The 72,089-nt window shown below is 39.0% G+C and overlaps 1 protein-coding gene across 3 annotated transcripts; it reads right to left on the bottom strand.

Annotated features, from left to right (window-relative positions):
- Positions 1–18,609: 18,609 nt before the first annotated feature.
- On the bottom strand, positions 18,610–54,956 carry LOC107773792 (calpain-type cysteine protease DEK1). 3 transcript variants are annotated; one of them, XM_075241225.1, is made up of 32 exons: positions 54,633–54,956; positions 54,293–54,448; positions 52,346–52,596; positions 47,530–47,712; positions 47,170–47,305; positions 44,798–44,928; positions 44,573–44,687; positions 43,476–44,454; positions 43,239–43,349; positions 41,653–41,711; positions 41,095–41,257; positions 40,371–40,644; positions 40,068–40,218; positions 39,854–39,965; positions 39,601–39,766; positions 39,429–39,499; positions 38,782–38,873; positions 38,414–38,576; positions 38,141–38,212; positions 31,249–31,623; positions 31,052–31,167; positions 30,666–30,963; positions 27,822–28,138; positions 27,196–27,547; positions 26,587–26,907; positions 26,382–26,486; positions 26,102–26,230; positions 24,103–24,483; positions 23,873–24,010; positions 19,737–19,973; positions 19,203–19,645; positions 18,610–19,055 (listed from the first exon to the last, which is right to left on the bottom strand). In XM_075241225.1, the coding sequence occupies exons 2-31, from the start codon at positions 54,415–54,417 to the stop codon at positions 19,340–19,342; spliced, it is 6,429 nt and encodes a 2,142-aa protein (XP_075097326.1). In that variant the 5' UTR covers positions 54,418–54,448; positions 54,633–54,956; the 3' UTR covers positions 18,610–19,055; positions 19,203–19,339. The 3 variants fall into 3 exon arrangements, with proteins under 3 accessions (XP_075097326.1, XP_075097325.1, XP_075097327.1); XM_075241224.1 differs by having other exon boundaries at positions 54,269–54,448; positions 54,633–54,937; XM_075241226.1 differs by lacking the exons at positions 18,610–19,055; positions 19,203–19,645; positions 19,737–19,973 and adding an exon at positions 20,626–20,768 and having other exon boundaries at positions 54,269–54,448; positions 54,633–54,937.
- Between the last annotated feature and the right edge of the window lie 17,133 nt (positions 54,957–72,089).

Raw genomic sequence — 72,089 nt, 5'->3', positions numbered from 1 at the left:
CAATTCGCACGATAAGGAATCAAGAAGGGAAGTGCTCCTAACAACCTTGTAGCCTCTAGAAAATAAGTACAGATATCTCAGTACCGATCCGCAAGACTCTACTAGAGTTGCTCATGACTTGTGAGACCTATGTGAACCTAGCGCTCTGATACCATGTTGTCATGACCCAAAATCCATTAAAGGCAGTGATGGCGCCGGACACCGCTGTCAGGCAAGACAAAAATACAACAACAATAACAACAACCCAGTAAAATCCCACTAATAGGGTCTGGGGAGGGTAGTGTGTACGCAGACCTTACCCCTACTCCGAAGGAGTAGAGAGGCTATTTCCAAAAGACCCTCGGCTCAAAAAAAATAAAAAGACAAAATGACAAAAAGGAAACAATATTAGTATCACAACAACAATCATAGGATAAATAGGAACACCATGAAATCCAGAAGAAAGATGCAAAGCAAAGGGAGACAATATTAGTAAATATTAGTCTCACCACAACAATCATAAGAAAAATAGGAACACCATGAAATCTAGAAGAAAGATGCAAAGCAAAAGTGATAGCTAGTAAATAGGACATGCGCTAAAAAGCGAAATAGTAAGCCACAACATTTTCAATAGCTATCTTAGATAAAAACCATACGTGGCTAGTCCCACAATGGTATAGGCACGACTCAACTACCTCCTAACCTACAACCCTAATACTCGACCTCCACATCTTCCTATCAAGTGGCATGTCCTCGGAAATCTGGATCCTCACCATATCCTGCCTGATCACCTCTAACCAACACTTCTTAGGTCGCCCTCTACCTCTTCTCGTGTCATCCACAACCAGCTGCACACACCTCCGTACCGGAGCATCTGGGCTTCTCCTCTAAACATGTCCGAACCGTCCAAGCCTCGCTTCCCTCATCTTGTCATCAATGGGAGCCACATGCACCTTCTCCCGGATATCATCATTCCTAATCTTATCTATCCTAGTGTGCCCGTACATCCACCCCAACATCCTCATTTCTGCTACTTTCATCTTCTGGATATGTGAGTTCTTAACGGGCCAACACTCAGCCCCATACATCATGGTCGGTCTAACCACCGTTATATAAAACATACCTTTGAGTATCAGTGGCACTCTCTTATCACACAGGACTCCAGATGCTAACCTCCACTTCATCCATCCTACCCCAATACGGTGTGTGACATCCTCGTCGATCTCCCCTCCCCCCTGGATAACCGAACCAAGGTACTTGAAGCTGACTCTACTCGGGATGACCTACGAATCAAGCCTCACATCCACGCCCTCTTCCCCTGGCTCAGCGCTGAACTTACACTCCAGGTATTTCGTCTTCATCCTGCTCAGCTTGAAACCCTTAGACTCAAGAGCCTGTCTCCAAACCTCCATCTTCTCATTAACACCGGCTCGCGACTCATCAATCAGAACTATGTCATCGGCGAATAGCATGCACCATGGCACATCCCCTTGAATATGGTGTGTTAATGCGTCCATCACCAGGGCGAATAAGACGGACTGAGCGCAGAACCTTGGTGTAACCCCATTACAACCGGAAAATGCTTAGAGTCGCCTCCTACTGGAGAATGCTCAGGCAAGATAAAAATAAATACTTATTTTAGTTCTCATTTTAATATTTTTGAAATTATATTTTCTTCAATTAAATAGCAAAAGATGAAAAAAATACATAGTAAGTAATGATATTTTTAACAATTTCGATACAGAACCACCCAAAACATCCCAAAACCCGGTGTCACAAGTGTATGAGCATTAACTAGGAATATAAAATTAAATACAGTATCTGTCCGGAATACAAATTGGACAGGAAAAATATACATACTATGAAGGAGACTCTTTCGGCTGCTGGTCGTAATAAGGAATGCAACTCACCTAAGTCCCCGTATGCATACACGTCCCTGCTCTCACAAGGCCACTAGTCATATATATACCTGCACAAACATGTGCAGCAAGTGTTGTATGAGTACGTATATCAACGTGTACCCAGTAAATATCTAGCCTAACCCCGGAGGAGTAGTGACAAGAGGTCGACATCAACACTCACTAGTGGTCCAATAACATTAGGTACAGTAAAGAGGTAATCTAAGTATGGGGCAGAGTAAGTAATGAAATAAGCAAGTGTAAATCACGTGAAACAAATCCCCTTATTTACGATGAAATCAAGCTCTCCATTAGAAATTCCCTCCTTAAACAGAGCATATATATAGATATAGTGGATCTCATCAAGTAGATTGCCATAATTCAAAACCGGAAAACTCAAAGATACACTGGCTTCTTGTCAAGTATTACGCACAATTTCATGAGGATATGATATAGGAAATGCCGAGGCATACGGCCCAATCCAACATAATAAATAAATTGTGCATTGTCAAGGGTCGAACAGCACAAACCATAGATGCATCTATTATCCTGCCGAGCCGAACGACCTGCTCTCATAATAGTATGGTACATAAATCCTGCCTAGGCGAACGACCCGATTCCATAAGAAGTGAAATACATAATCTTGCCGAGGCGAATGGCCCGATCCCATAAGAAGTGAAATATACAATCCTGTCGAGGTGAAAGGCCCGATCCCATAAGAATAAGAAGCTTTGAAGAGTCTGTGACCCCACTCATGAATAAATGTGTGAGTTGTAATTTATTTAATAAAAACCTTTCGTTAAAGCATATATATCACGGAAACATGCCGTAGGAGGAGTTAATTATTCGGTGACTAATCAGGAACTCGTGAAGTCTCCACAATAGCAAGTCTTGTCTCAAATAGAAATGTAAAACACAGGAATTTAATAAGCGAGAGACTGCTCAAATAGTACAGCTATAGCATGATGCGAACCTAAGTCTACCCGAACAACAACATGAATGTAGCTACGTACGGGCTCTAATCACCTCACGCGTACGTATCCCCTACAACAAGTAGCACAAATCAAATATATCACCTAGGGGTAATTTCCCCCTCACAGAGTTAGACAAGAGACTTACCTCGTCTCAAAGCTTGCTTCCAGATCCAAAATTGTGCTTTCAAAACTCAACCCGGTGCAAAACGACCCGAAGCTAGTCAAATGTTATATACAATAGTCAATACATGCTCAAGAGTTCACATCCTAACTATTAAAGTGAATTTCCAACCCAATTTGAAGAATTCCTAAAATTTACCCCCGAACCCACGTGCTCGGATTCCGGAAAGTTTTGAAGATAAACATTACCCATAACATTATGACTCGGATATTTGATTTGTTCGTAATTCCATGCCCAAAATCGTGGTCAAAATCCGAAAATATAATTTCTAGGTTTTCTACCAAAAATCCCACAATTTCTACTAATTTCCATGTTTAAATTCTTATACAAACCATGTATTTAACTTGCAATAGGTGGGAACCACTTACCTTGTGTTGCGTGATGAAAATTCATCCTTGAAGCTCTCCAAAATCATCTCAACCAAGTGAAAAATGAGAGAAGAAGAGTTAAATCCCGCTCTTAAAACTATTCTGCCTAGCGACATTTTTGCACCAGTGGGACAGTAGTCGCACCAGCGACATCGCTTCTGCGACCACGCCACCTCTTCTGCGGAAATCACCCAAACGTGACGCCTCGCACCTGCAGAAACATTTCCCTCTTCTGCGACATCGCAGGTGCAAGCTCGCTTCCGCTCTTGTGCCTTCCTCTGCGCTTGCGCAGTTGTGGCCAGAACTCCGCACCTACGGTCCTTCCCCTAGTTGTCCTGCTCTGCTTCTACGACCTTTGGGCTGCTTCTGCGTTGCCGCACCTGCGGCTAAAACCTCGCAGGTGCGGTTACACCAGGTGAACTTTAGAACTTCAAACTTCTACATTCGATGCCGAAACTTATCAATTCACGTCCGATTGACCTCAATGTTTTGCACACACGTCACGTTCGACATTACAGACCTACTCCAACTTCCGAAATCAAAATGCGACCCTACTAGACACGGCTCCGAGACATCCTAGGACACTTTAAAACCTTAGGCTCTGATACCAAGTTTGTCATACCCCAAACTCAGGGAGCGCGATCGGTGCTCAACCGAGTAAACACGGTCAAGCAAGCCTATTGAATACATTCTACCCAACTCACCCATGATTTAAAGAGAATGCATAACTTGAAAATTGACCAACAAGGAGATCATATAGACAATACCGAATACATATCCATTAGTTACTTCATTTAATAAGTCTCCAAAATAGTATGTTCATAACCATAGTTTAAAAATAGGAGCATGTGATACAATTACGACATTTTTAATTCAAATTTTCTCCCACCAATACAAGACCTACACTATGTCTACCAATACATGACCCATATTATGTCTGGATCGACTCACGAAGTCGACACACTTCTTGCATGTTCAATCTACCAACACAGCGAAACAATATACTCAATTGTTTATCAATGAAATAGTCAGGTTGCATGGCACTCCAATTTCTATCATTTTTGTTTGATGGGCACCATTCATGGCTAATTTGTGGAAGACATTTCAACAAGGTTTGGGTACTCAGGTGAATCTTAGTAAACATTTTCATCTGCATACCGACGGGCAGGCAGAGCGGACTATTTAGATTCTTGAGGATATGTTGCGCGCTTGTGTTCTTGACCTCAAAGGTAGCAAGGATTATCATTTGCCACTCATATAATTTGCCTACAACAATATTTATCATGCTAGCATTCAGATGGCACCGTTAAAAGCTTTATATGGTAGGAGATGTAGATCTCCCATTGGGTGGTTCGAGATTGGGGAAGCAGAGTTGATAGGTTCGTACCTCGTGCATCCGGCTATGTAGAAGGTTAAGATAATTAAGGATAGGTTGGAGACTGCACAGAGTCATCAAAAGTCATATTCAGATGTTCGTCGTAGAGATTTGGAGTTCAAAGAAGATGATTGGGTATTCTTGAAGGTTTCCCCCATAAAGGGTATAATTCGGTTTAGAAAGAAAGGGAAATGGAACTCGAGGTATGTCGGACCATACAGAATAATTCAGAGGATTGGTCAGGTGGCATACAAGCTTGAGCTACCTCCTGAGATCTCATTAGTGCACCCGGTATTTCATGTGTCGATGTTGAAGAAAGTATTCGGAGATTCGTCACTTATCGTACCAGTTGAGACTCTTGAGGTTAATGAAGAACTGACTTATGGAGAAATTCCAGTTTCCTTTCTTGATAGGCAAGTCCGAAAACTGAGAAACAAAGAAATTGCCTCTCTGAAAGTGTTATTGTAAAACCAACAGGTTGAAGAGGCTACTTGCGAAGCTGAGGAAGAAATCAAGAAGAAGTACCCTCAATTGTTTGAATAGCTATGTAGTTGTATTTATGAATATGTTGCCTGTGAATTATGTATAACTTGTATAGTTGATGTTAAAAGGAGTTCCTTTTCTGGTTATATGTTGCTTATGATGTCACAATTATTGTTGTTTAGTGTTATGTTACGTCATTGGATTACGTATATGTTGTTATGATTTGTTTTTGGGGTTCTCTGGCAGGTGGATAGGCCCAGTTACAAGGGAAACTATGGCTAAATGTTTGCAAATTTAGGGAGTTAGTCAAAATTTGGGACTGCTGGTGTATGGTATAGCAGTTGAATCGTATCGGATGATAATAGTGAACTTTGACCATCATTCGAGGATGAATGATCTTAGGTGGGGGAGGATGTAAGGGCCCGTAAAATTTCACCTAAAACCCGAGATTCCATGGTGCTAAGGTAGGCTTATGTGTTGTATGTGAAAATGAAGGATGGGTGTATGCGGATGTGCATCGCCATTTGAACAAAGCCGTCATGAAGAATAACAAACCCATTTCTATCACGCCGCAAACACGGGAAGCGCCACTGGCGCTCAACCGAGTGAACCCGGTCAAGCAAGCATGTTGAATACTTTCTACCCAACTCACCCATGATTTAAAGAGAATGCATAACTTGAAAATTGACCAACAAGGATACCATATAGACACTACGAAATACATATCCATTAGTGCCTTCATTTAATAAGTCTCCAAAATAGTATGTTCAAAACCATGGTTTACAAATAGGAGCATGTAATACAATTATGACATTTTTAATTCAACTTTACTCCCACTAATACACGACCTACACTATGTCTACAGAGCCTCTAAAGATGCCAAAGAGTACAATGATAATGTTGGTAACAAGGCCCCGGCTATAACTCAAAACATGATAATACATACGAAATAAAATATGCACGACCCCGGAATGAGATGGGGCTCACCAAGTCAGCTGGGAAGAATGATCACAGCTATCACTTGTCAATATCCTCCGTTGTGGAACCACCTGCATCCATTAAAGATGCAGCGCCCCTAGCAAAAGGGATGTTAGTACATATCGAATAGTACTAGTATGAAAACCAAATACCTAATCAAGAACTTGAAAATACAACATGAATATGATAAATCCGAGTGACAATAGAATAGCATAGATGGTCATTGAAGCCAAATCAAGTTTATCAAGACCTGCCAATAACATTTATAAATTTTAAGATAAGATCCTTTATAACCATCCTTACGCAAAGAGTCCCCGCTGCCTCACCCCAATGTATGCGGGTGGATGTGCAAGCACAATACCATAACTTTACTCAAGCGGCTCTGCTGCCTCACCGTAATGTATGGGGGTATAAGTGTAACCATAGTACCAAAACCTAAACAATCGGCCATATCGCCTCACTCCCAATATATAGGGGGTGGAGGTGCAACGCAATACCAAAATTCCTACACAAAGCAGTCATTCTGCCTCACCCTAATGTATATGCGGGTGGTGGTGTAACAACAATACCAACATCCTACACAAAGCAGCCATGTCGCCACACCCCAATAAATGCAGGTGGAGGTGTAATCCCACGAACAATCTCTAAATAATTTGGCATAATAACTTTTATATGAAATATGACATTGGAGTCATAACATGTTGATACGCAATCCAAAGGTTGATACACATCCTCAATTAATAGTACAACATAACAAGAGCACTTGAAACACGAATCGAACGTATATCTTTATCTCAAGTTTATTCGGAATAATCGGTTCGTAGTGAACGTCTTGGAACTTACAAGAGTACTGTGAGGTTCAATTCTTAAAGAATAGTTTAGCAAAAATACCTCAATTGAGCTTCCTTAAACTCTAAAATGTTCCGGAATTCTTAGCAACATCAACCTATTTTAGAAATATAACAAATTTAACCAAAATTAGGAAGTTGATCATTGTTCTAGCTTATTTGAGCATTTTATCAAACACTGGGTTGCTATAGTGGTAAGAACCCTCCACTTCCAACCAAGAGATTGTGAGTTAGAGTCACCCCAAGAGCAAGTTGAGGAGTTCTTGGAGGGAGGGAGCCGATGGTCTATCGGATACAGCCTCTCTACCCCCAGGATAGGGGTAAGGTCTGCGTACACACTACCCTCCCCAGACCCCACTAGTGGGATTATACTGGGTTGTTGTTGTTGTTGTTGTTGTTGTTGTTGTAGGTGTGCATTAAGGTTTAAAGGCCCTTTTATGGAAGATTCCATTATTCCACAACCCATTCTTTACCATTTTTAGCTCATAATATTCCTAAACTCTTTGATAACACATGCATGCAAAATAAACAACTCCATACCCAAGAATTATCTTGCTAAGTACCCATATTTTTGTTAAATTTCAAAATTAAGGGCTAGGGTGTAGAATCTTACCTCTAGGATGAAGACCTAGTGAGTTTTCCTTGTTAATCTTCAATGATTTGTGCAAGAAGTGAAGGATAACTTGTTAAAGATCACTCTCTTACTCTAGATCACTATTTCACTCTAATAGTATCAGATTTTAGCTCAAAATTGTCCATTGCATCTATTTTAACGAAGTAGGGTGAGGTTACAAAAACCAAAAAATGAAGCTTCGGAACAGATTATGCGGTCGCATATGCGACCGCAGAATGCTTATGCGGACCGCAAAATGGGTCGCTAAATAGCCCTCAGTAAGTGGGCAAAACTGACCGGGTATGCGGTCATTATGCGGCCCGTAGACATGTTATGCGGTCGTGTAGAGGAATTTAATTAGTGAGAGACTGCTCATATAGTACAACTAAAGAATGATGTGAACCTAAGTCTACCCGGACAATAACATGAATGTATCTTCATACGGGCTCTCGTTACCTCATGCGTATATAAGCCCTACAACAAGTAGCACACATCAAATATATCACCTAGGGGTAATTTCCCCCTCACAGAATTAGACAGGAGACTTACCTCGTCTCAAAGCTTGCTTCCCGATCCAAAATTGTACTTTCAATCCTCAACTAGGTGCCAAACGACCCGAAGTTAGTCAAAGGTTATATACAATAGTAAATACATGCTCAAGAGTTCACATCCTAACTATTAAAGTGAATTTCCAACCCAATTTGAAGAATTGCTAAAATTCACCCCCGGGCCTAGGTGCCCGGATTCCGGAATTTTTTGAAGATAAACATTACCCATAACATTATGAACTGAAATATATGATTTGTTCTCAATTCCATGCCCAGATTCGTGGTCAAAATCCAAAAATATAATTTCTAGGTTTTCTACCAAAAATCCCACAATTTTTACTAATTTTCATGTTTAAATCCTTATACAAACCATGTATTTAACATGCAATAGGTGGGAACCACTTACCTTGTGTTGCTTGATGAAAATCTCTCCTTGAAGCTCTCCAAAATCTTCTCAACCAAGTGAAAAATGAGAAAAGAAGATCCAAATCCCGCTCTTAAAACAATTCTGCCCAACGACATTTTCGCATCTGCGGGACAGTAACCGCACCTGCGGCGTCGTTTCTGCGACCACGCCACCGCTTCTGCGTAAATCACCCAAACGCGACGGCTTGCACCTGTGGAAATATTTCCTGCTTCTGTGACATCACAGGTGCGAGCTTGCTTCCGGAACCTCAACTAATTATACCAACACGTGCTAAAACACCATAAGAACTTAGTCAAGCCATCAAATCCCATCAAACAACGCTGAAACCACGAATCACACCCCAATTCAAGCTTAATGAACATTAGAACTTCAAACTTCTACATTCGATGCCGAAACCTATCAAATCTCGTCCGATTGGACTCAACTTTTTCTTCACAAGTCACGTTCGACATTACGGATCTACTCCAACTTCCGGAATCGAAATCCGACCCTGATATAAAAAAATCCACTCCCGGTCAAACTTCTCAAAAATTCTTCCAAATTCCGAACTTTCGCCAAATGACCCAGAAATGACCTACTGGCCTCCAAATCCACATCCGTACGCGCTCCCAATACCATAACCACGTTACGAAGCTATTCCCAGACTCAGAATCCCAAATGGACATCGATAACAGTAAAATACACTTTCACTCCAAATTTATGAAATCCTTCCAAATGCCAACTTTCCACAATATGCACTGAAACGCTCCCGGGCCATCCAAAAACCCGATCCAGACATACTCCCAAGTCCAAAATCATCTTATGAATCTGTTGGAACTATCCAAATCCTAATTCTGATGTCGTTTACTCAAAAATCACACCTTAGTAAATTTTCCAACTTAAAGTTTCCGCGTTTTAGCCACCCTTATCACACCGCATGACTTCTAGCAGTTCCCCTACTAGCCACGCATATCAAGCCACCCTTATCTCACCGCATGCGTTTCAACACCCAGACCTTATACCACCGCATGCGTATCAATATCACAATATATCACAATTTGCACCTCAAGTGCTCAAATAATTTAACTTGCCAAAATAATTCAACAATATTTTTCCACAATAAAGAGCTCACGGCTCATGCCAAAATAAATGATCAATAATAGTTTGCCACAATAAATAGCTCACGGCTCATGTCAAAATAATTCATCAATAATATTTTTCCACAATAAAGAGCTCACGGATCATGTCAAAATAATTCAACAATAATATTTTTTTCACAATAAGGAGCTCACGGCTCATGTCAAAATAATTCAACAATAATATTCTTCCACAATAAAGAGCTCACGGCTCCCTCACAATGAGTATAAAAATATTCAGGAGTAAATAATTTAGGAAAATAATATTTTAAAATCTTTACTACGTTGCTTCAATATCAAGTTTAAAAATGTCAAATACTTCATATTAATAATATTTAATTTAAAGAAAATCAACCTTCAAATAATGCACAGAATAAAAGAAACCAAGTTTCAACTAAACAGGTAAAACAATTAGTAAGAAAAGATCAAACAAATTTAAAGTATATATCTCAGATCAATGATGAAGAATATAACAAGATAAAATAAATTAATAAATGCGCAAAAGTGATCTACACAATTTAAAAATATAATCTTTCACAATTTAACCCATGTACACACTCGTCACCTCGTGCACACGACTTTCAACACATTTCAATAATCACATCAATACCAATCCTAGGGGAAATTTCCCCCACACAAGGTTAGACAAGTCATTTACCTTGACTTGCTCCAATTTAACCAAGTATTATGTTTTTTCCTCGAATTTCTGACTCTGATCGACTCGTATCTAGTCATAATTAATTCGATACAGTCAACAAAAATTATAGTAATCACTTTCATAAGAAAATATTATATTTTCATTAAAATCCGAAATTAGCTCAAAATTTGTCCGTGGGGCCCACATCTCAGAATCCGACGAAACTTAAAAAATCCGACAACCCATTCAATTAAGTCCACCCATACCAATTTTACCAAAATCCGATAACAACTCGACCTCCAAATCTTAAATTTTTGTTTTTGGAAGATTTTGCAAAAATCTTAATTTTTCTTCCATAAATTCACGGATTCATGATGTAAATGAGTATGGAATCATGAAATATAATCAATATAGGATAAGGAACACTTACCCCAATATTTTCCCGTGAAAATCGCCCAAAAATTGCCCAAGAACCGTGCTCCAAAAATCCAAAACGAAATGAATGAAATGAGCATTTTTTGGTCCTTAAGTTTCTGCCAATCCGTCACTAAAAGTCTATTTTTCGTCACTAAAAGTCCACCAGAAACAGCTCTACCAGTCTTACTTCAATTGATCATAACTTTATGTACAAATGTCCAAATGATAAATGGTTTAACTTTCTGGAAACTAGAATCCACTAACTACAACTTTCATGTTTCGCAATTATTCTGATTCCTTATGCATTGCGAGATATAAGCTTGTTGGCTCCACGCACTGAATTTCTCCAACAGAAATTTTCAGCACTCTTTGTCCGAAATCCATTCTGTTTACCTTCCGAAATCCACCCAAAACCCTCGGGACCTTAACCAATTATTCCAACATGTCCCAAAATACCATACGAACTTAGTCGAGCCTTCAAACTACATCAAACAACATCAAAACGACGAATCGCACCTCAAATCAAAATCAATGAACTTTGAACTTTCAAATTCTTTATCTTGTGTCGAAACATATCAAATCAATTCGGAATGACTTCAAATTTTGCACACAAGTCATAAATGACATAACTGAGTTATGAAAATTTTCAGAATCGGATTTTGACCCCGATATCAAAAAGTCAACCCCTCGGTCAAACTTCCCAAATAAAATTCTGATCACGCTCCCAAGTCCAAAATCATCATACGGAGCTATTGGAATCATAAAAATTCTATTCCGGGGTCGTTTACACATAATTTGACATCCGGTCACTATTTGAACTTAAACTTTTAATTTTTCATCAAAATTCCATATCTCTGGCTAGGGATCTCGAAATTTGATTCCAGGCATACACCTAAGTCCCAAATCACGATACAGACCTACCAAAATTTTCAAAACACTGATCCGCATCTGTTTGCTCAAACTGTTGACCAAAGTCAACTCAATTGAGTTTTAAAGCTCTAATTCATATTTTAATTCATTTTTCACATGAAAACTTTTCGAAATATTTTTACGGACTGCACACTCAAGTCGAGTAATGGTAAATAGTGCTTAGATCACATAATTAATCATTAAATTTAAATATGATATTTTGGGTCATCACATATAGCCCACGCCTTCCGCGTAGACCCAGGTCCCCAGACCACCTAAAATTTATCCAGGCAATTGAAAACGACCTAAGGAACATCGGTCACCGACCGGCCATGACCTTCCTCATTTTTTAGCGTTTTAGGGCCATAAAACGAGAACTCGTCCCGATTCTCATATTTTCGTATTTAATAGCCCACGCCTTCTGCGTGGGACCGGGCACCCAGACCGCCTAAATTTTATTCGGACAATAAAAAATGACCTAAGGAACATTGGTCACCGACCTGCCATGGTCGTTTACTCATTTTTTAGCGTTTTAGGGCCATAAAAGGAGAACTCGGCTCGCTCCCATATTTTCGTGTTCTATAGCCCACGCCTTCTCGTGGGCCCAGGCCCCCATACCCGGACCGCCTAAAATTTATCCGGGCAATAGAAAACGACATAAGGAACATTGGCCACCGACCCGCCATGACCGTTCCTCAATTTTTGGCATTTTAGGGGCCATAAAACGAGAACTCCGCCCGATTCCCTTATTTTCGTGTGCTATAGCCCACGCCTTCCGCGTGGGTCCGAACCCTCAGACTTGGACCACCTAAAATTTATCCAGAAAATAGCAAACGACCTAAAGAACATTGGTCACCGACCCTCCATGACTGTTCCTCATTGTTTAGCATTTTAGTGCTATAAAACGAGAACTCAACCCGATTCCCATATTTTCGTGTGCTATACCTACGCCTTTTACGAGGGCTCGGGCCCTCGTACCCGTACCGCCTAAAATTTATCCAGGTAATAGAAAACGACATAAGAAATATTGGTCACCGACCTGCCATGACCGTTCCTCAAATTTTGGCATTTTAGGGCCATAAAACGAGAATTCGGCCCGATTCCTATATTTTCGTGTATTATAGCACACGCCTTCCATGTGGGCCCTGGCCCCCGGACCGCCTAAAATTTATTCGGGTAATAGAAAATGACATAAGGGCAGTAGAAAATATATCTAACCCGCCATGACCGTTCGTCATTTTTTGGTATTTAAGTGCCATAAAACGAGAACTCGTCTCGATTCCCATATTTTCGTGTGTTATAGTCCACGCCTTCCGCGTGGGCCCGGGACACCAGTCCTGGATCGCAAAAAATTTATCCGGGCATTAGAAAACTATCTACGAAACATTGATTGCCGACTCGCCAAGACCACTCCTCATTGTTTGGCATTTTAGGGCCATAAAATGAGCATTCGGCATGATTCCCACATTTTCATGTGTTATATCTAGCGCCTTCTATGTGGGCTCGAGCCATCGGACCCGGACCGCCTAAAATTTATCCGAACAATCAAAAATTACCTAAGGAACAATTGTCACCGACCCGCCATGACCGTTCCTCATTTTTTGGTATTTTAGGGCCATAAAACGAGAACTCGGCTCGATTCCTATATTTTTGAACACTATAACCACGTCTTTCGTGTGGGCACAGGCCCCAGGATCTGAACCGCCTAAAATTTATCCGGACAATAGAAATGACGTAAGGAACATTGATCACCAACCCACATGACTGTTCCTTATTTTTTGGCATTTTAGGGCCATAAAACGAGAATTCATCCCGATTTACATATTTTCGTGTGTTATAGCACACGCCTTCTGTGTGGGATCGGGCCTTCGGACCCGGACCGCCTAAAATTTATCTAAACCATCGAAAACGACCTAAGGAACATTGGTCACTTCCCATCCCTGACCGTTACTCGTATTTTGGCATTTTTAAGGTCATGAAACGAGAACTCGACTTGATTCCCATATTTTCGTGTCCTATAGCCCACGCCTTCCACGTGGGCTAGAGCCTTCGGACCTGGACCACTTAAAATTTATCCAAACCATCGAAAACGACCTAAGGAACATTGGTCACCTCCCATCCATGACCGTTACTCATTTTTTGGCGTTTTAAAGCCATAAAATGAGAACTTGGCCCGATTCCCATATTTTCGAGTGCTATAGCCCACGCCTTCCGCGTGGGCCCGAGCCCCCAGACCACCTAAAATTTATCTAGGCAATTGAAAACGACCTAAGGAACATTGGTCACCGACCCGCCATGATTGTTCCTCATTTTTTAGCGTTTTAGGGCCATAAAATGAGAACTCGTCCCGATTCCCATATTTTCGTGTTCTATAGCCCACGCTTTCTGTGTGGGCCTGGGCCCCCGGACCGCCTAAAATTTATTCTGGCAATAGAAAACAACCTAAAGAACATTGGTCACCGACCCACCAAGACCGTTTGCTCATGTTTTAGCGTTTTAGGGCCACAAACAAGAACTCAACCTGATTCCCATATTTTCGTGTTCTATAGCCCACGCCTTCTGCATGGGCCCGGGCCCCCAGACCCGGACCGCCTAAAAGTTATCCGGGCAATAGAAAACAACATAAGGAACATTGGTCACCGATCCGCCATGAACATTCCTCATTTTTTGGCATTTTAGGGCCATAAAACGAGAACTCTGCCCGATTCCCTTATTTTCATATGATATAGCCCACGCCTTATGCGTGGGCCCGAGCCCCCGGACTTGGACCACCAAAAATTTATACGGACAATAGCAAAATACCTAAAGAACATTGGTCACCGACCCGCCATGATCGTTCCTCATATTTTAGCGTTTTAGTGTTATAAAATGAGAACTCGGCCCGATTCCCTTATTTTTATGTATTATACCCACTCCTTTTGCGTGGGCCCAGGCCCCCGTACCGGGACCGCCTAAAACTAATCCGGGTAAAAGAAAACGACATAAGGAACATTGGTCACCGACCTGCCATGACCGTTTCTCAAATTTTGGCATTTTAGGGCCGTAAAACGAGAACTCGGGCCGATTCTTATATTTTCATATATTATAGTCAACGCCTTCCGCATGGGCTCTGGCCCCCGGACCGCCAAAAATCTATCTGGGAAATAGAAAATGACACAAGGGAAATAGAAAATTTATCTAACCAGCCATGACCGTTCGTCATTTTTTGGTATTTAAGTGCCATAAAATGAGAACTCGTCTCGATTCCCCTATTTTCGTGTGTTATAGCCCACGCCTTCCGCGTGGGCCCGAGACCCCAGTCCTGGATCGCCAAAAATTTATCCGAACATTAGAAAACTATCTACGTAAAATTAGTTGCCGACCCGCCAACACCGCTACTCATTATTTAGCGTTTTAGGGCCATAAAACGAGAATTCGTCCTGATTCCCATATTTTCATGTGCTATATCTAGCGCCTTCTGTGTGGGCTCGAGCCTTCAGACCCGCACCGCCTAAAATTTATCCGAACCATCAAAAATTACCTAAGAAACAATTGTCACTGACCCGCCATGATCGTTCCTCGTGTTTTGGCATTTTAGGGCCATAAAACGAGAACTTGGTTCGATTCCTATATTTTGTGTGCTATAACCCACTCCTTTCGTGTGGGCACGGGCCCCAGGACCTGGACCGCCTAAAATTTATCCGAACAATAGAAAATGACCTAAGGAACATTAGTCACCAACCCATCATGATCGTTCCTCATGTTTTGGCATTTTAGGGCCATAAGACGAGAATTCAGCCCGATTCCCATATTTCTGTGTGTTATAGCACACACCTTCTGCATGGGATTGGGCCTTCGAACCCGGACCGCCTAAAATTTATCTAAACCATCGAAAACGACCTAAGGAACATTGATCACCGCTCATCCGTGAGCGTTACTCGTATTTTTGCGTTTTAAGGTCATGAAATGAGAACTCGACTTGATTCCATATTTTCGTGTTCAATAGCCCACGCCTTCCTCGTGGGCTCGAGCCTTTGGACCTGGACCGCCTAAACTTTATCCAACCATCGAAAATGACCTAAGGAACATTGGTCACCGACCCGCCATGATTGTTCCTCGTTTATTTGGCATTTTAGGGCCATAAAACGAGAACTCGGCCTGATTCTCATATTTTCGTGTGCTACGCCTTCTGTGTGGGCCCGGGCCCACAGACCCGGACCTCGTAAAAATATCCGGACAATAGAAAACGACATAAGGAACACTGGTCACCAACCCACCATGATCGTTCCTTATTCTATTGGCATTTTAGGTCCATAAAACGTGATTTTGGCCAGATTCCCATATTTTCGTGCGCTATAGCACACGTCTTCCGTGTGGGATCGGTCTTTCGGACCCGAACCGTCTAAAATTTATTCGAACCATCTAAAATGACCTAAGGAACATTGGTCACCGCCCTGCCATGATCGTTACTCGTATTTTCACGTTTTAAGGCCATAAAACGAGAACTCGGCCTGATTCCCATATTTTCGTGTTCTATAGCCTATGCCATATGTATAGATCCGGCAACCGAACCTAAATCGCCTAAAATTTTGTCGTCCCATAAAAATGATCTAAGGAACAATAGGCATCGCTTCGTCATGACCGTTCTTCAATTTTGGCGTTTTAGGGCTATATAAGAGGCATTCTGCCTAATTCCTAGATCACGCCATAGGAATGGGTCCTCGAGACCGTACCCGAATTGCCTAAAATTTTGTCGGCTCATAAAAAATGACATAAGGAACAATAGTCATCGTCTCGCCTTGACCGTTTATCGTTTTTGGCGTTTTAGGACCATAAAACTGGAATTCCGCCAGATTCCCAAAATTTCAGGACCTGAAATGCCTAATATTTCGTCGGCCCATCAAAAACGACCCAAAGAACAATAATCATTGCCGCTCCATGACCGTTCCTCGTTTTTAGGCATTTTAGGGCCATAAAACTAGAATTCCTCTAGATTCCCAGATTTTCATGTTCTATAGACCTCGCTATATGCATGGGTCCCAGCGACCGGACCCGAATTGCCTATAAATTATCCGGCCCATCAAAAAGACCTAAAGAACAATAGTCATTGACTCGTCATGACCATTCCTCATTTTTTGGTATTTTAGGGCCATAAAACTAAAACGTCATAAAACTAAAACTGCTCGAATCGCCAACATTTTCGTGTGCTATAGCCCCACCATTTGCATGGGTCTGGGCGATCGCACCCGTATCGCTAAAATTTTGCTAGTACATCAAAAACGACTTAAGGAAAAATAATCATCGCTTCGCCATGATTGTTCCTCATTTTTTGGCATTTTAGGGCGTATGAATTACGCACGATTCCCAGATTTTGTGTGCTATAGCCCACGCCATCTGCATGTATCCAGGCGACTAAACTCGAATCGCCTAAAATTTTGTCATCCTATCAAAAATGACCTTAGGAACAATAGTTATCGTTTCTCCATGATTGTTCCTCGTTTTTTGGTGTTTTAGGCCCATAAAACAGGAACTACGCACAATTCCTAAATTTCCGTATGCTATAGTCCACGTCATCTGCATGCATCCAGGCGACCAAACCCGAATCGCCTAATATTTTGTCGGCCCATCAAAAACGACATAAGGAACCATAGTCATCGCAACGCCTTGACTGTTCCTTGTTTTGGTGTTTTAGGGCCATAAAAAAGGAATTCCGCGCGATTCCCAGATTTTCTTGTGCTATAGCCTACGCTTTCTACAAAAGACCGAGCGATCGGACCCGAATCATCTAAAATTTTGTCGACCCTAAAAAACGACTTAAGGAACAATAGTCATCGCTTTGTCAAGACTATCCGTCATTTTTTGCAATTTAAAGGCCATGAAACTGAAATTTCGCTTGATTTACACATTTTGGTGTGCAATAGCCCACGCCATCTGCATGCATCCGGGCGATCGGACCCGAATTGCCTAAAATTATGTCAGCCCATCTAAAATGACCTAAGGAACAATAGTCATCACTTCGCCGTGACCGTTCCTTATCTTTTGGCGTGTTAGGGCCATAAATCTTGAATTACGCCTGATTCTCAAATTCTCGTGTGTTATATATAGCCTACGCCATCTGCATGCGTCTGAGCGACCGGACCCGAATCGCCTAAAATTTTGTCGGCCTATCAAAAGTGACCTAAGGAACAATGTCATCGTTTCGCTGTGACCGTTCCTCTTTTTTGGAGTTTTAGGGTCATAAAACTACAATTCCGCTTGATTCCAAGATTTTCGTGTGTTATGTCATTTGCATGCATCCAGGCGACCGGACGTGAATCGCCTAAAATTTTATCGGCCAATCAAAATTGACCTAAGAAATAATAGTCATCGTTTCGCCATGACCGTTTCTCGTTTTTTAGCGTTCTATGACCATAAAAGGGAAATTCTAATCGATTCTCAGATTTTCATCTGTTGTCACCCACGCCATCTACATGCATCCAGCGACCGGACCCGAATCGACTAAAATTTTGTCGGCTCATCTAAAATGACCTAAGGAACCATACCATTACCCGTTTCATGGTTATAAAACAAAAATTATGCACGATTTTCAAATTTGTGTGTGTTATAGCTCACACCGTCTACATACATCCGAGCGACCGGATTGCTAGATTTGTGTTCCGTGATTGGCTACTTTATCATTACTAATTCAAAATATGGCTAAACTTCAATAGCCGGCTCAAAAAGTGGCCAAACCAGCTAATCTTTTACCAAAAACATGCTCGTTGAACCTTCGTCCAAATTTCTCTTTGCCCCATTGATCTTCCTGCTTTTCTCCATTTCTCAAATCATTTCCATTCCACGTATGATGTACTTCCAAATACAAACACAAACGCGGTAGATGTAGAAAAAATAGTTGATTCTATTAATGAAAAATGTTCCTTCTTTACAATTAATGCTGTCTACCAGTACTTCAAAACTGGTGCTGAAACTTCAAATAATTTTCAGCCAGACTCCAACACGCTATAACCCATCCAACAGGGCATTCCTAACACCTATTTCTATTCTTTTCACCTATTCTTTTTTTGTTAACCCTCATTTACATTACTAAATCCTATTTTCTTACAACATCTACTCATGTACACTGTCTAATCCCCGAGAACCCGCTTCGAGACCACGTTCAGAGGCTGAAGACTAGAATCAATGGACCATCTTCCTTCTATTGACTCAGAAGAGACTTCCAGCCCCCATACATGAATGAGATTTAGCGACCACAGACTTCCCGAGAATAAGGCAGAGCATGCTTCATCCATTGCAAAGGACAGAACATCCTTTCTTCTCTTTTTATGCCTGATAAAAGTAGACAGAAAAAACATAAAGTATACTTGTCAAAACCAAACGTAACAAGATTAGACAGAATTTCAGAGGATGAAATGCATCAGCTAATTTCTTGTCCATGGCAAAAGGATAGTGTAAGAAGTTAGAGAAGAAACTTACCAAGCATTTCTACTGCTAATTTACCATTCACCCAGCTCTTAGACAGATATGAATGGTCCAAGCAGAATCTCTTCAGAAAGATGCTCGGGACCCACAAGTATAATCATACCCAAACCAAATGGGCCATCAATGCAAAATTATAAAGCTTCAAGACTTATGGCGGCTTTGGTAAAAACAGAGAGAACAAAAGGCGCCTCTTCACCAGGATGTATTGTAGTAGGCACTATCGTGTAACCCTTTGGATCAGGATCCAGAACCATCTCACACGATATTTCTCGTGAATTTACATAGTCTGTCCCACCAACAGACTCATGCAAATAGATGTTATATGCAGCACGTCTACCACGAGTTTTCAGTATCCTCATCCCAATGTAGAACATCATTGAATCATGGCTTGACTGATAATTCCTGAAACCAGCTGTTGTCCTTGAGAAGCTCACACCCTAAAATAGCATTCTGATTAGTCTATTTGATCAACAAAAGATAAATGCCAATAAGTAACGATTCTGTTCCAACTTAATCACATCAGTGCACCTGAGTTAAGGTGATAAAAACGTGAATGGGCAAGGAAGCATCAGGACCACTCGCTCTTAGCCGATATTGGGGGTTCTGATGCCATGTGTCATAATCCTGGCAGCCTCCAGCACTATAACCTCTCCATTGACCATGGATTGAGTAGCGCATTTCTGGTGGGTAGACACGACAAACATATATAGACCTAAAATGTATCTGGAAATCTTGCCAAGACATCCAGAAAATTCCATCGTTTGCCTGTTTACAACAAAACAACAGGAAAAAAGAGTGTCAACTTGTAAAAAGCTGTATAAGCATAATCCTTCATTCCTTTCCTTAAAGAAAGGAAGGACCAGAATGCGGTCAACACAAAAAGAAATCAAAGATTGGCTGTTCTTCAATGTACAAAACCAAGTTTGTTTCCTTCAAAAACTCTCCTATTTCTCTTTCTCCAAACTACCCACATAACAGTAAATGGAGCAAAATCCAACGCTCCGTTTCTTCTCTTCCATCTTCTAAAGGCCCAGACGAATAGCCTTCACTGTTAAGGCATGATCCACGATACCCATTCAACCGTGTCTAGCGTTTGGTAAGCCACTATTCAGATTTTTAGTCCCCCAATATCTTTGGGTACTGTCTACTATAATGGAGGGGCAAAGAAATTAAAGTTCACAGAACAGTATAACAGCAGTTTTGCTGTTTGCTTAGTATAAATCCTTTAGTGGTATCATTAATTAGATTATTAGTTATTTTAGGTCACTTTTAGGACTCCATTTATATAATTGGCTTAATAATTATTGATCTAACTGTAGATTATCAATTAACTCAATAATATAAATGGGGAGTTCTAAAGTGACCTGAAATAACAAATCAATAAATGTATACTGTCACCATTTAATTTACAAACAAATAGCTTACCTTCGTGAAAAGAAAATAGAATATTGGTCCCACAAATCATGTGAACTACCTCATTGTCATCAAGGCATGTTTTCTTTCTTGCGAAAGAGTAGTAATATTAATATGCGTGGCCTACTGAAAGTTTTCTAATCAACCCTGTCATAGTGAAACTCTATTAAGTCGCTTTTGGTCATTATTATTTCACAAATGAAAATAATAACAACAACAATGACGACAACAACAACAACAACAACAATAATAATAATAATAATAATAATAAATAAATAAATTGCTTGATTTAATAGCCGACTTCTCAATTTCCCAAGTCCTCATATTAGGGTTGCACCAAAATATGAAACAACGAGTCTATGCTGGTATCATTCTTCAAAAGGAAAAGAAAATATAAGTAGCAACTTCTCATCATCACAAATATTTATAAACTTATCATAAAAAAAATTCTTTACTAAATCTCATCCAAAACTTGATGAGAGAACTTATCATCTAATTTCATTAAAAATTTGACGAGAAAATGTACATCTTTTATAAGGCTGGCAAATGAAAATAAATGATTTTTCTGGTAAGGTCAATCCATAATGTCCCATCAGAGAGTGATAAGACAGTTTCATTACCCTATGACTTAAATTGATAAGTTTTTAAAACTCCAAGTGGGGTAATATACATTTTATCACTACTTTATAAGGGAAAACTCATTTTTATCGCTTCTTTTAAAGAGGGAAACTAGTTATGTCAGACATGAACTAAAAAAGGGGAACCCTCAGGGGTTGGCCTGGTGGCAATTGACTTGAGCCTTGGGGTTTGCTCCCTTTCAAGGTCTCAAGTTCGAAACCCACTGGGTGCAAACAATTTCTGAGGGCCATCGGACTGGGTAAAACCTGAATTAACCGTGGTGCACTTGCGGGAAACTCCTTGCCAAGGGCCTGTGCACCCCCGGGATTAGTCGGGGCTCAAAGAGACTTGGACACCCGGTGCAAATCAAAAAAAAAATGAACTAAAAAAGAGGGTAATACATACTCCCTCCGTTCCAGTTTATGTGAACTTATTTCCTTTTTGGTCCGTTCCAAAAAAATGACCCCTCTTTCTAATTTTGGAAGCAATTTAGCTTAAAAACTTCCAATTCCACTCTTAATGAGAAGTTTTTATAATCACACAAATACTCTGGATCCCTTTTTGACTTGTTTTGGACCACAAATTCCAAAAGTCTTTATTTTTTCTTAAACTCCGTGCCCAGTCAAACAGGTTCACATAAATTGGAACGGAGGGAGTAATAATTTTGAGACCACAAGAGGAGATGAGTCTATTTCAATCATAAGGGTAATCTGCAACTTGCTAAAATACGTAAAAGACACTTAACCCTATATAATTTTATTTCGTCTTAAATAGTAAATAATTGACATGTAAGAATCTTACTTTCGTTGTGGGTTAGAGTTCATAAATATTTTTCAATATATGTAATGTTAGCTATAACTTTGTGATCATCTAAATTCTCTTCGCATTTTGCCCTTCTTCAAGAACTTGTAAGTTTGCAAGAGATCAGCCCCTTAAAGGGAATTTCCAGCTGTATTTCTCTACTAAACTAGCGGCTTGTCATGAATCCAAGTAAAAGCAGGAAAAATAAATTCGAACTGATGTACATAACATAATGTAAGCAAAGGATCAATATAGGTAATACCAACTCGTTTGAGATTAAACTAGTTACTCATGTAGGAAAAGTGAGAGACTTAGGAAGCCAATTATTTGCCTTAAAAAGGCAAATTTTATAATATTGGAAAGAAATGGATCTGAATAAAATGGAATTGAGTACTGTAGAGGATTCAAGTTGGCACCCCAAAGATTTGGGAACAAGGCATAGTCGATTGCTTGACTGAGTGCTCGCGGAGAGAGAAGGGAAACCAGGACATAGGGCGTGCTTGGTATGAAAGAAAATGTTTTCCTAGAAAATGAGTGGTTTTATCAATTATTTTCCCTTGTTTGGCTGACGAGTGAAAACTTTTTCTGGAAAATATTTTTTAATGTTTGTTTGGAGAATAGAAAATATTTTTTAAGAAAATAATTCTTTATGCTACTCTCTCCTCATCCCATGTTTCTTGTCCCCCCCCCCCCCTCCCAACCCCAAATACCCAACGTTTTTAGGATTCTATTTTTCTCAAGAATTTAATTAATCTTTTAAAAATTCACACAAACCCAAAGGGACTAATGTGCTACTTTACTTTTTCACGCAAAGACAACATTGAAATTTATTCTTCCATAACTAAAAAGGAAATACTCTTTTTTTGGTTAGAAAAAAAAGTACTCTTTCTATATCGTGAAAAGAAGGTACTTTTTTTTGTTTAAATGAAAGAAAATACTTTTTTTTACATCATGAGGAAAAAAAACTCATTTTGTTGAAATGAAAAAGGAAGTACCTAATCTACAACATAAAGAAAAAAAAAGTGCTCTTAATAATATTTTTATTTAGGGTAAGGGGTGGGGCGGGGGTTGGGGTGGGTGGGTGTGGGGGAGTTGGTGGGGATGGAGAATAGGGTTAGGAAGGTTGAAGAAGAGTTTTGGAATATGTTTTCGCTTCTCTTGATAGGGAAAATATTTTGCTCCAATCGGAGGAAAATGAGTTCACGAGGAAAATATTTTCCAAAGCATTTAAGCCAACCAAACATGGAAAAATTGAAAAACATTTTCCGAAAAATATTTTCCTTCATACCAAACACCCATAGAGGGTCACATTTTGCAGCAGCATTCTTATGCAGAGGAAGACATATGACGTAGAGAGGTGGTGGATTCTTGCAGTGACACAGGAGCAAGAGAATATGGGGCTTGCAATGGGACTGGAAGGGGGTATAGAGAGGAGATTGCAATGGGAAGGAAGAAGAGCAATGGAAGGCCTTGCCAGGTAAGGAGACGGAGATAGCTAGCTCACACGGGGAAGGGGGATTATGCCGAGCATGCAAAAGGAAGAGATTAGGGAAGGTGGAAGAGATTAGGGAAGGTGTGCTACCAACAGAAAGCAAGTACAGTTGGAGGAAAAACAATTGGGAAATAAAAATTCCACCTCTCCTCCCCAAATAAGATGGGAATTCTAGATAAATTATCAGGATCTATCCAATACGGAGTTATTCCAAAGGCGGAATTAGGCAGGATAAATGGTATCCTGACCCTAAACTCTAGCCCCTAACCAAAGAATTCATTAGGTACAATCAAAGCCAAAAGCCAGAAAACAGAACTTGGAGGGGGGGGGGGGGGGGGACCTGTGGGACAAGCTTAAGCTTGTGTTTCATCCTGTCGGTCCATTCAGGTGATGAATCGGACCAAGGGCCATTCCATTCGACTTCATTCGCCCATGGATTCCGGATCTGAACAAGCTTGTGGCCATCAACTTCTCGTACCTGAGCAGTAATTCATGCAAATCAAGATCGCATGACTGAAATTTTCTTGGCTGGTTGGTAAGTCATAAGAGAGAAGGATCTGTTTTCTATACCTGTAATATTGAGTAGGCATGACCTTGGACAATACCACTGGAAGAGATATGCACATCTGAACCTGAAGGGCTACCAGCACCTAATAGGAAACCCTCTTGTTTGAAGCGCAACAGTTGAGACCACAGTCTGCCACTTGCAAGATCAATTTGTGCTTCAGCACTTCTCATGTCAATCTCCTCACCAGCACCTCCAGTGAGGTCTACAAGAGCATCTTGCACAAGTCCACCCTCTAATGCCTCATATGAGCCATGAAGCTTTGCATAAGCTTTTTCTAACAAAGAGACCCACATTTCATTACCCTTCCTACTGGTGGCAAATGCTGGTTTACCAGGTGACTCGCATGGAATCCAATCATCAACAACAACAGGGACCCATTCCCCCTATAATAAATAGAGCCACAGCATTAACTTGATGCAATCAACTATTCCAGAAAAGGCAATTATATTTTTTTGTTTCTCAACAGAACCAGTACATAAATTGACTGAGATCCTCTCATCAGTTTAGAACGCAACTTCAAGGAGATTAACATAGAAAGACAACACTATCTAATCTGGAAGTCTAATAGAGCATGACGTTGATGTACGCAAGTCAAGTATAAAATTCAGTGAAAGGTACAGACAATGCATGGCTTCATAACTTCATTGCACAATTGATGGGAAATATGGTGACTCTGGATATAGTTGTGCTTTTCCCCAAGCCCAGCAGCAGTAACAAATAAAAATGCAGTATTGCTGAATTTAGTGACACTATTTAGATACATACTTGCAACTCTAAAGAGGGAAAAATGTTTTTTCTTTCACTTGGGTGCACGACATACTTGCAACTCTAAAGAGGGAAAAATGTTTTTTGTTTCACTTGGGTGCACGATGTGTGAAAGCAAGGGAAAAAGAAAACTAGGCAATGACTAGAATGAGCCCCATATCCGCACTTATTCTCAAGAAGGATCACTTTAAATCCAGGAAAAGAACACAAACAAAATCTAGTCCTCGTCATACTACTTGACTGACAAAGTTTTTCTTTTTTCAACTCCAAAAAGGAAAGGAAGAGGCTAAGCTTCCAAAACACCATAATACTGATTAACATCTAAACATAGATGACATAAATCAACTTAGATGACATAAATCAACTCAAAGGGGAAGCATGAAAATGAGCAGTCTCGATTAACCTGCTACGTCGCATATTGAAGCAGAAACTGCATCCAAAAGGACCATAAGTCCATAACTTATATCCAAAGACAATTTGGCAAAATCTAGATTAAATCAGAGTAAAATGCCAGCATACGCTACACTATTTGGTGCTGATGTCTAGTGATCTTGGAATGTTTCATGATCTACAAAAGAAAGCAGCAATATAATGAAAAAGTCCAAGGTCTCTGACTGTTCAATTCCAAATGTTCTCTTTCTTTTTCTTCAGATGATTTAAACCTCCATAATCAACTACAATCAATAGTTTCTAGTGGTCCATAATCAACTATATTCAATAGTTGCTAGTGGTTAACAACATCTCTGTCAATAGATCCGAAAATTTGAACACAGGAGATGTATTACTTCCAAGTTCCAAGGTGTTGATTTAATATCCCTTTCCATTCAGAGTTCAAAGACACGATAAAACAACTTCTATTTTCATCAAAACTGCAAACATCCAGCCACTTCATGTCTGGTAAGTACTAAGGTGATTCTATGCCCTTTCTGACGAACACATTGCACTTGTTAGTATTACCATAAAGCCAGGGCAGCATACTGCTAAAGAAATCTCTTAGGATCTTACATGCTGCAGAAGAATACTCTACAATTCATATCCACATGCATAATAATAGGAGCCAAAAACTCAAGCACTTCCTCCCATCCATAACACAGTTCAAATGGCTAAATCTAAAGGTAAGAAGGGTTAAATCTGGAATTGGAAGAAGGCCATCTAAGCAAGATTTAAATTTGGATTTGCAAAAGAAACAAACTCGCGCAAAAAACAGCAAGTAACTGTACAAATAAACAGTCTAACCTGAATGCAGAAGCGAACTGTATATATTCCTTCCTGATTGTATTCTGGTGTAATTATGACTTCTGATATTCGTGAAACCTCAGTTAGCACAGCAACAGCACTTAGAAACCAACAATCACCCAGTCGTCCCTAATTAAAAAGTACAGTATCACAATGAGCAACCTGATCTTCAAAGACAATTCTAACAACCAACTTTTGATCTGCCTCCACAACAAGCAAAAGGAAAGAGGAGACAGGAGGTGATACTTTGAGCAAACAGTATGAAGAAGAGTAGCACAACCTGGCAAACATCTGAAGAATTTGCTACTCCAGAGAATAAGCATGGGTGACAATCCAGATGCTTCTCTTTCACTATATCAGTAGGCCTCATCCATTCAGAAACAACCTGGGATGAACTGACATCAGCTAAGGTACAAAACATCGTAATTGAACCCGGAAAATCAGAAGACCAATAAAACTGAGCAAAGCGTTGCCGGTGGACTCACCTGCAATTTAGATGGAGGATTGTGTGGATCCATAAATAATGAGCGGTCACTAGGAGGAAACTCTTGATCAGTAAAATGTGACTCTCCTCTTGCTAAGAGAGCCTCCTTCACAGCCATTTCCAATGAAAGCATGTGTTGATTGATTTCCTTCTGTGTCTCTACTCGAGGCTTCCTCAACCTTCGAGTAAAAGAATCCACGTCCAACACAACCCCATCACGTTCTGACCTTCTCTTCCTCCCACTTGAATATTGCCCATCCCAATCTACATCATCTCTGTCATAAAGATCTACATCCGCAGGATCACTGTCCCACCCATCAACCTAAGCAAGATGAACCAAGTAGCAACCATGAGACAAATTCCAAAGGACAAGCAACTATTTCTTTTATGTTTACCTGATATGACGAAATTAGCAGTAGCAAATTATCAATCAATCAACTCCACCAATCGGGTTTCTTAAAGTTTTTGGTAGTAAATTTTTTTCCTTCAAATATCTAGAACAAGAGCATCTACAATTAAAGGGAGAAAGACCTAAGGACCATTTTATCTACAATTGACAACTATAAGATGCATTACTGGAAACAAATCATTCGAACTGAAAAACACAGACCCTAGTTGGAGAATCTGCCCATTGCCAATTATCATCCGGCAGATCAATCATGTTGTATTCAGCAGAACCCATAGCTGCGGGAAGAGCTGCAATCTCATCTTCTGTCAAGCACCTTCCCCAAAGAAATACATCCATTATGTGCACCTTTGATTCGGCTCCTTCACTATCTGATCTCCCAAATGAATCAACATCAATAGGTGGTCTTATGCCCACCCAGGCATCTGTTCCCAGCTCCCATATGCAGCTAGCCACTCTCAGTGGTAGCCCGGTCTGGTAGCCATCAAAATTTCCATCTAGGTAGCAAGTTGCTTCACCCAATTCAGCATCAATAGTCATTGTTATGATATGCCACCTGCAAAATAATGCTTGTACATGTCAGATGGCCATCTGAGTCTACTCAACACTCAAAAATGAAGTGGACTAAACAAGAAACAAGACAAAAGCCTCTATTTTATTTTAAGGAGTTTATGTACTATTTCTTGTATAGTTAACACCACCTTAGTGGGTAGTAATAAAATATACATTGATTTATCAGAAAAGAAGAACAAGACAGAAGTCCTAAGTAACCACATAGACCACCTTTACACAGCAATTCACACAGAAACAAAGAGGAAAAGCTTGCAAACCTTCCATCTGCTATACTGGTGGCACTTATACTCCACTCCTTTACAGTAGTTTGCTTATCAGTTTTAGTAATTAATCTAAGCCCAACTTGTCCAGCTTCAATGCCTTGCTCAGAGCCAGCCACAAGAAATTCCCAGCAAATATTCTTCTGGAATTCAGTGCCGAACAAACAAAGAGGTCCAGATTCGGGCTGGACCATTACAGCAAGCGAGCAGCTAACTTTTTGACTTTGACATACACTAGGATCAATCTGACCACACTGTCTACCACTAGTTGTGGGTTCATCATCAAGTATACACACAGCGTCAGCAAGTCCTGTCTGCAACAGAAAAGATTTTAAAAAGCAGGAAAATCACCATACAGGAATTTGGGTCAAGTACCTATCAAAAAAGATTTGGGGTTAAGCTTGTGATTGTTTTGATGGATCATCATAAAAAGAGTAACAGGAAAAAGATAAATTCGGTTTCAGACCTATTCTAACAAATACTAAAGAGGGGTTCAGTACTTTCGGCAGTGAGCCTCACACAGAGTTGTGGGGGTTTCACTTGTCATTCTTCCGTTATTATCACATGTCGGTCTACGTCCCATTTCTGATGAAGATGGGGTGTGCAGAGAGGTGGAGGCGTTGGATTAGGGCCTGTATTTCTTCTATCAGATTCTCTGTTTTGGTAAATGGTAGTCCATGTGATTTTTTTGGTAGATCGAGGGGATTTTGGCAGGGGGGGGGCATTATCCCCTATGCTATTTAACTTAGTGATGGAAGCACTTAGCAAGATGATGGACAGGGCAGTGAGTGGAGGACTCTTAAGGGCTTTTACAGTGTCGTTCGGGGAACATAGCAATGTTAGGGTTTCATACTTACTGTTTGTGGATGACACGCTGGTCTTTTGTGATGCAGATGTGGCTCAGTTGACATATTTGAAGCAGGTTTTGGTGTGGTTTCAGATTGTGTCAGGGCTCAAGATCAACCTTAGCAAATGTGAGATTATTCTGGTGGGAGAGGTAGAAAATATCTAATGCCTAGCACAAGTATTCAATTGCAAGGTGGGTGCTTTACCTTCTACGTGCTTAGGTTTGCCCTTGGGTGCCTCACATAAAGATCCATTTGTGTGGAATACTGTTATTGAAAGAGATGAAAGGAGACTAGTAAGGTTGGCAAAAGAGGTACTTATCAAAAGGAGGAAAGGAAGTTCTCATCAAGAGTACTCTCTCGAGCATCCCTAAATATTATATGTCTTTGCTGCAGGCACCGGTGAGAGTTACAGAAAAGTTAGAAAGGTTACAGAGAAGTTAGAAAGGCTCCAAAGAAATTTCCTATGAAATGAAGCAGATGGTACCAAAAAGATCCATTTAGATGAGAGGCTGACACTCTAGTCTACACCAAACAAATGGGGTTAGGGTTAAAAGATCTGAGGGTGTTTAATAGAGCTTGGCTAGGGAATGAATATGGAGATTTGGTGTAGAGGTACACGCTCAATGGAGGGAAGTGGTAGCGGAAAAGTATGGCACTGTGTTAGGAGGGTGGAGGAGTAAATCTGTTACAGCTCTGTTTGGGTGCAGTATGTGGAGGATTATTATGAAGGTATGGCAAGACTTCAGTGGCCATGTAACATTTAGGGTTGGGGATGGGCGAAGAAATAGTTTTTGGAATCATAAATGGTGTGGGGAGGATACATTAAGGGTCTCCTTCCCTAGCTTATTTGGAGTATCGAACCAGAGAGAGTTAACAGTTCATCAAATCCGAAGGGTACATGAGAGGGAGGTTCTTTGGGATATCACGTTTAGGAGGAATTTACAAGACTGGGAGATAGGGGAGTTCCAAAGGTTGATAGAGTTACTGTATAAGCAGATTTTATTACCTTGCAATCAGGATTCATGAAGGTTGGTGTTGAGGAGTGATGGTAAATTTAAGGTCAAATCTTTCTGTCAGAAGTTGTTGGTGAGAGAGGAGATACGTTTTTCCAAACCTTTTGGTGTGGATCCCAAGGGCGCCAAGGAAAGGGGAACAATTTTGACAGCGGAAAACTTGAGGAAGAGAAATATTACTTATGTGAGTTGGTGCTATATGTGCAAATGCTCGGGTGAAGAAGTTGATCATCTTTTGTTGCATTGCGAGTGGCATCGGGGCTGTGGAGGGTGGTTTTGGACTACTTTGGAGTACAGTGGGTGATGCCAGGCACTGTTAGAGATCTGTTGCACAGTTGGGCCGGTAGAAGAAAGAAAAGAAGACAAAGGGCATGGGAGGTAACCTTGCTAGCTCTTATGTCGGTTGTATGGAAGGAGAGGAATAGGAGGGCGTTTGAGGGGAATGAACATGATTTTGTACATTTGAGGAATAGCCTACTGACTTTAATTGCTTTTTGGTGCACCCATGAGATTCCTATTTATATAGATGATTAAGTGTCTTTTGTAGAGAAACATGCTTTAATGTAGAGTCTCTACGTTTTGGTATACCTCTTGTATACAGGTATTTTCCCAATCAATAAAATTTATCACCTTATCGAGAAAAAAAATGATGCCTTGCGTTGATACTCACTGATACTCCGAAGGTATATACAGCTTCGGAATTTAATTGAATGATGCCTCACGTTGATACTTATGTCTACATGTTAAACCTTTGAGCCTTCATACAGATATCCTTTGTTAAATTAAAGCATTGATTGATGGCAAAGGGTCGGTTGGGACCCAATGCATGTTTTATTGATGGTTGTTACGACATAGTTAAGGGTTCGCTCGGCAGGTGCCAGTCACGGCCCCTAGTTTGGGTCGTGACAAAAGGCATTAGGTAGAATTCAGCATCATACTTCAAGATCTTAGTTGCACTTTAAGTAGAGGGTAGGTATGACCTGAAGTGCTCGACGAGATAGCTGAGCAGCACGAATACGACGTGCAATGCTTGAGACTCTTTCCCGTGCAAAAGAATCATCAAGAACAGAATCTCCTCCTACTGCACGCACTGCAGCTGCCATCGCCGCTGCCTCTCTATTCCCAGCATTAGGAATAGATGATATAAGTGACGCCTCTATTTCCTTCCATTTGCGTTCCTCCTTCTCAAGGAGAGCTTTCCTCCTTTCTTTACCCCTTCCTTCCTCTTCACGTCTCTGCATCAAGATTTCCTCTTCCATCTCCTTCTCCCTCATATAACTGCAAGAACCAATTAAACAAATTTAGAAGAACTCTGACTCTCCTAAGTGCAGCAGATTTACCAGAACAGTTCTAAGGATTCATTTACCTCTCCTGTATGATTTCAAATCGCCTACGGTCTTCTGGGAGCCATTTTTTTATGTCTTTGGCACTAAGATCTGAAAACCCTATGCTGTCAAGGAAAAGTCGCAGACGAACCTCATCCTGGCAAAGCATGCTAAGTTCAGCAATAGGGGGAAAAAAAGTTTAAAAGCATACAAGTAATTTGTAACACATATAGTTTACCTGTACCCTCTCAGCTTTAGCAGTCAAACCAAGCAAAAGAAGTAAGTAACCGCCAAACTTATCCCACATGTAAACCCATTCAGTGTCAATTGCTTCCTCTAAAGCCAGAATTCGAGCATGGGCACACATTTCTCTTCGGTGACCTACATCACTAGTTGCTTCACGCCTCAGTGTCCTATTCCTTAACCTGCAGAAAATTGACCCAGCAGCCAGTTCTTCATTTCTGAGACGATCTCTTAATTTCATGACATCTGCTCGTGGAAGCACAAAATTGCCTCCCCTATCCCTCATCATTGTTGGATCACCAACCAATAGAGCAGCTGAGCTGGCCGACCTCTGGGGGGCAGAGTATGTTCCGGATAAAGCATTTCTGGTCTGAGAAACCATTAACAGAATTGAGATTCGACAAGAAAATCAATTTATTAACAAGAAGTTTATCTTGAGTTTACAGGGACAAGAATCAGAAGACACCAATCACCATGAAAGTCTCATGATTTATATCGTTATTACTCTCAAGAGCAATTAAAAGTATCACCAGAACAAGTGAACCCTGTCTTAATGCTTATATAGCATTAAGCACAGTGAAGCCCAAGCAGTGTGTAGACGATATTCATGTCTCTCTCTATATGCAGACCTCTTTGTCACACTATATCTTGTGACCATTTGACATTTATAATTGATACCAAAAGATAACAGAAAATCTTAACAACAAATAATTGATATTCAACTAAAGTACAATATGAAAAAAATGAGAAACCTGCAGTGCATGACACATTCAAGCAAGACAAGAGAGAACAATGCCAGAACGCACATCAAACTGAAATACATAACACGCCGATGACATCAATAACGGTACAAAAGGGCCTTGCAAATTAGAGATTTAGAATTCTGAAAATCATGAACAAGAAAAAATAGAAATCCCTCATATTTCTAACATCTAGGTGATCATGGCGGAATGGGAGGTTTAATGAAGCATATGCAACTTAATCACAAAGATGTTTGTCTTGCTAGGGAGGGAGTCCCCGTTCTGAAACAAATCCTACTCAGTCTGAGCATGGTTCTCATAATGTACAACCACAAATTAACCCTATGACAGGAGGTCTTCTCCATTATGACCAAAAATGGATAGGGAAAATAAAGCAAAAATGGTTGATGTACAGGGTTTGCCTTTTAGTTTTCCGTCATCTGACGGGTTTATTCGTTACATACAAGAAACGTATAATCCTGCTTTTCAAAGGTTTTCCTAGAACTGTTAGAAATGATGTTTTTAAATTTCAACGTGAATATCAACAATATTTACATTATTTATTTTTCCACTAAGATTATAGAGTTTTTATCACTTCTGACATAGGTCGTACTGTAAATGGTTATGATTACTTAACAGTTACATGTCATTGGATATATAACAATTGAGTTATGAAAAAACGCATTATTGGTTATAAATTTATTGATGATCGACACGCTAGTATTTTTTTTTCTAAATAGATTAAAGAAATTTGTGATTTTTATGGACTTTCTAACAAAATTATTACTATTACTTTATATAATGCTTCTAGTAACACTTCTGATGTAGGAGTTTTGAAAACTAGATTAACTCCACCTTTTCCGGATTTATTTCATATTAGATGTGCATGTCATATTTATAACTTAGTAGTTCAAGATGGATGCCTCCAAGTTGCGAGTTGGGTCTTGCAATTTAGGGACTTTGACGGGAAAGCCTATAGAGTTAGCGAAGATTCTCTATAAGAGGAAGATCAATATAGCTTGTCTACCGGAGACTAGATGGGTGGGAGATAAGGCATGGGATGTAGATGGTCTTGGTACTCTGGACGCGTGGAAGGCAAGAACGAGGTAGGTATTTTGGTTGATAGGGATCTTCGTGAGCTAGTGGTGGAGGTTAGGAGGGTTAACGACAAGTTGATAGGCATTAAGCTAGTTGTTGGGGGTTTTACTTTAAACGTGATAAGTGCGTACGCACCTCAAGTGGGCTTGGACGAGGAGGTCAAAAGGTGTTTCTGGGAGGATTTTGATGAGGTTGTGTGTGGTATTCCGTACACTGAGAAACTTTTCATAGGAAGGGATTTCAACGGCCACATTGGGGCGACATCTAGGGCTACGATGACGTGCATGTCGGCTTTGGTTTCGGAGTTAGAAACGGAAGTAATACTTCACTGATGGACTTTGGTAAGGCTTTTGATTTTGTGATAGCTAACTCTAGTTTCCCGAAGGAGGATGAGCACTTGGTCACCTTTCAGAGTTCGGTGGCCAGGGCCCAGATTGAGTATCAACTCTTCAGGAAGTCTGGTAAAGGTTTGTGCACGGACTGTAAGGTCATCCCGAGTAAGAACTTCACGACTCAACATAGGCTTCTGGTCATGGACTCGGAGATCATGAGGAAGCGAAAAAGAGGGTTGTGTTTGGTCTACCTAAGATCAAGTGGGGAGCTACGAATAAAGATAGAACACAAGAGTTGGGAGATAAGTTGTTGGTTATGGGAGCATATAGAAGTAGTGGGGACGCGAGTAGTATGTGGACCACGACTGTGAATTGCATTAGGGAGGCTGCCAGAGAGGTATTGGAGTCTCGAAAGGCTCATCCGGTGGCCGTAAAGGGGATTGGTGGTGGAGTACTGAGGTTCAAGGGAAAGTGGAAGCAAAGAAAGCGGCATATCTTAAGCTTTTGGAGAGCGTGGACGAAGAGGTGAAAAGGACGAATAAGGAACGGTATAAGATGGCTAAGAAGGAAGCAAAGTTAGCAGTGCGGCCAAGACTGCCGTGTTTGAAAGCTGCTATGAAGAGCTTGGAGGTAGAGGAGTGGATAAGTTGTATAGGCTAGCCAAGGTACGAGAAAGGAAGGCTCCTGACCTGGACCAAGTAAAGTGCGTCAAGGACGAGGACGGCAAAGTTTTATTGGATGAGGCACTTATTGGACGTAGATGGCAGACTTACTTCCATAAACTCTTGAACGAAGAGGAGGATAGGAACATTGAGCTAGACGACTTAGAACACTCTGAGAGTCGTCGGGACTTCGAGTATTGTAGGCGTAGAAGAGTCGAGGAGGTTGAGGCTATGCATAAGATAAGCAGGGGGAGAGCGACTGGTCCTGGTTATTTAATGTCATTTTTAGAATGAAGAAGATGCCCAAAGAATGGAGATGGAGTACGATGGTCCCACTGTATAAGAACAAGGGTGATATCCAAAGTTGCAACAACTACCGGGGCATCAAGTTACTAAGCTATACTATGAAAGTCTGGAAGAGGGTGGTGGAGCTTAGGTTGAGGAGGATTGTGGATATTTCTAAAAACCAGTTAGGAAGTTGATGGAGCAGTACAAGGAAAGGAAGAGGGATTAACATATGGTGTTCATCGACTTAGAGAAGGCATACGATAAAGTGCCAAAGGAGGTTCTGTGGAGATGTTTGGAGGCTAGAGGTGTTCATGTTGCTTACATTAGGGCTATTAAAAACATGTATGATGGAGCTAAGACTCGAGTGAGGACCATGAGAGGGGACTCGGAACACTTCCCAGCTATGATAGGGTTGCACCAGGGGTCAGCCCTCAGTCCATTTCTATTTGCCTGGGCGACCGACGCACTGACGTGCCACATACAAGGAGATGTGTTATGGTGCATCTTATTTGCAGATGACATTGTTCTAATTGACGAGACGCGAGGCGGTGTTAACGACTGGATAGAGATTTAGAGGCAGACCCTGGAATCTAAAGGTTTCAAGTTGAGCAGGACCAAGACAGAATACTTGGAGTGCAAGTTCAGTGGTGCGACTCAGGTAGTGGACGAAGAAGTGAGGTTTGATTCTCAAGTCATCCTTAGGAGAGAGTTTTAAATACCTTGGGTCAATTATACAAGGGAATGGAGAGATTGACGAAAATATTACACATCATATTGGGGCGGAGTGGATGAAATAGAGGCTCGATTCCAGTGTTGTGTTATAAGAATGTGCAACCTAAACTTAAAGGTAAGTTTTATAGAGCGATGGTCAGACCGACTATGTTGTATGGGGTGGAGTGTTGGCTGGTCAAGAACTCTCATGTCCATAAGATGAAGGTGGCTGAAATGAGGATGTTGAGATGGATGTGCGGGCATAGCAGGTTAGATAGAATTAGAAATGACATTATTCGGGACAAGGTGGGCGTGGCCCCTAAGGAGAACAAGATATGGGAAGCGAGACTTAGATGGTTCGCGCATGTGAAGAGGAGAGGCACAGATGCACCGGTGAGCAAGTGTGAGAAGTTGGCCCTGGAGGGCCTAAGGAGAGGTAGAAGCAGGCCGAAGAAGTATTGGGGAGAGGTGATTAGGCAAGATATGGCGTTGCTCCAACTCACTGAGGACATGACCATTGATACGAAGGTATGGAGGTTGAGAATAAAGGTAAAGGGTTAGGATAGGCAGTCGAGCGTTGTCCTTGTCTGTAACAGTAGCTTTAGTACATGAGATAGTGTTATTTGTGTATTTTTGTATTCCTTGAATTCTGTGATTACTTGTTGTTGCTTTCGTTTCGGCTTTCTAATTGTAGTACTTAGTTTTAGTTTTGTATTTTTGCTTCGGTTTTCTAATTGGCGTGCTTGTTGTTGCTCTTCCTTTTACCTTTCCTAAGTCGAGGGTATACCGGAAACAGCATCTCTGCCTTCTTAAAGTTAAAAGTAAGGTCTGCGTACATACTACCCTCCTCAGACCCCACTTGTGGGATTACACTGGGTCTGTTATTGTTGTTGTTTGTTCAAGATAGACTTACTTTATTTGGCACTACTCTTGACAAAATTAGATTTGCGGTTGGTTACATTTTTCGCTCTCAATACATGCTAGACGTAAAGAATTTAAGATACATTGTGAATCTTGTGAATTACCCTATAGAAAAATTCCAAAAGAAGTTGCAACTAGATGGAATTCAGTATATGATATGTTGTCTGTAGCTTATGAATTCAATATCTGATACGTTGTTTGTTGCTTATGAATATTGATTGCCTATTACCAACATGTATAATGCCCATGTTTCATCTGTTCATGATATGATAATAGATGTTGATTGGGATACCATTTTCCATCTTATTCATTTTTTAGAAAAAAAAATTCTATGCTACTAAAGAATTTTCTGGGGTATATTATCCAACTATTTCTAGCATGTTAATTTATATAGTTGGAATTTCGATGTTATTTTTTGAGTATAAACAAAAAAAAGACTATAAAGATGATATTAAAATAATGGTTGACTTGCTGAAATATTAGAGAATGAACGAATAAACATTTTCGACTCATTCAAGAATGGCCTGAGATGTGCTAACTATTCAAGCTTCATCAGTAGCTTCCGAAAGCGCTTTTAGTGCAGCACGATTTCAACTGGAGACCACAGATACTCATTGGCAGAAGACACCTTGGAGACTACCGTTTTATTCAGAGATTGGATTAAAACGGAGAGAAGAAACTTTGGCATTCTAGAAATAATTCAAGACGACGATGCATATAATGAAATACAATCTACCGGAGATGGTAGGGACGCAGACGAACAAGTACTAACAATTCCAAGTGAAGAATCACAAAAAATTATTGAACAGTTACGTAAATCGTTCAAAAGAAATATGTAATTTTATTTTTACAAATGTTGAAATACAAATAAATACTTGTAACTTGTATTAGAAATCTAATGTTTACATTGAATTAAATAAAATAAAAAGCACTCCATAGCCTTGAATGTTTTTCATCCACTAAAGTTTGTATTTAAATATAAAGTTTTTTAATTTTTAATTTAAATTTACCCCTAAGTATTGGTACTACAACCTTAAGTCCCCCCCCCCCAAAGGACCGGTAGGGGTACTGATAGGGTACCAGTAAAAGTACCCTTACCATGTACCTTAAATCCTCTTAACGAAATGATTTTCTCATCTGATCCTAAATCATTCAACAACGTAAGTGTTGTAGCTCTCTTGTTCTTGGCTGCTAGACAAGGAGCTGGGTAGAGCATATGTAAGCCGGTGTAGCTAAGCGAAGAGCAAAAAGAAGGAATTCAATGCATTCCTTCTTAAACTTACAGGTCTGATGACATCTTAATCTAAGAAAAGACGATTTGATAAAAACACCCAATTTTCTTTTTCGGGTAAAGGTTTAATTAAGAATACCTTCGTTTAAGAGAAAAAATTTGGTGTATAAAGTCTCAAATTCTTAATTAAGAATACCTTCAGTAGTTGTGCATATCTCTACAGCGCACCAGAGTGAGGCTAGTCTATTAGGATTTTGGCTTAGATTGCTAGTGGTTAATGTTGAGTTCACATTACTCTTTCTTCTCTCTTAATGCTGGGATTTATCTACTGGTTAATGTTTTACTTTTCATCTATGTTCTTATGATGCTGTTTTTTTTTTCTGTATTTATTGATGGTACTGATATATTGTCTCTTTTCATCTTCTTGAGCTGAGGGTCTATCGGAAACAGCCTCTTTACCCTCTTGGGATAAGGGTAAGAGCTGCGCGCACACTACCCTCCCCAGACCCCACTAGTGGGATTTTCACTGGGTCGCCATTGTTGTAAAGTCTCAAATTCAGGATCTTTCGCTGCGCGAATTTCCTGAGAAATGAAGACAAATAGGAACTCTCCCCTTACCCGTACCCTTAACCCTTAAGAACCTAGTACCCTTCCCTTAGACAGCCTTAGTATTCCCCATCAAAATCTTATGCAATAAGGTGGGACCATTTGGATAAAATATGTAAATGACCTCTTAAGTGGCAAAACATTTTCTACTTTCAATTGAAAACAAGAATCACCCTCAGAAAGGGTTCTGACCATAAAGGACTATAGAAACAAAAACACTAGAAGTAATAGCCTAAAAGCAAAAACATATAATGGAAAAATTAAATGAGTAACCAGCTATTAATAAAAATGATTGTACCTTCGTGGCAGATCGAGCAATTGCCTGGACCATGGTTTCCTTGCTAAGAAAATGAACAGCATCTTCCACCATCTAATTTTACAGAATATGTTAGAAAGTAAAGCATGATATTAAAAGAGGTAGTACAAGCAGAAGAACTGTTGATGAAAACTCATCATCAAAGTTACCACATTGACTGCAGTGTACAGAGTTTATGATACAGACACCAAAGACACAAAAAAGAAAGTCTACATAGCTCAATTAGAACAGCTATTCCAAGATATACAAGCAAACCTCAAGTGTCAAACATGGACGGGAGACAGCAAAGCCAAAGGCCACAACGAGTGTAATTGCTGATACAGCAGCCCCAGCAAATGGTGGATAAATTTTCAAACTGGCAACCACACCCCAGCCCTCAATAGCCAATGCGATGCCATAGAGCACAAGAAATGCAGCACTGTCAACAAATGATTTCAGGTAGAATTAGCTGTCAAGTCATGCAATATCAGATAGTAAATTGATTGGTGAAATACTTGCAAATAAAAATACATATTTAAATAATTGGTGTACCTCTAAAATTAAGAGTTCACAATTAACTTTGACTCTGCATTTCATACTTCTATACACAGTAAATCTTAAACAAGTGGAGGAAATTGACAAACCTGACATTTTTCCCACAGTCCGCATGAGCATCATAAACATAAACAGGCAACACCCTTGGGGAATAGACTACTATAGGAGGTGAAAGAAGGACCTGAAAGAGAAGGGTTTTTGGGAACACAACATGAACACAAGTAAGCAAGAGCACAAGGCAAATACAACTCTAATCAGCAAAGATAGGCATAGATAACATGCTTAGGATAATTGCACTTATGAACCCCTTCAGTCATTAGTAATTCTGATTGTGGTCCTTGAGATATTTCAGTAAGCATATCTAACCTTGAATTAATTGAAATGTGTGTTTTTGGTCCCTTTTACATAGGAAATATTTTATATTTAGATTATCATTTTTGGAGTTATATTAAAACTAATTATAGAACTATATTACCCTCAAATAAGGAATTATAATACAAATTTAACATAATACATGAGAAATTAAATAGTTTAACAGTTGATACTTTGTTAAAATAAGTGAAGACTTACAAGCAGAAGGATCAAAAGTGCACATTTCAATTAACTGAATGGTAAATGTGCTTAACCAGATAACACAAGGACCAAAATCAGAATTAGTCAATATTTTAGGAACCAAAAGCACAAATTTCTTTAACACGCTTAAATTCTTTATTTGTCTTTATCAAGTATAACTTACTGTCAATGCTCTTCCAGCTACGAGGAAAAGAAATGAGAAGTAACCAACAGATGCACCAACAAAAGCCTTGTCTGAAATAGAAACATGGATTTGACATCAATTATCAAGTACCACGATGTAATACGTTAGATTAAACTATCTGAGCATCTTAAGATGGGAGAAGAGTATTTACCCTGAAACCATCCAACAAGAAATGCTGCAAGAGCCAAAAGGAATGCAAGAAAACAAACAAGTAACATTTGAACCCTAGTCAAGTAAAAATTATTTGACGCCCAATAGTGAATAACACCAATAGCTAGAACGAGGAGGAGAAGCACCAGAAGGAATGCCGCCCCTATCTGTTGAAACAAGAAGAAAAAACATAGAAACAATGTCAAATAACTGTTTTAAAGGTGGAAACAACATCACAAGGGATGATCACTTACTGCCCAGGGTTTTATTGTCACTATAATAGCTGAAATGGCCCCAAGCAAAAGAAGAAGACCAATGATTATGAACATATAAGCACCTCGAGAAAGCTTCCAATTATCGTCTTTCCTGAAAATGTTCTATATATTATGACTAAAAAAAAATATCTCATCATCTTTAAAACAGCATAACTAAAAATGCATTAGCAGTTTCTAAATGAATATCACATACCACTTGAACAAACCAGCACCAAGAGACAATACTGCTGGAATGCATATCAGTGGAAGTAAAGAAGCAAGGAAATCAGCTTTTGTTGGAATCTGATCGGTTCTAGAGCCAACAACTTCAAAATAGGATACGCTACAAAAGGCCACAATAACAGCTTCGGACATGAAAGAGAAGAAATTATTAGTAAAAGGATTGTCATAGAGAATGAACTACCAAAAAGAGGTTGAAAAACAGAGAGACTATGACATTATTTTGTAGTTCTAAGAATCAAAAAGGGAACCGTAGAGATTAAAGTGAAAGGATTACCTGCAAATATACCAATACAAATAGCAGATGACAAAGAAAACCGATAAGTTGCGAACCAGGATATAATTGGCAGCACGCCAGTAACTACCAAAGCAATTCCAGAAGCTATTGCCCATCCAAGGTAAACAGATGATGCATAAGGAGATGTAACACCATTCCGACTACCAGTCCATCCCTTATAATCTAAATCATCCAAAGGCTTTGCAGACACTATTGCTCCAAGCGCTAAAACCGACCCGGCAAATAAAGAGATGGAGATGAAAAGAACAGCACCCTGCAAACAGAATTGGCCGTTATGATTCTTATAGCAAGTCGTAGAAGAATGTATAAGCGTGAATCTTTTGCAAGTAATGTCACATTGCTCATATAGATGAGGTTTTAGAGAAAGGATGCCAAAAAAAAATCCTATCAACTACAATGCCTATGGATACAAGAGCCGTTTGGTTCTTAGATCAACAACCAGTGATGTGATGAGAAAGTTATGGGATTGACTTGAATGATAAAAGAAGACGTTTCCTCAAACTTAGAAGTGTATAGCTCAACTTATCAAACGCCTCAATTCAAACTAGCTGTGGTTAGAGTTTGCTCGTCAAAAGTAAATGATTGGTAACGGTAATGCTTAAGAAAATTTAGGAAACCTAATTCAAACAATTAATGAAAGTGCGAAGGACACCACAGCGATATTAGCAGTATACAAATAGGAGAAAATTACAGAACAACTAACCTCTTTTATCCCCAGCGTTAGATGGCTTCCTGCACGACCTGTATCCTCAGCTCTTGAAGACCAAAACTGGTACCCGTTACGAATCCATATAGGAATTGCAATAGACAGGCATGCTACCATTAAGGGTACTGTCAATGATAATCCCAGAAGAACTGATGATTTGCTGCATATCCAATATGTAAAATGATATTACTACAACAGAAGTTCAACCAAAAAGTTATTAAAGAAAGAACATATTAAATAAGTAAAGATGTAAAAGAACCAGAATCTAGCCATGAGCATATCATGTTGCCTAGTGCCCAGGATTTAGCCAACTAAACAAGGTATGATCAAGCATTCAAGACACAGCAACCAGTAGAAGATATGCATGTTGTAATGTAATAGACTAATAAGAGATAAACATATACGACGAATAGATCACAAACTGGACATGGTGTGCCGTAAGGAAGCTTTGTCTTGTAAAATGTGTGCAATGAGTTCCCTTTAATAGAATATATCAGTTGCTTCTGTAACTTAACTGAGATTGGGACTTAAAGGTTATATACAAGAAGGGTTTACCTTAGGAACGAAAGCAGCAGACCAACACAAGTGCTCAGCATCCAAGCAATAATGCCATACTGCAAAGTCGTAGCAGATTTTATGCAAAATTAATAGTGAAAACAGTGAGCATCTAATGCAAGGAGTGGACAGAAACTCCACATTGCAGTAAAAAGGTCTCAACCTAATAGTATTTGACAACTCTTAAAGAAGAAAATTACATTACTTAACTTATGTATACAACAACAACAACAATAACAACCCAATATAATCCCACTAGTGGGGTCTGGGGAGGGTAGTGTGTACGCAGACCTTACCCCTACCATGAGGTAGAGAGGCTGTTTCCAATAGACCCTCGGCATCCTTCCCTCCAAGAACTCCCCACCTTGCTCTTGAGGTGACTCAAACTCACAACCTCTTGGTTGGAAGTGGAGGTTGTTTACCATCAGAGCAACCCCTCTTGTCAACATTACTTATGTATGTGACTATCATTTCATGGACTCCAAAATCTCAAAGCAAAATTCAAAGAATTGGCAGTTGTGGTCGAGGATGCAGCTATTGCAATAAGAGTGCATGCCCACACCTGATACTTGATTAAACCCGCATCACATAAGATGACAGTCAGACTGCCTCCTGAATGTACTATGCCAAAGTGCATCTCAATTTTTATAGCTGGTAAAGCCTCGTTAAGTCAACAGTAGATGTCCACTAGTCAGACAGCTATACTAGAGAGGACATTTATGTGTTCAGAGATAAAGGTCTCTTAGGTGTTACTTGTTAGATTAGATGTTAGAATATTTGAAGTGCTATGTTCTTAAGTTAGATATTGTCCCATATTAGACAAATATCATGTGTCCTCCTACGTTTAATACCTATAAACGTGAGTAATCGTCAAATTATCAAAGTGTCTTCTCTTATTTCACTCATGGTATAATAGCTTTTAAGATAACAATCCTAGTAAAGATTTAAGTAGCTTCCTCTATGCATGACAGCCTGCTTGCATCACCTGACCTCTTTTAGGAATAACATTAGCTAGCCTTGAACAGCTATTGTTATATCCATAATTCAATTGCTTAACAGGTCCACCAGCTGAACAAGAAGAATGTACTCTCTTAACTGGATTCAAAAAATTGGGCTGGTACAAAACCCTTTTTCTGGGGTTCTAGCAGCCTTATCATTCTTGTGACATGAAAACCACAGAACAAAACATTGGCTCTGACATAAACAGGCGAACACAAAGAATTATGATGAATATTCAGAGAGAGAGAAAGAGAGGACCCCGGACCAGTGTTGAAACCCCTGTATCTAAAGGCATTCACTCTTGCAAAAGAAAAGAAGCTGATCCACTAATTTAATACCTTAGAAACCAACGCAAACAGCAGCAAACTATACGAGAGTATTGAAAGTAACATTAGAACACTACAGGGAGACAATAATATACTTGAAAACAAGATCTCCAGGCAAAGGGGTGATAAAATGACAAAGTATCAACAGTAACAATGGCGTAAAACTATCACAACCAAAACCTCAAACTGCAACAAGATACGTAAGTGGAAAAAGAAATATATTTATAAAATTTGTAGGTAAAGAACCAAAAATATAAATACCTTCCTAGGCTTTGAAGTCATGGACAAATCTTCAGCTTGCAGTGATCGAAGGAAGGCCAAAATAGAACAGACAACAGGAGACAAAAGGAGCACCGCAATGCCAAATTCAAACTATAGACAGTTCACCAAATTTTGTTAGACAATGGAAATAGAAATATATTGAAGTGTATTTTAGCTGTGCACCGTACTCCATATACCCTGTAAACTAAGCTTTTAAAGTAGCAATGCATTTCTTACCTGTTGGTGTGTAGCATTTAAGAGTTTTATTGTCTTAGGTCGGAAAATAGCCACAATGACGGTTTCAAGAATGAAGACTAAACTGAAAAGAAGCCATGCGCGCTCTGGAGTTCCTGCTATATGATGCAACATTGCTCTACAATGTTGAAGCCACCTTCCCAATCCTTGGAGTCTAAGTTCTTCCGAGAATGAAATTTGATTAGGTAACACATTGTCAACACCGTTTGAATCAGTGACAGGAGGGTTATTGTCACAATGTTCTCTATCAGCATCCAAACTACTTCTCTGCAACAAGGCTAGAATCATTGGGTCCAATCCATTCTCCTTAAGCATCACAGCAAAATTAGGATCAAGCCCTTTATCTTGCAATAAATGGGCTAATTCACGATCTCTATGTCTTCCCTTCCTCTTTAACATAGATGTAATCCTGGGATCTATCAACTTTTCTTGAAATGCAAGTGCCAAATTCAAGTCCAGTAACTGTTGATTTGCAGAAGTTGATGTACTAGAATCACCACCTTGGCTTTCAAGGCCACTACTAGAACAAACAACCAATGAACTGTTATGCTCTAAATTCCTGTCAACATAAGATGATCCTACTTCAGGCTCTTGAACTACTGAACGACAGGAACTACTACGTAGAGCTAAACTTGGCCTTCCACTGTCTATGCTCTTATCACTATTAATCCCCTCAATGTTATTCCAGGTACTGCCATCACCAGTGCAAGGCACAATTGCATTACCAAGATGACCAGCATCAGCACTACTACTGCGTTTCACACTTGAGCCACAACCCTCGGAAGAGCTTCCAGAGCTATTCTGGTCTTTTTTGCGAAAACCTTCTCTAAGGCGGATAACTGTGCTCTGTAAGGCATCTCTTCTAGCTGCTAATGGGTCTGTAACTGATAAATGCCGTGAAACAGCAGCGCCCAACAGCACAGATGCTACAACTGCATAACTAATACAATGTCCAAAGTACCTGAAATGAAATTGTTGCAGTAAAAGATTAAAAGAGTCTTTCATGATACAAAAAGTCATGCAAGTATAAGAAGACTTAATTATGGGAGGAAATTAATTAGCATGGGTTAACAACAAACCAGTAATGAACTCCAAAGCAGATCAGGAACACCCGAGATGCACCAGCAACAAAAAGTACAACGACTCGACTTTTCAGGAGCTTAAAGCCATATAAGCATGCTCCCAAGTTCCAATCTGAATAAAAGGAAAAGTTAGTGAATTCATAACTTACCATAAGGAAATTAGAAAATATTTCCCAATATGGAGTCAGAAAAGGAGATAGATATATGCAGGAAATGAACTACCAAGGATTATCACGGCAGCTGATGTTGTAGCCCCAAGCCAGTTTGATTCCTTTGCTGTCAGACCATACAGGATAGAATACACAAGAAGTACTACAAGTGAACCAACATAGAGAAGCCCAAGATGCAGAGCCCTGCAGAGCGCAATATCATAATTTGAATAAGCAAGAAGCCGTAAGAATTCTAGACTACAGAGAAAATGTTGAAAAGAAAGTGCTGGAATGTGATGAGCAGTATAAATGAGAGCCTGCAGAACACAGGAAATAATAGGGTTATGTTTTTTTCTTAAAAAGAATTATGAAATAATAGGGTAATGTTCTAATCCACAGTAGCCTTCCAATTGATTTGGTTTAGCAGTGATAATTTTATATCACCACATTTACTGGAGACCGTCCTTTACTATCTCCGAGTTAGTATTTTTTTTATTTATTTATTATGATAAGGTAAAGAATTTCATTAAAAAAGGGGAAAGACCCCGTATACAAGTAGTGCCAAAAAAGAGAACCTACAGCAAAATATGGTTCTCAACAACAGAAACTAAACCATCTATACAAATAGGTACCTCATAGGTACACCAAAAGGAAACTAGAGACAAAAGATTATTTTGTAGCTTTACAAAGTCTAGCTCAATCCCTTCAAAAGCTCTCCTATATATCTATTTCCATATAAACCACAAAATGGCTACGGGAGCAACCTTCCAAGCCCTTGGACTTTTCTCCCCCCCCCCTCTTGTATGACCAATTGTGCAACACCTCCTTCACCGTACTTGGCATCACCTTTCCATTCCAAACCAATTAAGCCCCACCATCCACAGTCGTGAAGCGAAGCCACTTGACAATGTAACAAGAGATGATCGACATCTTCGTCCAATCCTTTGCAAAGCACCAACTAACATGGGTGATCTTCCTTTTCCTCAAATTTTCCGCTATCAAAATCACTCCTCTTTGCCAACCACACAAAGAAACACACCTTCCTAGGCACCTTAGGAACCCAAATAGAACGGTATGGAAAACTGTGTTCCTCTCTCCTTAGTAACCTCTCATAATAAGATTTGAGAGTGAACACAGCTTCTTTACTCTATTGCCATCTCCGTGTCGTCCAAATCATCAGTCCGATACTAGATGCAGCCTTTCCCCGGGCAAGATGTCATCTCCATGTGTCAGGAACAGTATGTGATATGCTCTGCTTGTACAAAAACTAAACCAAGGTATTAAATTCTCCCAACTCCCAATCTTATAGGTTCCTCCTAAATCTCAAGTTCTAGTGAACTTACCATTCATGAAGCATACAAATTTGTTGAATTGTCTCTCTTTGGCACGAGACTCAATGTATATTGGGAACAACTTCCCTCAACTCGTTCTCCCCACACCACTTATGCTCCCAAAAAACTAACCCTAGTTCCCCTGAAAGAGATATTTCCCCTGAACTCTCCCCACCCCTTCATAATACCCCTCCATAAGCCGCACCCAAATGGAAATGTAATGTTTGTAGTCCTTCACCCCCTTCCATAATACCATATTTCTCCGCTACCACCCCCTCCAAAATGTATTCTCCTCCATCCAAACCTCCATATCCACTTCCCTAGCACAGCTCTGGTGAAGACCTTAAGATCTTTCACTCTCAGTCTTCCCCATTCCTTCGGAGGTGTGACAACGCTCCGATTCACCAGATGAAACTTTTTAAAATTATCTGTTGTATCCAATAGAAAGTTCTGATGAAGTCTGTCCAACTTGCCTATCATGCTATCAATATACCATGAGCGTGCAGAAGTGACATGAAATATGTAGGGATGCTAGACAAAGTGCTTGCTATTAACACTTTCTTCCCTCCTATGTAGGGATGCTAGACAAAGTGTTTTTTATTAACAATTCCTTCCCTCCTTTCGATAGATACCTCTTTTACCATCTTGCCAAGCGCTTCTCTACTCTCTCAATCATTGAATTCTCCTAGTTAGTATTCCTTTTATTCAAGAGATTAGAGTTGCACCCATTGTTTTAGAGTTTCTTTGGCTACTTATTTTCAGGTCACGTTAGTTGAGGTCATCCTGGACCCCTCTATTCTGTCTCTTTTAATAACGGTTCTCCAAAAAAAAAAAGGGAGAAGTGCATATTAGTCACTCTTATCCTTTTATATAGAGCTTTTACTTCTACTCTTCGTTCAATGCATAGTAGTCATGATTCCCGTTGAAGAGATTGAGAGAGACCATCTTATTAATTTTGGTCTGCATGGAGCATCTCCAGGGGTAAGGAGGTCTCAATCTCTCAAAAAAGGTTAAGCATAAGATTTACGAGCTCCCGAAAGAGAAAGAACCATAATACATAAAACATAGATGCACTACAGCAGAGTCACTCTATAACAAGCAATATATAGTTTACCTTCTAGATTGTCGAGGATATAACTCATTGGGATCAGGTGGCTCTTGTAAGCAAGCAACAGGACCCACTTCAATACAATCAGAATAAGCAAATTTATACGCCCTCCGTACATACTCATCAACATCTAAGCCATTCCCTGCAAAGATTGGTAGAAAGAGAATTCAGAAAGGGGGAAGACAAAAGGAGAACAAGAGTTCCGTAAAAATTTCAATGGCCCAACTAAAAAGGCAAGAATAACCAACAAAAATTCTCTAAATAATCCTCCTACTTTGAGCCAGGAAAGAAAGCAAAGATGCTCGCCACAAGTTGCTGATCAACCTTCAAAAGACACATATAAACATTATGACAAAAAAAGCATACCATTGAAGACCATCCTGCAAATAAATAGCATATTGATTGCCAGGGAGATTGCCGACACACCAAAGAAGAACCCTGAAGGTGAGTATCTTTCAGATGCTCTAACACCGGTTGTGACATACACAGCACAAAGTTCATATGCACAAAGCAATCCAACAGCTAGTAGGAGAAGAACAGCTACAGCCCCTGTAAAACACATCACACAACAATTTGTGAAGTGAAGGGAGTAAAAGAACTTCAAGATAAGCAAGAAAAAGAGATGTAAATAGGCCTCCTTTTTCGTCTGGTCAGCTATAGATCCATACATAAGGACTTCTCCTTAGCCCTTCCATATAATAACAATGACCATAGCATTCAATTTAATTGCTAAAACTATCATCCTTTAACAAGAAATTCTCCGCTATCAGGCTTTAAACTTTACAATAAGTTAAAAAGATCGTAAAACCATAAAGACATTAAAATCATCTATCAAGCACAGAGACCAAATTTAAATGCACATATTCAAGTCGTACTTGAACCCAACAATAACACCAGCCACACGAAACTAGAGCACAGATGAATGCTACTGAGGGCATATCAAATGTGTTAGCAGCTTCAGAAAGCACAGGTAACAAGTACAAGAAATGGAATCATACGCATCGGCTGTACGAGTACTCAGTGACACAAGACTTCAACATCCATGGAAGGTTTGTTGCCATCTCTCTGAAACATTGGGACCAGACAGCAGCGTAATTGTTCCTGAGTTCAAATATGACGCGGTATGGGAATCCATTGCCAAGAGAATATGAAGATCTGCTTAAAAGGCACAGGTTCAAATGGTTCTCATCAGGAGAGCTATTTAGATGCAGTCAGGATAAAGAGATTGGAACCGTGGGATGATGAAGTTTCTCTAGATGTTTTAACTACGACGGCTAGAAAGGTGGACATGGATAGCAATATCAAAAGAGAAAGGGAGACCATGTCCAGAATTGTTTGGCTGGCAGGTTTGAAGGGAGCTTTTGTGAGATACTGGAAGGTTTGTTGCCATCTCTCTGAAACAAGGGGACCAGACAGCAGTGTAATTGTTCCTGAGTTCAAATATGACGCGGTATGGGAAGACATTGCCAAGAGAATATGAAGATCTGCTTAAAAGGCACAGGTTCAAATGGTTCTCATCAGGAGAGCTATTTAGATGCAGTCAGGATAAAGAGATTGGAACCGTGGGATGATGAAGTTTCTCTAGATGTTTTAACTACGACGGCTAGAAAGGTGGATGTGGATAGCAATATCATAAGAGAAAGGGAGACCATGTCCAGAATTGTTTGGCTGGCAGGTTTGAAGGGAGCTTTTGTGAGATACTGCATGCCCTAATTTGAGAAGATGGGTACAAAACCATTGGAAAGTTACAGGCAGGGTTCAAAAGTCTATGAGATGAATGGTTTACAATTTAAATGCGAACAACCATCAAAATCAGAAGGTCTAAGGAACTAATAAGAACGTAGAGATGGAGAAGTCTGAATATCAAGCTAGAATGGGGAACTCCATCAGCAGAGTATATTGTCCCAAGTGAATTCGGATCAGGCTTTCGGGTGTCACTTCACACCTCTGGTCTGAAAAAATCTTTAAAATTGGCAATATGTGTAGGGGTTGGCTGGAGACAGAGGAAGAAACCAAACTGAGAAACCACCTTAGATGGGCCGAACACGAGTTAATGGTCCTTCGAAGAAAATTCCAACATCCGTAGCAATTGATTGGGGGGGTCTGGAGTTTGAAATACATTTTTGGGTGGAGAGAACTGACGTAGCTAATTGATAGCAACTAAAAAGACTTTTTTTAACTAATAAGACATTTCCTGTACATAATTCAGACTGTCTCGTAAATTCAAATTGTACAAATCTTTCTTTTTATAGTGTCAGAGTTTGTGCACTCCTTGACTTTCCACTGTTACATGTGTCCTCTCACCAATGTAGGTATCCAATTACTCTGTCCACCAAGGCTTAGATAGATCGAAGAGTCTGACCTACATTTTTTGCCTATATTTGGATTCGAATCCTGGTCTTTCATGGTGTTCATTCCAACATCATCAACTATCAAAAACTATGCTACACCCTCGGTGATCAAATTGTACATAATCTTATCAACCACAGCAGTCAAAAGTAAACTACCTCAATGATGGCTGGCACGTGCAGTATAATTTATTAAAAAAAAAACTCTATACATCAAGTTATCAGCTTAAATTAAATTCAGGAGCGGAGCTAGCGTTTGAGTTACGAGTTCAGCCGAACCCCGTAACTTTGTTTTAAACTATGTATTTGTCTTAAAAAATCAATTGACTATGTACAAATTGTCAATTCAGTACCCACTTATTTAAAAGGCCTAGAATCCCGAACATATAAGCTTCAAATCATGGCTCAGCCTCTAATTAAATTGGGTCGAAGATCTCCAATATCATAGTCTTTTATAAGGTAAATAGTTTTATTATGATAGGAAATTTCCCCTACACAAGTAGTATATTAAAAAGTAGAGAATCTATAGAGAATGTTCTTCCGACTAACGCCCAATGTCAACTTATCAATAGAATGCTCTTTCCACCAAGACGATATTGTACCAATTTCAATTATTTCAGTATGTAGCAACCAAACCTCAATAAGTCTTGGAAATGTGCTGATGAATCTTGATATCACTAACCTGCTCAAATATGAATATATTCAAGTGTACAAGATCACAGACAATGAAATTGACCTACACACCAAAATCATTTGCATATTCCCCAACGTTAACTCATTTATGTTATCTTCTCATTAAATAGTTAAAAACAAAAATAACTATCTTCAACAATGTAAGATAACAGTAGCAATGCATCTCAATAATATTTTTTCCTGTACCTTTATCTCTCACATGGTATTACAACATTCATGAGAACATACGGGAAAGTAAACTCAATCAGATAGTTGCCTTGCTTCAATTTCTGACAACTTTCTGTTTTGCATCATTATGTTTCCCTCAGTGTTAGGCGTAAACCAACATCACCATAGGTGTCCCCACACTCGCCGAGCAAAACACAGTAAACCCCTCTAGCAAGTGATCTCTCAGGCACTCCCACACGCCTAGCAAGTGATCTCCCATGCGCTCCCACACGCCGGTCCCAGTCAGACCTCAGATGGCGCGTAAGCCCACACCCCGAGCACGTGAAGAAAGTTCTGGCGACTTCCAAAGCAGATTCTTAGTTCTGGTGACTCGTCTTGTGATTCCAACCTACCCATCCTTTTTCCAGGAAATTCAGAACACCAGGTTTCAGATCAGGCGCATCTAGATCAATTTCTTATTGTTTCTCTTGTTTTGTTGATCTCCTGGAGCGTGATTTGGTAAGTTCAACACAACATTCAGGTGTTTGGAATGCCTCATAGTGTAGCTGATTACTCCGTGTTTTATCGACAATTTACTTCAAATCTATTTATTTGGTGATGTAAGTTGACGATATCACCATCACAGGTAATGATCAAGATGGTATCACTAATTTGAAGTAACATGTTTTTCAACACTTCCAATCTAAGGATCAAGGAAGATAGAAGTATTTTCCAAGTATCGAGGTCGCCTAGTCTAGATCAAGTATTATTATTTCACAGCGAAAGTATGTCTTAGACATTCTTGAAGAGACACGAATGACGGTTTGTAGACCTATTGACACTCTTATGGATCCGAATGCTAAACTTTTGCCATGACAAAGGGAGCCTCTTAGCAATCCTGAACGACTGGTTGGTACTCACAATGACTAGACCTGACAATTCATTTCATGTGTAAGTCTACTTGTGGACTCACATATGACACTCATTGGGATGCATTTGTCCGCATTCTTTGATATATAAAGTTTGCCTAAAGCAAAGGACTACAATTCGAGGATAGAAGCCATGAGCAAATTGTTGGATACACCAATATTTATTGGGCAGGAATATTTATTAGGCAGGATCACCTTCCCGATAGTAGCGTTCTACCTCTGGATATTACGTTTTAGTAGGAGGTAATCTAGTGTCTTGGAAGAGAAAGAAATAGAGCATGGTTGCTCGATCTAGTACATAAGCAGAATATAGAACAATGGCCATAGCAACTTGTGAGCCAGTTTGGATCAAACAATTGCTCCGAGAATTGAAATTTGGACAAATTAGTCAAATGGAACTTTCTTTTATAAGGTAAAAAATTTTATTAACAATTTGGGGAAAATTAGGACAAATTAGTCAGATGGAACTTGTGCGCGATAATCAAGTGGCCCTTCATATTGAATCAAATCTGGATTCTGGTGTTTCATCAGAGGACTAAACATATTGAGATTAACTATCACTTCGTCGAAGAAAAGATACACTCAAGAAATATTGTTACAAATTTTGTGAAGTCAAATGATTAACTTGCAGATATTTTCATCAACTCCCTCACTGGTCCTCATATTAGTTACATTGTAACAAGCTCGCACATATGACTTATATGCACAGGATTGAGGAGAGTGTTAGTTCATGTATATGGTTACTCAGTATCCCACATTGGCAAATGCATTTTATATACTGTGTAAAGTATATGTATAAATAGCACTCACCGTAAGGCAGTTGTAGTAACGCATCTCAATAATATTCCACATGCCTTTATTTCTCACAGCCAATGAACATCAACATTTCTTTAGCTTAAACATAGGATGGTAATAATATTGAAATATTATGTAAATGTATGTGTGTCAGAGTGTGTGTATGAAAGTGTGTGTGTGTAACCAACACGATTGAGTACATTCATATTTCCTCCTCACAGACAAATAGGTTGTTCTCCACGCATGTATAGGAGACGAAGTAATACATACTTGAACTTTGCCACTGTGTTCTCCACCAAAGCATTATTGAGTAGAATGCCAGAAGCAGAGAACTTCCAGCCATTATTACAGCTAGACCAACAATATCTCGCCCCAATATCAACATTAACCAGCATCCCCATGTAACAAGCACCACAACCGGAGAGATCACAATTATCCATGCAGACAGCGATAAGAAACTACATAAGATTCCAAGCTGGGGTCCTTGTAAAAATCCCGGCCATTTTCGGGCAAAGATCCAGCTGAAAGGCAAAAAGCAAGAAGAGATTAACCACAAAGGAGAACATTTTTCCATCCACAAAAAGCAAAACATTGATAATCTGAATAAATACATAAACTATATTGTATGGTAAACATGTAGCTAGAAAGATATATCAAATCAAACAATAAATAAACAAATACGGTTGGACAGCATAAGGGGGTGAATACACATTCTCATTACTCATAGATAAGGTACCAAAGACCAATAACAAAAACGCCAATTGCTGCGGTTAAACCAGCATATCTCTCTTTTGAAGCCATTAATATGTAGTACTGTTATTAGACGGCGTCATTGGAGGTCACATCCCATGTAAACAAGAGTATAAAAAAATGACAGAGATACTAAACCAAAAAAGTTAATGGCCACAGACGTCTTACAGAACTATACATACAGCAAATGGATACATATATTCCTTTTGACGGGTAAGACCCCAGGCTAATTTCGTTAACCAGTTAAAATAGAAGACCATAAATTAGAAGGATTTTCCTCTGAACTGAATGGATTATCTACCTATGTGGAACGCCTTTTAGAGTTCTTTTTCTAGCAACGCATTTGACACTTCCATTCAGACAAAGGGCTGCTACCTTACAACAAAATTATTTTGCAATGATCACTAATACTAATTAACCTAAATCACTCAGCACACATAACTCACACTAAACCTATGAGGTTGCAAACCCAACAAGTGTCGCATGAGATGAAACGATCTTGTGATTTGGCATTTCTCAAAATCATTAGGGGACAGCATGGGAAGCCTAATTTGATAGTACAGTGCTAATGTGGAGTATAATATAAAGTTGAAGTAGCCTGAACTTCAACTTTTCCAGTGCACAGATGGATACATATTAGGGACTTTAAGACTGACAAGAGATAGATTTAGAAACAAAACAAAAAGGGAGATATAGAAAGTGTCTACTACATCGAAAAAATTGTAGTGCGGCATGTTGAACAAATGCCAAGGTTCAAAAAGCAGCAGATGCAAGTCATTTATTCATCTCAAATCACTATATTATTATCCCAGAGGGATTGCCTAAAGGCTGAGAAAGGGGAGTAAAAACTTGGAGACTTCAGGTTCCAAATTCTATCCTAGATGTGCAGAAATACCTTAATAACCTGTATTATGGACTAGATGGACTGCCCCGTGAATTAATCAAGATGCTTGCAAGCTAGTCCAGAAACTGCAGTTATAAAATAAATATTCTCTACCTTACATCTAGAAACAAGAAACTATAAAATGAATCTTCCACTTAGCAAGATCAGTCTCCCTTTCCAAGTACACACTCTTTTGTTACCTACTTTCGCATGTTCACAAAATATTGTATGTGTGTTCTAATTATTTTTCCCTGTTCTTTTAGGTTGTAAGTGGCATTATTATTCCTCTTCATAGGTCCTCTCCAGGTGCTGCAATTTTAGCTGTAAAGCACCAATTAAAATTAGAAATATAATTTCCTGAGGCACTAAGAACCATATCGATAAATTCTCAAAAAAAGCCCGTATGGATAAATTTCCCAGGTAACCTTCATTATTCACATTTGAGCCACATTTAAAACAAGCAAGAAGAAAAATTCCACGCGCACCAGGATACAGCATCAAGATAATTGATGCTTACTATATAGCATATGAAAAAAGAAACAAGAAAAAAATATGACAACCGAAAATTTTGGAAAATAAGTTGCCTGTAAATCCGCCATGGCCGCCAATTAACTGCCCAAAGTATAGCAAAAGAAGCAGAACCCAGCACAGAGAAAAGGGTCCCTGAAATCACACATGCCAGTATCAATTCATGCTCATTTCCTTCCATTTTCCTCCTTTACCCGCCCTTGCTCTGTCAACTGCATCCAACAAATTCACAATAAAACAAGCAAAAAATCAAATAATCCACCAAAAAATCTGATGTTTCCCACACAAAAAAAAGAGCACCAACAAATGTCAACCTAAAAGATAGAAAAAAATAAGCCAGTTCATGCATTCTCTATTCAGCTAAAATCAAGAAACAAAGTTGAAGGCTTTACGGACCTCAGCAGAAGCCTCCCAAACTAAGAAGGCGGAAACTGTGGCATTCCCACTCAGAACTCATCTTCCAAGAACTAGGGTTTTTGCTGCAATTTGCCAAACCATAGTCAGGGGAAAGCTAGGATTTTTATTCCATTTCTTCCTTGTGCTCAAAAATTAGACTCCCAACAGTGGTACAATCAAAAAACCCACCAATCTATCTTGTTATTTGGTCAAGACCTGTGAAAATTGTTGAAGAAAAATCAAAACCCTAAGGAGTTTTGTAGAGAGAGAGAGAGAGGAGTAAAGTTACAAGTGAGTGTGGATATAAAATTCTGAAACGTCAGTGGTTGTAAATAATAAAATAACAGCTCGGTTTTTGTCTTACAAGAATATTTCCTGACCGCTTCTAATGGAGCGTGTTATCCCGTACCAATTAGAATTCGAGTCTTGATTTTCCTCTCCGAGAATTTTGTTGCGCGTGGAGTCACTTGGTTTGTTTTGAGAGTAGGAGAGAAATGATTTTTCAGACAGGAGTGTAGGATTATTCTCTAACTTGATTCACGATAAAATGACATGCTTTGTTAGTAAGAATTAGTATAGATGATTAATCATATTATTATTAAGAGTTAGGTTTCTTCTTATAAGGATAATTAATCACGGAATTAAAATTTAAGATGATTTTATCTCAAGTTTGTTTGGGACAAAAATATAATATAACTAATCTAATTATTTATTCAGGATTGTAATGTTATTTTTATCTCTACGGAAAGATGATATAACAATTCTGGGATAACTAATCCCGGTACAATTTGTTTTCCAACCAAATAAATCTTTGGTGGTTAATAAATCCCTAAACTAGGAGTACTGTATTTTTATATTTTTTTATAAATCCCTGAACTACAATTTTTAATAAATAAATGGTAAAAAATTATGTGATCGACTTTTTGAATGGCACGGGAAGGTAAAGAAGGATGATACATTAGATTTTTTAACGAATAATTAAGTTGAAGTTAATATTTTCCATTTTATTTTTATTTCTTAGTATTCTTTAGTTGTTGACCTTTGTCACTTTCTTCTTTAACTGAATTGATCTAGGTTTGTATATTTGGGTTTCATTTAAAATTACATATATCTTTTTCTTTTTTTCATAAGGTAAAGATAAGATTTGCGTAAACATTACCCTTTTCATACTAACTTGTGAATTACATTGAATTTGTTATTGTTATTATTGTATATCTCTCTTCTTCCATTTTTCCTCCATAAATTATTGAGATAATACGTTCTTCAATACCATTTTCTTGACTTAATTCATCCTTCTTTGGAAATATAAATCAGACGCCAAACCTAAGAAAAATACTACTCCTGTTTTTTAAAAGAAAAAAACATGATCATCAATGTCTGGCGTATGTAAAATTCAAGTCGTACGCTGTCAAATAATAAATATAGAAAAATGCTAATCACATATAGAATGACTTGAATAAGTGCTAACACCAATCAATACCACTATTAACTATATTATTTTTTCTCTCGCTCTTAACCACATAATTAGTAAAAAGTTAATTTGTGATATAAAATACATAGATATAACAAAATCGAACAACATCTAATTGTAAAGCATATAAAGTTAGTAATTTTCAGCTCAAGCAAGTGAAATTAAAAAATAACATCTAGTATTATATTAAAATTTCAAGATCTATCATTTTATCAACAAAAGAAAACTACTTACATAGTAGAGTTAGTGCTAACAACGGAGATATTCTTCTCCATTAAATAAGAAAATAAAGAAATATTCAAGAAAAATAATTTTACCTATTTAAATAAAGCAGGAACTAAAGTAATTTTCCACGTTGTAATTTGTTTGGAACTGGAAATATAACAATTATGATGACCGAAAGAAGTTATTAAAGATATTTGCAAAATGAAACTTTGAAAAGCCTCATAGAGAATGACATTTACCTCCTCAATCTCTTCCCCCTTTCTTCACGATGAACGCATCCTTATAGCCAAAGTCAACATATGTTATGAGTTTGATTCTTGTTATGGGTTTGTCATGGTTGGTTATGGGTTTGTGATGCGCTAAAATTACATCTATATAAATAGCGTAAGACGGTCGATGTCAAATATAATAACTCAACTAGTTTGGGATTGAATCCCACGTGGAATAGGCATAAAAAAGTTACTTCACTAGTGTGACACTTGACTATGATCGTAATTCTATCTCATTAGTTTGAAATGAGTTTGCCATTGCTAATTTATTAGGACACTATATTGTTAAAAACTTTAACTATCTAGATTAAGAAACCAAGGTTGTGTCTCATTTAATGGAATGGAATGTTATGTGTGTTAATATGATATATTTCTAATGGAAAGTTCTATAATATGCAAATAGTTCCTAAATAATTACCCAATATTTTTAAATAGTTGGGTAGAATCCCCTTTTTATGATTTTTCTAAATACAAAAAAGTTGAAAATAAAAGTGATCAATTTATGCCAAGTAGAATCTTCTTATTCGTAATTAATTTTTCCATTAAATAAGATTTAAAGCCTTGAGTTCTTGCTATTCATTCTACCAAACACCATTTCACCTTTTTAAGTGAAAGATAAAGTAAAATGGCATAGGTTAATGTTTGCAACCACCAATGGTAAACGCACACCCATCATTGGGTCCACAATCTTAGTGATAAAGTTAGCTACTCGTGACAACTAGAATAAAAGCACTAAGCATTACAAAAGGCATTAAAGTCTTATAATAAAGAAACCAAAAGAAATCCTTTTCTCAAAAACTTCAAATAATTTGTATATTCAATGATCTAACAAGTGGACATTTTTCAAACAAAGATTCCCCACAAAACTCGTAACTATACCATTTATAACAGTCCAAAGATACGAAAATAGCTACAGTAAAAATACCCCCGCAATATCACATATGGACCGTACGTTGGGCACATTCGAGACTTGATTTGGGGGGAGGGGGAGGGGGGAAGGGTTGGGGAGATGAAAAAAGAAGAAAAAAATGTAAGATAAAATAAATAATCAATAAAAATTATATAGTATAAAAATATGTGTCAAGCTACGATTGGTGCATGTCATATACGATATTAGTTGAAACTGAAGTTAGTCACATAATAGGGTATTTATTATATTTCAAACAAAGCCAGGGGTCATAAGATCGCAATTAAACTAAATAGTAGCAATTAGAGAATGGAATATTTTTTATGTTTTAATCAATTAAGGGAAAAGCGATGTAAGCTTCACCTAGGTGTAAACCTAATGGGTATAGTAAAGTAATGTATGCTTGGTAGATTGGGGTGTGTTATGACTCTCGATTCTCAAATACTCACTCAATACCTCTTGGTCATAGAGTGGTTATGTCCAAATTGGCTTTCTCAAGATCAATTGGGTAGCAATACAAGCAATTGATATGAGTCCAAGTGAGATTATCATTATCTCTAGTTCAAATCATGTAATCAAACTAGTCAAAACCTTAACTAGCTCAATTTTCTGTTAGCCAAGTTTTCCTAGACTAGGTTCCTCTTTCTCAAGTAAGAACTAAGTCAAATAGGCATGAATCAATGTTTGAAACCATTAATTCTAGATATAAAGTATAAAAAGCATAAATAACAAACATCCAATCATAAACAAGCATTAATATTAATAACTCATAAGTTTTACATACTAGGGTTGGGTCACAACCCTAGATAAAATCTAGCTACTCATGCTTGAAGACACATAAAATAAAATAGTAGAAGTGATTGGAGGCATAAAACTACAATTAAAAGATAAAAGTAGCGGGTTTTCTCTAATTTTGATCACAACTTTCCCAAAATGGTAAACTATAACCGCTACAGTTGCTAGGAATACCAAAGTTGCCCTAAAAAGTGTTTCTCGTCTATTTATAGTGTCCAGAAATTCGCTGACAAAAAAAAGTTCTTCGAGAGGTTTTGTGATCGCACAATTTGGTGTGCGGACTAGGGGTGGGCGTCGGCTGGTTCGGTTCAGTTTTCACTTAGTTCGGTTCGATTTTCTATTTGGTGCACCAATAACCGAACCAAAACTAGTTCGTTTTCTTTGGTTTTTGCTAATTCCGATCGGTCGATTTTCGGTTTAATTCGGTCGATTTGGTCTTGTGGTATTGAGCTTTTAAATCGGACTTTTTCTACTAAAAATATGACTAATTTCATATTTTAGTGCAACTAAAACTGCACTAAAACTCGAAAACGCGATACTTATAAATATTGTTACATTGTTGGTCATTAATAAAAAGCTATTTTAATAAAGATAAACAACTTTGATTTATTTCAAAAAATGATAGATTTATTAACATCTATACCATCTTCAATATTGTTTACGTGCAAATAAGTTTTAAAGTTAAATAATAATCTCAAATTACGACATCAGTTATCCTTATCAATTTATGCCCAATTCTCTCTCATAATTTAATTATCACTCATTCTCTTTCATCATAACAATATCTTACTATTGTACGTTTTATTACTCAAATATTCGATAGGATTGGAAGAAGTGTAATTATAGGATTATAACATTCAAATTTATATTTTCTAAAACCCATAGATATACTCACAAATGAACGTGTAAGATATCATATTACAATACTATATACCAGCAATTTTTATAAATAAATTGTATAAATAAACATAGATGTGTATACTTTATACCACTATTATATTATTTATATAACCAAATATGCTAATTAATTATGCAATATTCTAGAATTATTCCAAAATATACCAGTAATATTTATTTGTGGGACTTTATTTGTGTTTGGGCTTCACATTTTATTATGTAAATATGTGGAAAAGTTGGGCTAGACAACTTAAGAGGAGCCCGGAGGCTAGGATCCATATTAAAAAATTTCGATTTTTCGATTTAATCGAAAACCAAAATTGCAAAATCGAGCACCGAAATTATAGAAAACATAAACCGCAAACCGGCCGAATAAGCTGAAAAATCGAAACTGAATGAACCGAAGTTTATGGTTCAGTCGTTTTTTTCGTTTCGATCGGTATTATGCCCACCCCTAGTGCGGATCACACTTTCTCCTACTCTTGCAAATAGAGGAATTCTACAGCCGCATAATAATCTCTGCGGGTGCACTTTAGCTTCTGCGGCCGCACATTTTGGCTGCGGACCGCATTCTCAAGAGGCTTCACACTTGGTCTTCTGCAACTTCCCTAAACTTTTCAAGCTTTGTCAGTGCGATCAGATTTTGCGGCTACACAATGTGGCGTGCAGACCACTCTCCTGTTGAACTCCTATGAGGCTTCAAGGGTGTATCTGCGACCGCATTTACAGTTCTGCGAACCACATTTCCATCTGCGGCCACATAATAAGTTATGTGGACCACATTTTCCTCTGCATTACTCCTCTTTGTCTTGTTGAGCTGGAACACTCTTTTTTGAGTTACATTTCTCCATTGGGCTCGAATCCTCCAACATGCCTGCATTTCACATAACTTCATTAGAGTCGGAAATAAAAATCACTACTTTTGGACAAAAACTAAAGAAAGAAGATACTAATAAGTGGTTAAAATTCACACTTATCAAATCCCCCAAACTTAAGTCTTTACTTGTCCTCGAGCAAACAGATTAGTTCTCACCTCCACTAAGTGAAATGTCATTTCAAAGAGTCGATTATAAGTCATTCATACTCAGTTGGGACCAATAATTACCTACAATACTCATGCATTTTTAACAAGGCGATGAAACGTATGAGACTTGCATATAAATCTAGTGTGACATTTAGGCTTCAAGAATTGACTTCACTCATCAAGGACTCTTGTTCTATAATGTAAATCATGGTGGACTCCAAACTCTTCCTCATCTACCTTCCATTTGCCATGTTCACTTCAAGATTTAACACTCACTATCTAGAGTAATAAATGACTCGCTCGTCTCTCACAAAGAAATGTCACAAGTAAGGCTTCAACTATCGTAGACTTACCCCTCATATAGATCTCCACTAATGTAAACTCACTTTGTTCAAAATCAAGTAGAACTTCTTTCGGGTAGGATATCACATGGGATAAGTGGTTACATCTTTCCTTAAGCACCCCACTTTTCATTTCTTGGCTCACATTTGCCAAACCCTTAGAGGTATTTCTTTTTCTTGGGGGCTAGAGAGACTTGTCGTCACTCTTTGTTGTTCATTTCATTCATTTTCTCCCTTGATGCTCCTACAATTGCCTCTTTTTTAATTTCATCAATCCCCTTTTTTATTTTATTTTTGTTCTTTCCTTTCTTGCTTTCTCTTTTCATGGAGATCATTTATTTTCTCTTTTTTAGTGCTTTGATATCTCTTTTAAATTCCTCAACTTTTCTCTCAAACTTAGTATTTGATCCACTTATTACATACGAGTGTTAAGGAAGGTTCGAGTTCCAAAAGAGGATTATGATCAAAACGGGTAAAGGCTTGTAGCATGGTTACCAACAGAGAAAGGCTAACCGCTCAAAGGGTTTGACTAGGGATAACGATCATAGGGAGGAAATAAAGCTCAAACGGTCAAAGGAAAGCCTACAATCATTTTCCAAACCAAGCAAACCTAAAATTTTGCCTTGAAACATATACATGGCAAGTTCTAGACTATTCACTCAAGTGCTTGGACTAGCAATAAGAATTCACCTCACCTCTCATGCAGCTAGACGTAAAAGGAGATATAGTCTAAAGCCCACAACGATCACGGTCAAGTTAAAGATCACTATGGTCCATTCAACCACCTAATGGTTATTAAAGTCAACACAAGAATCTCAAAGTCACTAAACTAAAGCTATTTTCTTTCAAAACCTTGTTCCAAACCATAAGCATGCAGTTAAGTATGTAGGTTCCAAATGAAGCATAAATAACTCTTTTTAGAGAATGACCTAGTTAGGGCTTTTATTCATTACTACTTACTACTACTATTACTTAAACGTGAAACTCACTCATTCCCTTAAGAAAGTTGTCATACTATCTATCCTCGAGATGAGTCACCCGGTTCACACAAAAGACAACCTCTGGAAAGAACCGCGACATTAAGAAAATCAAAGGCTTATTATCAATACTACTAAGAAAAAAACATAAAAGCTACTAAAACAAACTCAATTAAAGATAAACAACTAAAAAAGCTGTTGAAAGTAACAACTACTAAAGATAAATAAAAAGTAGATTCATCCAATTATTATATTCTGAAGTTGTCAAATGTATCAAATATGATCCACCCCACCCTTACCCTTAAATAAAAAGAAGCATTGTCCCGAATGCTTAACAAAATAAGATAATAAAGTAGAGAGGGTGAAAAAACTCCCTAAGTGTCCTCGGTCATCACTGTGTCACTAGCAACATCAGTCCTAGCCGGCTCAGTTAACTGAATATCATCATCAAGTGTGGTAGCGACCTGATAAGTGAACATAACATACACTTCCTCAGTAGTGTCGGAGGCAAGGTGCGGCTCCTCAGTCTGAGCAGTGAGAGCATCATGAGAAGATGGAGTTGGGTGAGGCTGGGCGGGGTCTAATAGCATGTCAAACGGCAATCTTCGGCCTCAGCTATCTAGGTCACCTCAGATCGAATCTCATCAACTGACTTCTTGCTGGCATGCGACTTCCTTATTTTTTTCACCTGCTTGGTCAACCGCTCAATCACAATATCATGTTGTACCAATATATCCATTATGACTTTCTGGTTGTCCAAGACTTTGCTAAGCTTCTAATCTATCTAAGAGAAATCCATGGGTGTTTGTGAATATGACTACCTTGAAACTATACTGAAGATCTCATACAGCTTTGAAGTAGATGTCGACATCTAGTTATTGAGGCTCGCAAGTGTCTGGGAGACTCGCAAAATAGACAATGGGCCTGTAGGCATGAGTACCGGCCTAGGAGATGTATTAGGAACTATAATAGGAGTTGTATTACTCCTTCGGCTCTACATCATCAAACCCCAAGTACGCATTCAGATTATGCTGATCAAACATCACTTTCAAGTTACGCACCTTGGTGATCTTTTCCCCTTTGATAATATGCGTTGTGTTGGAATAGAATTCCTGGACAAGATGCTACTTTACATCCACCCATTTCTCAGTAAATAACATTCATCCCTTTCTTTTGGTAAACTGCTCTAGAACTGCGGGGTTGTATTTGTCTAGATCTTTAAGGAGGAACTGCCGCTCATGATTCAAAGAACTCTCCGTCCACCACATTCAGAAATCAGAAAATGCTCGCCGACTTAGAAATCTATCTTCCCCAATAACCTTCTTCTTTGATCTTGCCAATCCTATATATGCACTTGCTCCCCTCTCCCATCATCTGGGACATCATCAGAATCAAATCCCCGATTAGCTGCATTTGACTCATGACTATCACTCTCCGAACCCTAGGAAGTGTTGTGAGATGTAGAAGGGACATCTAGAGGCTCATGCTGCCTTTGTGGCCTAGATTGTTCTTTAGTGTGCTCCTCCAGTAAAGATACAGAATTTCCCTCGGAGGCCTCCCTTGACGGGGCATAAGAGTTAGACTCTCAGAGGTCTTTACATCTCCCTAGACCTGCAATGGTCTTCTTTGTGATTGCTTTCTGCACCCTAGGGTGCAAGGCACCTCTGCCCATGCCCCTTGAAGATTCACCTCTTCCTTTGGTAGATTCACCTCGACCTCATGATCGTACCATTGTATGTATAAGCACAAAGAAATTTGTCGGTTGAACTTCATGTTTCAAACAGTTAAGACTCATATAAGTATGTGAGGACAACATAGAAGCGGTGAGGTTTCAGTTTGTACAACATGTAGTAGAAAAGGGCAAAGTGTGGTTCGCATATTTTGAAGCGTGGTCCACCAAATGGAAGTGTGGATGGCACAATTCTACATACAGACCGCACTTCAGTACAATTGTGCTAGCGCTCAGGTTCTGCCTCTTTGATTATCTGTTTGGGGGCCTTTTGCGACTGCAGAATTCATCTGTGGTCCGCACAATTTATAGTGCGGTCTGCACTTGATATTCTCAAAGTGGAAGTCTCTAATTATTAGTACGGACCATTTATGCAGCCTCATAACAAAATATGCGGTCCGCACAATTTAAAGTGCAGCTGCACCAACAACATCCAACAAGTTTCCCTAATTAACAGATTGCAGACCGCACAATTAAAAGTGCGGTCGGCACATTCAAAAACACAAACATGTCAGGTATGTTTACCTAGATTATGCAAAAGATTTGTTCATTTCTACTTGGAAATATGGTATAGACATGAAAATCAAGTAACCCAGCCCAATCTACACATGTTTTAGCAATTTTCCAGTACTGGACTACCTCACATGGATACATTGAAAGAATGTAATAACTTATGGCCTAAAAAGAAGTTTAAAATGAAAAATAAATTAAAAAATAAAAAGTAAAACCATTAAGTGAAGCATACCAAATAGTGTAAGTGTGTTAAGATCCAAGTGAGTGCAAATGGTTGTGTTTGATTGATAGTGCAAACTCCCAAGGCAAGTTCTCAAAGTAACAGTAAAAGTGAAAAGTGTAAAATGAGAGGTTACTGTTCTATTTATACTTTGAGAAAATGGAGGGTTAGAGAGGTGAGTACGGCCACACAATTTCAAGTGCGGGCTACACTCTCGTACCTGGCCTTCATTGGAAAACATAACTGTGCGGTCCTTTTTTCAAGTGTGGGCGTGCTTCTGCTAATGTAATATAACCACCTCTATGAGGTTGTGCATTTACGACCGCAAATTTTATGAAAGCCCGCACTATTGCTCTGCACTGATGGACAAAATGTTCAGAGGACCTTCCATTTAGCATCCTGGACCAATTCTTGCAAGTGCGGTCCATAGAGGAAATCCACGGCCGCACAAGAGCTTTTGCGGTAGCATTTATTTTCTGCGGCCGCACAAAGAAAAATTATGGTCCGTATTTTTGGCCTTGTTGACATAACCTTAACATCTAACACTTCTCCCTGCAGCACACTTCAAATCAAGTTAAAACCAACAAATCACATCTTACTAAAAGTGAAAAAGGGAAAAAAAACTTGGGTTGCCTCGCAAGAAGCGCCTTATTTAACGTCGTAGCACGACACAATGTCATAACATTCTCAAGTGAAGTAAATAACTGCCACCATGTGGCTCTCTCCAACTTTTCCCAAGTAGTGCTTCACCCGATGACCAATGACTCAAAATATTTTATTGTTCTTATTCTTCAAGTCCAATGCACCGAATGTGTCACACCAACAATTTCAAACAGACCACTCCACTTTGACTTAAGCTTTTCGGGAAACATCTTCAACCTTGAGTTGAACAATAATACAAGATCACCGGCATTGAACTCCTTATTCCAAATATACTTATCATGAAGATATTTCATTTTTTCTTTGTACAAGGATGAACTCTCGTACGCATAATACCAGAACTTTTCGAATTCTTTCAAGTGTGTAACCCGCAAGTTGGCTACATCCCAATTAAGATTCAATTTCTTCAAGGCCCACATTGCCTTGTGATCTAGTTCCATCGAAAAATGACAAGCTTTTCCGAACACTAGCCAGTATGGGGACATTCCGATATATGTTTTGTAACCCGTCTGATATGCTCATAGTGCGTCATCAAGCTTCTTGGACCAATCCATCTGATTTGCATTCACCGTCTTGAACAAAATACGTTTTATCTCCGGTTGAAGACACCCACTTGACCACTAGCTTGAGTGTGATAGGGAGGTTTCACTTTGTGGGTAACACTATACTTGCTAAGTAAAATGTCTTAAATCTTGTTGCAAAAGTGTGACCCCCATCATTTATGATTGCACGCGGAGTACCAAATCTTGTAAAAATATTATTCTTCAAGAAACCCACTACACTTCTAACCTCATTGTTGGGTAAGGCAACGACCTCAACCCATTTAGACACATAATTCACCACGACTAAAATGTAGGTGTTTCCACAAGAACTCACAAAAGGGCCCATAAAGTCGATCTCCAAGATAGTTGTAAGAGGCATCTCATGTTTCTTTGAAATTCCACCGGCCCGTTGACATTCATTACATCTTTTTACCAACTCATTTGCATCCTTGTATAGAGTAGGCCAATAGAAACCACAACCTAGGACTTTAGCCGTCGTCCTTGCTCCACTATGATGACCCAAAGAATGACAATCTCCAAGAATCTCACTTTGCTCTTCCTCCGGCACACACCCCCGAATCACCCTATCCGTGCAAATTCAGAAAAAGGTATGGTTCATCCCAATAATAGTCTTGACAATCCCTCTTAAGCTTCTTTCTTTGGTTTAAAGAGAACTCATCCGGAATGATACCACTCACAAGAAAATTTGCCAAATCCACGAATCACGATACCTCTTTCATTGAAAGTGCCAAAAGTTGCTCATCGTAGAAATAGTCATTGTTTTCAAGGCCATCATGCAGCCTCCCCTCTTCCTCTAAATGAGAAAAGTGGTCTGCCACTTGGATTTCACTTCCCTTCTGATCTTGGATGTCAATGTCAAACTCTTGCAACAAAAACACACATCTCATCAACTGAGCTTTAGATTTCTTTTTGCTCATAAGATAGAGAAGTGCCACATGATCCGTGTGGACAATAACTTTGGCACCCATAAAGTATGGGCAGAACTTCTTAATAGCAAATATAATAGCAAGGAGCTCTTTATCTATAACAGTGTAATTTACTTGGGCACTATTCATGATCTTACTAGCATAGTAAATCAGATGAAAAAGTTTGTTGATACGTTGCCCTAAAACTGTCCCAACCGCTACATCACTTCCATCATACATGAACTCGAACGGAAAACTCCAATTTGGAGAAGTAATTATTGGAGTAGTAGTCAACTTGAGCTTCAGTTGTTCAAAAGCTCTCATACAATCATCATTGAAATGGAACTTAGCATCGTTCTCAAGGAGCTTGCACATTGGGTTCAACACTTTAGAGAAATCTTTTATAAAACACCGGTAGAAACCCGCATTGCCGAAGAAACTTCGCACACCCTTCACCGAGGTGGGGGTGGAAGCTTAGAAATAACCTCAATCTTCGCCTTGTCAACTTCAATACCATTCTTGGAGATATTATGGCCAAGGACAATGCCTTCCTCAACCATAAAATGACATTTCTCCAAATTGAGCAACAAATTAGTTTCCTCACATCTAGCCAACACTTTGCCCAAATTTGCAAGACAATCATCAAAAGAATCTCCAACTACCTAAAAGTCATCCATGAAGACCTCAAGGTAGTCTTTCACCATGTCTGTGAAAATAGCCATCATACACTGTTGAAAAGTTGTCGGTGCATTGTACAAACCAAAAGGCATCCATTTGAAGGTAAAGGTACCATACGGGCATGTAAAAGTGATTTTCTCTTGATCTTACGGAGCAACAAAAATTTGGTTGTAGCCCGAGTACCCATCAAGAAAACAATAGAAAGCACGACCGACCAATCGATCGAGCATTTGATCCATAATGGAAGAGGAAAGTGATCCCTCATGTGACTTTGTTGAGCTTACGATAATCCATAAAAACTCTCCAATCGGTGATCGTTCTTGTAGGGATTAACTCATTTTTCTCATTAGTAACAACCGCCATGCCCCCTTTTTTGGGACACATTGAACAAGAGAGGTCCATGAACTATCAAAAATGGGGTAGACAACCACATAATCCAACCACTTGATGATATCTTTTTTGACCACCTCTTGCATAACTTCATTAAGTCTTCTTTAATGGACGGTTTGGCTCCATCCTCCAACTTGATCTTAAGCATAAAAAATGCGAGGCTTATACCCCGAATGTCCGCCAAAGTCCACCAAATAGCTTTCTTCCTCTTTTGCAACACTGCCAATATGGAATCAACCTGCACGTTAGTCAAATAAGAAGAAAGAATAACCGGTAAAGTAGAACAAGAACCACGAAATTCATGTCGAAGGTGAGGTGTAAATTTCTTTAACTCCAAAATGTGTGGCCTTCAATGGAAGGCTTTGTAGGAGAAGTCTTCATATTCTTAAGATCCAAAGATAACTTCTGGGGTGCAAAATTTTAAGACCCCATTCCTTGAAAAGAATTCACACATTTCGCGAAACCATCCATCTCATCATCATCCAAGTTGACCAAAACGACTCATCAATAATAACGTCGGTCACCAAGTCCACAAAAGAACATACTTCATTGCTATTTGGTTGCCGCGTAGACTTGCACATATGGAATACCACTTGTTCATCACCAACCCGGAAAGTGAGTTCTACAGCTCCCACTTCACGTTGGAGGGGAAGTGTGAAAATACTATAGATCCTCCTAATTTGGGATGATTTTTTAAAAAATAAATAAAATAAAATCACAAAGATCCTTACTCGTAGTAAGGGAATGCCTCCTAATAATAATAGCTGCTTCAAAATCAACCTTACAATCTAGTATAACAAAGTCTACCGGAAGAATAAACTTATCAACTCGGACCAACACATCCTCAGTCACTCCCAATGGCTTCTTCATGATACGATCGAGCATTTACAACCTCATAGATATGGGTCTTGGTTTCCCATTCCACAAAGTTTTGAATACCGAATAGGGCATCAAATTGATACGCGTCCCAAGATCACAAAGAGTTTTAGTAAAAACGACACTCTCAATAGTACAAGGAATCGTGAAAGCACCGGGGTCCTTCAACTTAGGAGCTATGGATTGAATAATTGCACTCACTTGATGAGTGACCTTGATAGTTTCAAATTTTATTAACCTCTTCTTGGTCATAAGATCTTTCATAAACTTGGCATAATCGGACATTTGTTCCAAAGCTTTTACCAATGCCACATTAATAGAGAGACCTTTCATTATTTGAATAAACTTCTTGAATTGATTCTCACCATTTTGTTTAGCAAGCCTTTGAGGGTAAGGATGTGGAGGCTTTAGCAAGGGTGCCTTAGCCTTTTGCACTATCGATTCCGGTATTTCAATAATATGTTACCTAGATGGATTCACCTCTCCTTGGGTCTCCTCCACACTATCATCAATATTAATCTGAACTTCATCACGTACTCGAATATTATTGCTTGGGATCCCCTCCTCTTGGATCACTTGGTCATCATCCACAAGTTATCTTTCATTTGGGTGGGTACATTCCCACCTCTTTCACTTCTTGTGATAACCTCCATAGCATGCCATGTGTTGTTATCACCATTTGGGTTTACCACTGTGTCACTTGGTAATGCACCCTTAGGATAAGTATTAAGAGCTTGCGAGATTTGCCCCATTTGAAATTCAAGATTATGAATTGATATGGTATGTGAGGCAAGTTGGGCATCTGAATCCGCATTCTTCTCCATCATTTGCTTGAACATGTTCTCAATGCGCCCCATTTCATTATTTGAAGAACTTGAACCATGAGAGAGAGAGAGAGAGAGCGTGTGATAGTTGGTCTAATAACTAGTCCAACTTCCTTGTATCTAAAAGCGATGACATGAAGGATAATGAGGTGGTTTGTTAGGTTGTTTGTACATTGAGGGCCTTTGAAAAACCCGATCTTCGATTACCATGATTGTTATTGTTTTCCCAATTTCCTTTATTGTTGCCTCCCCAATTTTCTTGGTTGTTGTTGTTGTTGTTATTCTAATTCCCTTGGTTGTTAGAACTCCAATTGCATTGGTTATTTTGAGAACGCTATTGACTTTGATTGAAGCCTTGGAAGTTGCCATATTGCCCTTGGTAATTATTCACAAATTGAATCTTCTTGCTCTTGATAAGAATCATCTCGATCAAAACTACCATCATCTTGTGCATAATTCTCCACTCGAGATTGAAATTTGGACCCTTGGTCCTCTTCATGTTAACCAAGACATTCACAACTTCCATAGCATGAACTTGCTTAGGAGCTTGTACTTGATGCAGTTGGGTCTTAGCAAGTTAAGTCATGGTTGTGGTCAATTCGACAATATCTTGCCCATAGTTCTGCAACTCTTTATGAAGATGAATCGTGTTGGGATAACCTTATGGAACATTAGCTCGGAATTGCTGATCCACTCCCAATCCACACTCAACAATGAGTGGAAGAGGTTGTTTGAATAATAGTACCCAACTATGAGTCGGTGTCGATTTTCAGAGGGAGCTAAGAATGGGTGTTAGATTGTACACTTGATGTGTGTAGAAGAAATAACTTAAATACACTTCCAAACAATTTTGTACTGCAAATTACTTCTATGAACTACACTATTAATGATTAACTAGAGAGATGAAACTAGAAATTGACTAATTATTTCTGTTTGTTTTTAAATAGGTAAAAAGCATAGGGATGTAACATTCACCTAATAGGTTAATTATCTTAACACTTTTTTTTTATTGATTGGGGTATATTATTGCTCTCAACTCTAAGTTACCCACTTAATACCTCTCAGTCATATAGTGATTTTGCCCAATTTAGCTTTCTCAAGCCCAAATGGGTATTAAGATAAATAGTTGATCTGAGCTCAAGTCGGGTTTTTTCTATCTCTAGTTCAAACCCTTTAACTAGGCTAGTCAAATCCTTAACTAGCCCATTTCTTTTTAGCCAAGCTTTTCTAGACTATGTTCCTCTTTTTCAAGTAAAGACCAAGTCAAAAAGGCATGAATCAATATCTGCAACCATTAATTCTAAAATTAAAGCATGAACAAGGCTAAATAACAAATACTCAATCATAAACAAGCAATAAATTAAATACTCATAAGGTTTACACACAAGGGTTGGGTTACAATCCTAGTAAATGTTTAGTTACTCGAAAATGAAGTAAACAAAGAATAAATACTAATCAAATCCATAATATAAAATTAAAATGATAAACTACGATATTTTTGTCCCAAAAATGATCACAAATTACCCAAAATGGTAAACTACAACGGCTACAGCTAAGAAAACTTCAATAGCTGACCTAAAAAAGTGATTCCCGTCTAATTATAGTGACCCAAAATTCATTAACAAAAATGCCCTTCGGGAGGTTCTGTGACCGCACAATTCTATGTGCGGTTCGCACATTGCTCGAGCTTGCAGGTTGAGAGATTTTATAGCCACGCAATTTGATATGCGGCTGCACTTCAGCTTCTGCGGCCGCACATTTCATGTGTGGTTTGCACTTCAGGCAAGACTTCAGTCTTGGTCATTTTGCACACTCTATAAACTTTTTGAATTCTTGTCAGTACGACCATGTTCTGTGGTCGCACAAATTGTGTGCGGTCCATACTTCTCGTCATTCCACCTCTGAGATTTAACAACAGATCTGCGGCCGCAGAGAGAATTCTGCGGTTGTAGAAATACTTTTGCGGACTGCACTTTTGGTCTGCTGCGCCCCTTCTTGCCTTGTGAGCCGGAACTCTCCTTTTTGAGTTGGATTTCTTCATTAGGGTACAAATCTCCACATTCCTACAATTTACACACTTTCATTTGTGTTAGGAACATAAATCAACACTTTCGGACTAAGAATAAAGCAAAAAGGCACTAATAAGTGGTCTAAATTCACACTTATCAATTGCCAAGACGAAGAAGTTTCCTCCATCTCATCAAGAATCTCACATGCCTCCGCATAAGGTGTTGTCATAAAATTGCCTCCGGCCAATTGATTGGCCACACATTGGTTCGTAGTATTAATACTATGGTAGAAAGTTTGTTGGATCATGTTTTCGGTCATATCATTGTTCCTCTAAAAATGACTTCTCCGGTCGGGGAACGCATTAGATATTTACCTAAACCAGTAGGGCACTCCTTTACCATTGTCCGATATACCTCTCAAATTTCATGCAAAGGTTCATTGGGTTCTTGCTTGAAAGCCAATATTTCATTCCGAAAAGTAGCTATGTGTCCGTGAGAGAAAAACTTTGAAATAAACTTCGCCGCTATTTCATTCTAAGTATGAGTAGAATGTGGGACTATGGCACTTGCATAACCTTCATTGGGAAAAATCTTATATTGCGCCGCTTGTGGTTGTGGTGGTGGTGGAGGTGGGGGAGGTGGAGGCTCATTGTCTTATTGACCTCGGCCTCCGCGATTTTGTTATGGAGCTTGAGGCATTTCATCAAGTCACTACTCTTCGCCATCACCTCTCCCAATGGCAAATTTTCAAGTTCGTTGTTCGCCATTAGAAACTTACGATCACTTCAATAACTTACGATCACTTCAACAAATTAGAATCAAGAAATTAAAAGAAGATATTTCAAGAAAAAAACTCAAGTATATAGCTAACACCGTAAAACTCCCCGACAACGACGCCAAACATTGATCACGTCCAATTCACGTTCGAATAACATGTATGAAACGGTCGATGCAATTATAAAACCCAACACGAGTCATGGTCGAATTTCACACGGTGCTAAAGTAAATACTCAATAAGAGAACGTGAAATAGCTAAATTAGACTTTCAAACACAATGGGTAAGTGTTATCTAAGTAAACAGCTAAGTAATTAAGCTAAATAATAGAAATTAGAGAATGAAATATTTTTGGTGTTTTACTCAGATAAAGAAAAAGCCTAGGGATGTAAGCTTCACCTAGGTGTAA

The sequence above is a fragment of the Nicotiana tabacum genome, chromosome 20 (assembly GCF_000715075.1).
Source record: "Nicotiana tabacum cultivar K326 chromosome 20, ASM71507v2, whole genome shotgun sequence".
NCBI classification, from domain to species: domain Eukaryota; kingdom Viridiplantae; phylum Streptophyta; class Magnoliopsida; order Solanales; family Solanaceae; genus Nicotiana; species Nicotiana tabacum.
Note: the sequence above shows the minus strand (reverse complement) of the source record. Positions and strands in the feature narration are given on the sequence as shown.

Excerpts from the sequence above, each read along its gene's own strand:
- LOC107773792 (XM_075241224.1), bottom strand. The coding sequence starts at position 54,417 with ATGGAAGGAAATGAGCATGAATTGATACTGGCATGTGTGATTTCAGGG. Across the intron at positions 41,258-41,652 it reads CTGCTGCTTTCGTTCCTAAG|CAAATCATCAGTTCTTCTGG; the intron begins GTAAACCCTTCT and ends TTGGATATGCAG. Across the intron at positions 26,908-27,195 it reads GGGCAGATTCTCCAACTAGG|GTTGATGGGTGGGACAGTGA; the intron begins GTCTGTGTTTTT and ends CATCTTGCTTAG.